The sequence below is a fragment of the Manacus vitellinus genome, unplaced genomic scaffold (assembly GCF_001715985.3).
Source record: "Manacus vitellinus isolate BGI_N305 unplaced genomic scaffold, ASM171598v3 scaffold_76_pilon, whole genome shotgun sequence".
Lineage (NCBI taxonomy): Eukaryota > Metazoa > Chordata > Aves > Passeriformes > Pipridae > Manacus > Manacus vitellinus.
In genome coordinates this window covers 248341-320429 of record NW_021940796.1, presented here as the reverse complement: position 1 = coordinate 320429, position 72089 = coordinate 248341, and the positions used below count along the sequence as shown (strand labels likewise).

The window sequence follows — 72089 nt, the reverse complement described above, 5'->3', positions numbered from 1 at the left end:
GCCAGCAAGGGACAAGACACCAGATGTGCTGTGCTTCACACCCCCCCCAAAGGCAACGACAGCTCTCTGCACCCAGGACCTGCTGGGATCAATTAATCAACCCTCTGCCTCCCCTGCCCAGCAGGGTGGCAGAAGCAAAGCCAGGTGACACTCCCACCTTCCTCCCTGGGCTCTGCCACAGCTTTGCAGGAAAACAAACACTACTGCAGTTTTGCAGTCCCCCTTCTTTGCTTCCTTCTTTAATCCCTACAAACGGGGGCCAGTAGGAGATAATAGAGCCTCCTGTGAGATTGAAGCAATTTACCAAGTCAAAGGTGTCCTCATTTAATAATCTCCACACCTCCATCACCCTGTGACAGCATGTCTTCAGCAAGCCATTACAGTCTGAAAAGCAGTGGGGACAGGAGATAGGGAGGCCTGTCACAGTCACTGGTGAGCTCACTCCACAGCTTACCTGTCAGCTGCAATCAGGCATCCAGAGATTCCTCTGCTGCAGATCTGAAAGAAAGAAAAAAAAAAAGAAAAATCAATCACCATCATCCTGATGTGAGAAAATCCCCAGTGCTCCAAACATGCCAGGTAATTCATCACTTCCTCATAACATACATCAGTCCCTTGCTCCTCATCAAAACTAAACCCACCAAGAATTGAAACACAGAAGGCAGTCCTGCCTCTATGGAGCACTCCCAACCCTTTCCCTCCCAAACCCCTAAACCCCCCAACAATAACTATTACAAAGCTGCTCACCCCAAGGAGTTGAGCTTGCTTCAGTCCTGAAAAGAACATAAACGGGGGTGATGACGTAGCCATTAAAGCAAAACTTCTCCTGGTGTTAGGAGCAGAAAAGCTCTGGAGACAGCCCAGAGCTGAGTCTTTCAGGAGTCCTCAGGAGAGCTTTTGATGTTGATGATGTCAGCCCATCATCCCTCCACAGCCAGATTCCAAATACCCAAATCTCTTGCCTAGGCTCAGCCAGCTACAGAACCCCAAGACAAACAGGGACAAAGACAAAAGGGGAGTCACCTTCCTGCATTTATCCACCCACTAATCCCTCCCCTCCTGGAGTGCCTCACCTGCTCTACTGACCCTGACAGGTGGGGAGGGTAACTGAGCCCACCTGAGGGCTTGGGGCTGGGCCTAGAGAGACTTCTCACATTCCTGTGGTACAGAGGGAGCTCAGGCACCAGCACTTGGCTTCTTCTGCAGCTGAGGGTGGGTGGGTGGGAAGGGACTACCAAAGGATGGAAGGGCAGTAGGGCTCAGCTGCACAGTGGGATACAGGTTACATCCCAAACCATCAGCTGAGGTGTGCTGCACTGCAGGTTAATCAAAGCACTGTTTTGGCACCTGCAATTGAAGAGCAGAGCTGGGTGTGGGTCTCCAGTTTTGCAAAGGAACCTTTATTTCTTTAGGCTCCCTGAACAGCAGAAGTACAGATTTGGGCAAAGAAACCAAACACTGCCTTGCCTTCCTCATGGCTATTTCCTGGAAAACAAAGCAACTCCTTTAGAAAATGGTCCCAAATCCCTGTATTTCCAGCTTTTCCTCACTGCTTGAACAACTACCATGGTCTCAGAATACTCTCCCATCTGCTAAGTGCTTGCAGGAATTTTGGGTTGTTTTTCATTTACCATCTTAATTAATTGCCCTGAAGCTTACTTTTCCCTTCTTACCTTTTGCTTATCAGCTCTCTCTTGTCACATTTGCTAATTATTGCAGACATTTTTGTTTAAGGAGGATTTGCTCCTTTCCTGCCAATCTTCTCTTTCTACTTGACCCTGCAGTAACTTTGACTATCAAAGTAAACACAAGCTGCCTGGTTTGAATATGGAAGAACAAGAACAATAAGTGGGAAACAAATGGGCAAATTTATGTGGTGTTCATGGCTGCAAGTTCCCCACCTCTGCCCTGCGTGAAGGGAGAGGCATTTAGCTAGAGGAGAACAAGCAGCACAGTCCCTCCTCCATCCCCTGCCCCGTGCAGCACAGACACAGTGGTGTGGCTGGGACAGGGTTATGTAAAGCAGCAGAGGTGGAAGCTGAGCACTGTTTATGTAAAGCAGCAGATGGTGGCATTACATAATTTGAAATGTTAGATATGTATATTATAATGTATAATTGATATGTTTATATATCACTTTCACTGAGGCCATAGGACATTACATCTCAGGGACAATGCCTATTGCTAGTTGAGGTGTGGGTCTACAAACCATGTGACAAGTTGAACATATTTTTGGCTGCTACATCTCAAGAGAACAAATTTAGGTGCAGATTTCCATCTCAAGTCTTCTCCCAGAAGATAAAAAAAGGAAACAATTTGTGCTGAAAGCCATCAGAGAAAAAGTAAAGACATTATCATCACTTTGCTTCATCAAGTGTTTGCAGGATCAGTACCCTGCAGCCAGAGCTGTGTTCACACTGTGCTGCTGCATGTCCTGGGCTGTCCTGTGCTGGTATCAGCAGGCTGAGCACCACGGAGACCTGAGGCCATGCTGTGGGCACTGCTCTGGGGTCCTTTGTCACCCACTGACAGACCAAAGGATGACAAAAGAGTGTGTGGATGGATCCCAGGTGTGCTGAAATTCCCATGGAGCACAGGGCTCCCAGCTGGAGGTACCTGACTGCACTTGTACAGGAGGAAAAAAAGCTTTGCCCCATGTTTTCAGAAAAAGTGGCCCACTTCAGTGCTGCTGTGTGGCCTGTCCCCCAAAACAGAGCAAGTGTCCCACACATAACACTTGTAGCAGCTGAAGACACGCTGAGGAGCTGGACTGTGTCACTCATGGCCACAGTCCCAGGAGCTCCCTGGCCCTCAGGTCAAAAGCCAGAGGTCTGTTGACCTCATGATAAGATTCATTTGCTCAAGAACAGCAGTGCTGACAGGGACTCCTTGCTCCTGCTCCATCCATGCTCAGACAGTGCCCTGGGCACCCACGGGGACCACAGTCACACCATTTTGGACTGATGAGCTCTTTGAGTCACCAGTGACTGGGGACCCCCACACTGGGCCGTGTGTGTCCCCTCGGGGGGTGATGTGGGTGCAGGGCAGTGCCGGCCCTCTCGCAGCACCTTCGGGGAGCAGGACCCACCCTGCAGGAGAGCAGATCAGCACCTGCCCTCACACCATCAGTGCCACCAGAACCTTCCTACTCATCCTGTTTCAGCACACAAAGAGTTACTGCCACACAGCTTGCGATGGTGACAGGCCACTCTGACAGAGGAGAACACGGGCATCGTCCCTGGAAGCTGGCACTGGGCTTGAAATGGCCATTGGCCTTTAAATGCAGAAAGAGCATCAGGCTTTGAGTGCACATTAATTTAAAATGTAATTTTTATCCTCTGCCTGGGACTCACATGGGATTTATGCTATTAAATATTAAATACCAATACCCTTATGCAATGTGGCAGCTTTACTGAATAAAATTACATTAAACAATGAAATCAAAAGCATTTCAAATATTAACCATTTAACAGGTTTCAGAAAACAGTGTGAGAACCCAGAGAGGATGGGTCCTTAGGTCAGTGACCCCCAGTAAGCTCCTGGCCCAGGGGCATGTGGACCCTGGCATGTGCCCAAATGGGGGGTTCCTTCTTACAGCTGCACTGCTCCAGTGCCCGTCACCCTCGTGAAGACAAGGCTTGATCAAAACCAAGGTTTGAAGGGCAGATCATCTTCCAATTTGTGTGAATTCCAACAGCAAATTACAAGGTTTGGGAAAGCTCTTTGTTGAAACACTCATCTTACAAAAATAGAACAGGAAGAAGAAAACTCTTTCCCAATTTCTTGAAATGGACTCTATGTTCAGATTGAGATTTTTAGAACAGAAGACTAATGTGACAAAAAGTAATTGAAAACCTGTTTGAACTGCTTTAAAAAGACTGTCTTTAGGTAAAACATTCATTTAAGAGGAAATAAAGAAGTGCAAAAGCTTGGAGGCAAAGCAACCTTCAATAAAGCACATGGCTTGCTTCTGCAGCCCAGAGAGAGAGCGTTCCAGCCTGATCAGCCCCAGCTCAGCCATGTGCTCCTGTGACCAAAACACTCCATCCATCCCCACTACTGGAGTAAAACAACACATAGAAGCCCAGGCACCAAGAACACAGATACCACAGAACAGTGTGATCATGGCCACTTGTACATTTTCTGTCAGAACAAGCGACTGAAGGAATTTCTGTTGTACCATTTGCAGTTCCAAGTTTAACCTCTGCCACAAGGAGATTTCCAAACATTAAACACATTTCCCATGTGCTGTGGAAGAACACCGTGTACCTTTGAAATTAGCTGTTTGCACCATTCTGTTGCATCTGCTCGTGGCCCAGCAACCTGCCAAGGACACAGCCAGCCAAAACAGCAATAAAAATAATTCCCAAGGTCAGGGCAGTGCATCACACTTGGGGCATTAAGAGTCTCAGCTTTGCTCTAAGCCATGTTGATAATCAGACTGGAGACAGCAGGGAGGACTCTCCACTGGGGTGTGACACTTCTCAGTGTCCATATGGCTCAGTGAGATTTTGCTCAACTTTATGGTTGAGAGTTTTCCCTGAAGAGCAGTCAATATTCCCATGGTATTTTCCTGTTCTAGCAGCAAACTGCAAGGAGAGGAGTCCCTGCAGGGCTCTTGTGAATGAGAGGGCTCTGGAGAAGCAGTGATGTGCCAGGACACAGGATTGTGCAGGGGCTGAGGACAACTCCTCAAAGAAGTGCTGGTGCAGCAGGAAGGGAATCTCCACAGAGAGCCAGACCTGGGAGTCTGAGCTGAGCAAAACGTCTCCTCAAATTTGGCTGTGCCCCTCCCTGAAGAATGGCAAGAAGGGTTGTTTCTGCATCTCAGACATCAGAGAGGGTCCCTCCGAATGCCAGGAGGGAAGTGCCATGAGGCAAAGGTCATTATAACACACTATATTTCCCAGATTATTTTTAATATGGGTTGCCTCTGGTCACTTTATGATCACGATTGCAATTCAAAGAGAGAAAAAAAAAGTCTGGGCCTAAACAAGAGCGTTGACCATGAAGTAGACTTTGCTGGAATTGAAGTGAAAAGGCTAATTCATCACGCTGTAATGAGAACCTCATTGTCATTCATCTTTTATGTGAACATATGCAGGCAAGAGTCTGAATGTCAGGGGAAAGCCCTTTAATTAATTTATCTCTGTTGTGTAAAAGGTATCAGATCTGAACAATAGATTCTGTCCCAGCACAGCTGCCTCAGATAAAAATCAAGCAGATTATTTAGGTCTGATTTCTACTTCCATCAAAGGAAAAATAAATAGCTGCAGAAAAACTGGAACCACAAAACATACAGTATTTGGCAGAAAGAAAGGTGTAAAAGACCACCTCCAAAATTCATATCGGCAAGAATGACCCAAACCCTCAGCAGGAAGGGGGGAAAAACGTATCATTTGTTTGTAACTGGAGAATTTTATCGTCTAGCCAAAGGTATCAAGTTAGGATTAAGGCCAAATAATGGAGGCAGCAATGGAAGTAATTTCCCGTGGATAATTTACCCGCAATGTTCAAAAGACAATGTCAAGGCCTCCTACAATTTCAAAATCCTGGCTTACTCTCATGATTGCTTTAATCAAAGCCCTTTATATTTTGGAAAGCACAAGAGGCACTGGAGGACCTGACACCCATGGAAAGGCAGCAAAATTTGTGCTTCATAGCAATTTCTGCCTTTGCCCTTGCTGCCTCCAGCACCTCCAGCAGCTCAGGTCATCAGGACACTGGATCAGTTCTAAGTTCAGGTGCCACACTGAGGGCTGCAAGACTGATACAGTGCCCAGGCAGTGGAGGCAAACCTGGCTCTCTGCAAGGCTCATCTGTGCTGCAGCAGCCCTATTTCCAGCCTCAAGTAACCCAAATTTGCCTCAAGGGTTTGCCTTTGCTTGCTGTGCCTGAAGTCAACAGCAAAATTTTCATTGACTTCAGTGTTCCTCGACTGTGCTTTCAAATAAAAATTACCAAATCAGGTGAAAAAAACAAACCAAAACTAATAGGGTACTTCCCAGAGAAAGTGAGTTTAATCCTCCTTCTTTCTTTAATTTGAATTTCAATACTTTGAGACATTAAAATGAAATTTTTTTTCAAAATCAAATAAATTTTTGCAAGCTTTTCTCATTTCTTTGGACCAAATCTCACAAACAGGACTGGGATTTGCAATGAAGTACCAGCATTCAGCCAAGAGCAGACACCACAGCAACCAACCTGAGGGTAGCAGTGGGCTTGGAGTGGTTCCTGAGGACCTTGTGTTGGCAGTGATAAAACATGTATCATGTCTTTAAGGAAAAATGAGACCTGTGAGCTCCAGCTGTGGCAAAGCCACGTTGATGCTAAATCAGAGCAGAGCAGGGAAACCTCTGCAGAGCACAGAGGTAAGAGTGGAGCCTACGAGGGTTGCTGGGAAGGAGAATGTCCCTGAGAGCTGCCTGGGGAAAAGGTCCCTGGGCTCTCGGTGGCAGGTTGCACATCCTGCCTGACCCAAGGGATGGCACTGAGCACCTCTGCCAACAGCCACGCTGGGACTGCACAGTGAGAACAGGCCAATGACATGCAGAAAAAAGCATCGAAGATCTGATGAACAGCACAAAAACGTCCACATTGGATTGACAGCCACCTATAATGCTCATCAACTGCGTGGCAGCACGACAGAGAGGAAGAGTTCCACAGTGTTTCATCTGTTTGTAGTGGCAATAAATCTGGGTGAACGTTGACCTCACATGCTGGTGAGGTCGAGGTTTCCAAGCAATGACTATTTGAAGGTCATTTAATGCAGTTCTGCATGAACAGCAGGAGATTCTCAAGAGCAACAGACACTCGCCTGAACTGCCTTTTTTACAAATAGGTGACAGAGACAGTTCTTGCCCTTTGGCAACTTTTGACCCAGAAATGGACTCATGCAGGTCAAGGTCCAGCTCAGCGTGTTTGGTGTTGAGCACAAGCTGACAGCCCTGCTGCCAGGCAGCTTCTGTCCAGCAGTTCCAAACCTCAGGGAGTGAGTGGAAAGACGAGGGAGCGGGACAGCTGGGGCTGCATAAATTATTAGTCACAGCAAATGAGGTATTGATATGTAAAAAGAAGAAAGAGCAGCCTGGGTCGCTGTTTGCAGCCAATGTGTTAGGTGAGCTAATTAAAGAGACAAGAAGGATATTATGGTCAGAGGAAAATGAGGTAGTTGATATCTGGGAATGGAAAAAAACATCCTGTTGACCATACCAGACCTGCCAGGCATCTCTCCACGGCCATGGTCATGCTCAGTACAGGAGCCTTGCAACCCAACAGGCAGAAGTGTTTTTTAGGAGGAGGAAGGCAGAGCAAGGCAGAGAGAAAAGGCAAAGAAACACTGCTGAGCCCTGAAACACAAAAACAACAGCAATTTGGGTCTGTTCCTAGAGCTGAGATCCTATTTTTTTTCTACTTTACATCACTCTTCAGAGGAAAACAACTAGGGCACTTGCCAGATTGCTGGTGAATCCACAAACATGTAGGTCTCCAGGGATTTTTAATTTTTTTTTTTCTGTTTGCTGGTGTGGTTGGAAGTCAGCCTGCAAGGATGTTCTTGCCAGCTGGGATATCCCAGAGGACATGGTTCTTCCTCTGTTTTGCTGGCAACCATGAGGAAAAAATCATAATGAATGACCTCTTTTCTCTTTTTCTTCTGCACCAGCTGGCTCCGATACCCTTTCCCAATGTCCACTTGCATCATCTACCAAACAGAATCTCATTTCCCAGATAAACAGACTTCTTCAGGCTTCTCAAGATAATGCTTAAAGAAAAAAACAGCATAATGGAAATACTTTGCATGGGCTTCCCTCTTTTAAATGGACTTACTTCTTCATTTAAAGAGCTATTGGAATAAGTCATTTCCCTCTATTCTGTTAATCCCAGCTCCCTGAACATCAAGACACATCCTAAACTAGCCATACTGAAAGCCTTCATAGGGCTGATAACCTTCACAGGGCAGAAACAGAGTTCTCTCTGGGGATTGCTCTGACTAAATAGTTTGCCAGAAGGAAAACACTGAATGGGTCTTCAGAAGTGTGTGGGAAGGAAAAAGCAAGAGAATCAGGTTTTTCTTTAACTATTTCCTCTTGACTCTTTGTTTCCACAGAACCTGAGCAGAGAGGATGTGGCCCTTCCCCAGGAGCAGTGCTGGCACTGCCAGTCACGGGGTGCCCCCAGCACTGGGGCTGAGCTCCAGACTGCAGACCAGACAGAAAGGGAACATCCCAAAAAGGCAGATCTCAGCCTCCTCTGAGCCCAGAGGATGGTTCTGCAGAATCTGGTACTTGACGTTTCCCTTCCTTTAATATTTTCATTTTCACATTAAATTTTCCCCAGTTCCAGTTGTTCTGGTTTGAGTCCAGTTTGCTCTGTGGGCATGACAGGTTGCTTAGCAACCGACATTAAAGTTCGATTATTGTATTAATATTGATGCTATCATTGCATGAATCATGATTCCAGTAGGAGGAATAATTTAAGTTTCTTTAAAATATTGATTTTGGAAAGATACCAAAGTGCAGGCACATGGGGCTGAATCCTGCTGGCACAGCAGCTTGAGGATGAGCATCCCTGGCTGCGTTGGATGGGATGGAGACCAGGAAAAGCAGAGGGAAATTGTGGGATAGTGTTTTAATGGAGCTGCCCTCCACTCAGGGAACAAACTCAGGACAGCACAAAAATGTTTCTGCATTTGAAGGAGCTGATGTTCTCATGTGTATGGGAATATCTTTTTCTTGGAGCTAGGGAGATTTCCAAGGCCATAAACATAGTGCTGGAAACCCTATCTGGAATCTCTAGAATATGGTCAGAAGTCAAAAGAAGTCATGAATGCAGAGTTCTGTCAACACTCTCAATATTTGCCATAAAAACCCCACAAAAATGGGTTATATAAATAACATTCTGTGAAAATGTCCTTAATGGTTGTGCTTTGACACATCTTTAAGATCATAAACCTCACTCTTTTTTATGTTTTTGGTAGGACTTGTAATAAGAAAAGACAATTCTGAAGTCCTGACACTAATAACTATTGTAAAAAGGTCACTTTCCCCTAAGAATGTCTTATTATCAGTGGAGCAGAATAGCTGTGAATATGTAATGACTTTTATCTGATGATTGCCCTGTATTCTTTCTAAGGAAAGGAGGCTTCAGATGTTGATAATTTACATATAAGTGTTGAAGTGTTTGGCAGCATAAAAACAAACTGTTTCAGAGAAATTAATTACAAGGCAGCTATAGAAGAGACATGAAAATTAAGTTCTGATCTTCATGTGTCTCTAAGAGGTTTTAAAAATCACCACAGGACTTCTTCCCATCCCCTGGGATGCCACTGTACAACTGGAGTCAAATGCACGCTCTGAAGATTCACTTTCTCTATAAATCACTGTAAAAGCTATTTCTCCTTTGCATTTGTATTTTCCACTTTGGTGTAGAAACTCCACTATTTGCACTTAGCAGAACATGATGGATTGGGAGGTACACAGAGAGGATACATAGATATAGATACATATACATGAGTGTTAGTGACAACACGACTCAGATCGACAACTAACACCAACAGCCACATGCAAAGCCAGAGCTAGATGAAGGTCACTGTCCCCAGGGCTATGAACAGGAGACAAAAAGGGGAATCATGCAGCTGGGATCAAACTGAACACCTGTGGGACAAGTGAATTCATGGAACCCCTCCAGGAGCTGCCAGCCTGGCACAGTTTTGCAGCTCAGAAATGCCACCCCTGCCCCTGCAGCCCCAAGCACCCCATGTGCCCTGCTCATGTCAGAGTAGGTTTCCCCAGGAGAACTGGGTGTTCATAAACAGCTATGCCAAAGCTTGTTTGTTGCTTTGAGTCATTACATTTCACTTAATTACTCCCAGTCTACCACCAATGAAGGTTTTCCAACAAAGCTGCCTCTGTTAAACCACTTTTGTCTATTAATGATCTTATCTCAGGAATGCTTTTCAAAGAGCAGTTAAACAACATAATGCTCCATTTGCCAGGGGGACACATAGTGGAAAGTAGGGATATTTTTATAATCATTGTTTCAAGAAAAAATTATTTTCTAAGAGTGCTATCTGGGACAAAGGCTTTGCCTTACTGGGAAGGCTAATTATCTGAGGACCAATTAGCTGCAGAACTTCATCAGTAAGACAACGCTGTGCCAACTCATCAGTATTTCAAAGGAAATTGGATATTCCCAGAGGACAGTTCTTTGCTGCACTTTGATGGCTCCTGACTCCTGGAAGCCATGACACAGTTCTGAAGGGGGGCAGCATTCACCTCTCCTAACAGCATCAAGTTCCCTTTGTGTGCAGAGCATCAAAGGGAACAGTTCTAAAGGATAAGTGAGAGACTGGGAAAGGGGTGATGAAGAACCAGAGGAGCCAGGGCAGGACAGGCAGCAGGAGAGACCATTCCTTTTGCCACGAAGCTGTAGAGAACTGAGCTGGAAACAGGACTTGTCCAAAGAGCAGAAGCAAGGACAAAGGCAATCCAGAATGAAGTGAAAGCATGAGGATGTGAAACTGCAGCTCTCCAGGAGTCAGAGGAGCTGAAGTTGAATTCTTGAGGTGCTTCCAAGCATGTCCAGTACCATTTGCACCAATTACAGGGCTGCTGTCCAGCCTGCCTACCAGTCTGGAGACTAATGTGAAACAGGAGGAGTCTTATTATCTCTGTATCAGGAAATGGGGATTTAACCTAATTTTTTCAAACCCTAATTGCATCCTTATTCTTCCTAATACTAAGCTAATAATTGAGGAATTCCAGATTCCACCCTGGTGTTTCAGCACACCATAAAAAAATACACAACAGATTAAGCAACCATTAGCTCTGTCGTTCATTCTCAGCCAGTGAAGCTCCAATGCCACATTTCACAGATGGGTTTAGCAACTGATGTTCTGCATGGGCAGGAGCAGCACAATGGGCTGATTAAACCAGAATAATGACATAATCTGGGGGTGCTACTTCTGTTCTATTGTAATAAGTTTGAGTTGGTTTGTGCTTTTTCCTTTCTGTCACCAGTGCATCTTTTTCGACAGAAGAAATCCAGTTCCAGTGTCAGAATCCCCAGAGCAGAGCACAAGAGAAGCCATGAGCACCACAATGCTTGTGTGGGACTATGCTCCCTCACGTCTCCATTAAAGAACAAACCACTGACAGATGAAAATATTTATGGTTGCCACAAAACTTGCTTCATTTTTCATCCTGCCATGGATGAAACACCTTCTTAATGTCCTTTCCATCAAATAAATTATTTCTTTATGTGGTATCATCCAATCTGTTTTCCATTCCTGATTTCCATTCCCTTGGAAAGTTGAACACTAATTGGTTTTCAGTGAATAAACTGTCATTACTTTTATTAACTATATCACATTGTTCAGCAACTAAGATAAGGGAATTACTGTTTTCGATGCCAAACAGCGATGCTGTTCCTGTCAGGAGAGAAGGATGAGAGGAACAGGTAAAAATTCCAGAATTAATGTTTCACTAGTGAAATGCAACTTTTATCAGTATTTCTGAGCCCCAAACTCTACTTGGAACCTGGAACAACACTCTCCTCTCAGCTGGAGCAACCAGCCTCCCAGGCACCCCCCGTCCGACTGCTCCCTGCTGTGTGAGCACACACTTGTCACTGCATCCCTGGCACACTGCAGTGTGTGCAGTACTGCAACCCAGGCTCTGAAGGTACCACTGAGCTTTAAAATTCCACAGGTAGGAGTTCACAAAGCTCAAGTTAATCTGTATCTTGGTCTCTGATTCAGGGAAGCAAGAACAGGCTGCACCAGCTCCTACACAGAATTTATTCAACGCCATCTCAGAAGAGGCAAAGATTTTGTTCAGAGACTGCTTAGAAGATACAGGAACTGGACTGTATCTGAAAAAAGATTCAGTGTCCAAGGGGCAGGAAGGACCCATAGCACATCTGGAGAAGCCTTGAATTCCGGACATTTTCATGTGTTGGACAAACATTTTCTCCTCTTCAGCACACAAAACTCCATCCATCTTCTCATATTTGTTGACCTCCAGAACAGAACCCTCTTACAATGGTTCTGCACTGCAGCAGCCCAGCAAGGCTCCTGCATTGCCCACCCTGCTGCAATTATCACATCATGTCAGCACAGGAGAGGCACCGGGACGGGTGTAAGTCCTGCGGCCCAGGAGCTGCTCCCTGCAAACCTGCGCCTGCCCAGCACCATCAGGGCAACACAACAACCAACAAACAAGCCCCATCCTCCTCACCTCGGAACTCACCACATTTCCAAGGAACCAGTGAAAACCAGCCAATTTAATGAGGTTTGATTCACCTCTGCCCGTGTGGTCCCCAGCTGGTCTGGCATCTTTTCTGCAGCTGTAGGAAGGAAGTAGGACAGAGACACGTGTGCCCTCACCTGGGGCTGGTGGTCTGCACGTGGCAGGCAGTGGGTCTGGGAAGAATGGCTGGCAGCAACAGAGCAAACGATCTGAGAAAACTGAAGGGGAAGAGGGAGGAGAACTTGTAGTGTTTCTTTTATCTTGCTTTTTCTTTCTTTTTAAGAGGAAAAGACTTGGAGAAGGACATATCTGCACAGCCCAATTCCCAATCACACATTTCAGTTTTGAGTCCAGAGATGAACAGGCTGCAGTGGTGTGAATTGTTACAATAACATTAAAAATTCAACAGAACTCATTATCCTAAATTTAATCTCTTCTTCTGAATTTCTGTCAGACTCATTATGTTGGTTCCCTTTCTGACATGGTTTAAGCTCCTCCAGAGAACAGCTGTACAATAGCAATAATAATGACTAAACTGCTGTCTAAAGCTTCAGTGGACATCAAAAATAAGTAGATTAAATTCACACTTACAGCCACTTTGTAAAGAAAATTACCAGTGTACCAAAATGGTGGAGTTTATGATATGTCGATATGGAGTAACTAAACATCAGCTCCCAGAGCAAATATTGTATAAGCCTTATGGACACAGGGTTCCAAGGGGTCAGGTCACAGCCCTTATGGGAGGCTGGGTTTTCAGGGAAGCAAAAAGTTGACATTTCATCCAAATATACCACAAACTCCAGCTTTGGAAACCTGCTGCTTCCTGCCATGACAGGGCTTCTGTCCCCCACAGCCGCCCAGCACCAGGCCCTGTTCTGCAGCAGGGCACCCACACAGGGCTGGTGAGGAGACACCTGCCCCTGCCATCGGGCTGGAATGCACAAAGGAGGCTTCCCAAGTCATTGCAGGTGTTGGACTAGGGGCAGAGGCATCCTTTCAGTTTTTGCAAGTAGTATTTGACACAGACTCCACATTTCTCAGAGGACTGAGCTGTCAGGCACACACAGGGGTCCTTCTGCATTTAAACAGTCTGCTCTGCGATGCCCACCCAGGCACATGATGTTATTACACCACAGTGCACCCTACACATCCAGCCTGAGTGCCTTCTCACAGGGTTTCACAAATACAGAACCCTATTATTGCACACCCTAACCCTGTTCCCCAAGCACGAGGTGCTCCTCTAGTGCCAGTACTGTCCCTGCACCACATCCTGGGCAGCCTGGCCCTGCACCCCGAGGCACTGCCTCCAGCTGCACCCAGACCTAACCTGGAGGTGCCATTTCCACTGCACAGCAGATCTTCAACAGGTCCCTCCCAGGCTCCAGATGCTCCCACGTGGGAAAAAAATGAGCCCCAGCCCTGTCTGCTGGGCAGCCTCAGCAGTTACAATGCAGCTCCACCACAAGCCTCAGGGTCCTGCTCCAGGTCAGGGGGGCCTGGAGCACCCCAAAACCATCTGCATTTTCCAGCTGTACCAGTAGGCCTAAAAGAAAATTTTTTAACCCTTCAAAATCTCTTTAACTTCTGATCTTACACAGTTACTTCAAAAGTATCGCTATACAGGGACACCCACATTTCAGAACTCACCTTACAGTGTGTTTAAAGGCAACACCACCTCTTCCCAATAAAGAACCCCACCGAGATCACTGAGATTTAATCAGTACTCTAAATTTAAACACAAGTCAGAGTTTTCTTGAGGACAAGCACATGCTTACGTTTTGGAGGAGAGAGCTTTAAATAGAGCTATATATAGAAGAATATCATCAACCGAATTTGTAAGTAATTCCAGCAACTCATTAACTGTAAGAGTGAAGTCACTGGAGCTTCACTAGTTTATGAGGCCAATGGGTAGGTGTCCATTTACTTACTAAAGTATGTAAATCATGCCAGGGTTTTATTAGGTGGTGTAATGACTAATGTAGAGACTCTGTCCATCAGAGCTGCAAAAACCAGAACAGCTTTTTAACTGAAATTCCACTTCAATGCCCAGGAGATAAGTGTCCAGGGACAAAAACAATACATAAAGTTTGTGCTAATTTCTCCTTAAATTATCAATATTCCCACTGAGAATCAGTAAAAGTGACCTTTAGCTGCCCTGGTAAGTCATGGTTAAAGGAGTGAAGATCCTGAGCTGTGCCGGGTCTGTGCACTTGGTCCTTTGAAGAGTGCTGGCTGTGTCCCAGCGTGCATCCCTAAATAAACCAAAACTGAACTGAAAAGCCACTTTGAATTATTATTAACAAGCACTGCACTATTTTAATTGGCCCCCTGGTGAATACTGGCCTAAGCGTAGGGACAATAAATTGCCTTACTCTCTGAAATTTCTGTTTTCAATCCAACAGTAAAAAAAGTCCCTCAAACCCAGAAAAACCACTGAAGTGCACCATATTCTCCCTGAGCACACGGTGAGAACTGAGAGCACCAGGTCTGGCAAGGGCTCTCTGTGTGTCCAGCCAGCACTGCCACACAGTGATGGGCAGGCAAACTCCACTGGCCTCAGCATCAAACCAGCAGTGGTGACTGAGTGTTTGAGCTCACCGTTTCTGTAGATCAGAAATGTTTGGAAACTGTATTACTTTAGCTTCTACAAAGGCTGTTACTTTTCTGGAGGCTGAGGGAGAGCATCTTGCAGAGCCTCACTGGACCTTGGTTTTCCAGCATCTCTCGCAAGTCAAAGAAGCACAAAAAAAGAGTCACGTCCTCCTACAGAAAGCAAGAACTGAGCCAAATCAACCTCCAAGTAAGCTTCATCAGTGCTGTTGCCACCCCCTATTCATCAGGAACAATGAGTGCAGACATTGAAATTCCACACTGGTTTGATAAACAGAGTGCTGTTTTTTTAGTATGTCACATTTAGGCAAGAGAACAGATTCTGGCTGTAAAAAAAGTACCCTTGGAACCTGCTTTTATAGTTCTTTCTTGAAATATTTCTCAACAGTCCTCTCATCACATGCATTTAAACAACTGCAGCCTCAGGAGTGTAATAACTGATAGCAAATCTGCTGACTTTTCCAGGGCATAAATGCAAGTCCTACATGCAGGTCACAATTTAATGAGTTCACAGACAACAAAGCCCCAGAACGAGAGGGGAATCAATGCTAATTACAGCAGGGAATCCCAGTGTCTTCAGTGAATCTGTAGTGTCACTCACCTGCAACCACCAACTTTTCACATATCGATTTTAAGGTTAGCATCAGGCACAGCACCCTGATGTAGAACGTGCCCCTCTGCCCTCAGATTTGCACTGACAGGGATCAGACAGACAGTAATTGGTAGGGGGGAAACATCTCATACTCCCCAGGCATAATGGGAACAAAAGAAAACCCAGATTCATGAATATTTAGCAAGTTTCCACACTCTTACGCATGACAGATGTATTTTGGTTTTAAAAGTGTCAAAACCATTCACTGCAGTTCCCTTGTGGGATTGGAGGGGCCCCTTTTCTAGGAGCAGTCCTTTTTGTGGCTCCATCCTACACTTCATTCCTGAGGATTGGTTTGGGGCTGGAGCTGGTCAGAGAGGCAAATGGCATCCATACAGACATCTTTTATTTGGAGACTTTTCGATTACATTTATCTTTGGGCTTTGAGGTTGTTTACATCTGCTATGTATCTGCCAGGAGTTCAAGTATTTCCTAGTCACTGCTCCCATTAGTTCTTTGAAAGGACTGCCAGGCCAAAGGAATCACACACAACCACGAGTGTCACTTGAGGAGGAGCATGTGAGCAGCAGGTTACACCAGAGGACAAGTCCTGCTGGCATCCTGACCAGCCTGGCTGTCAGGGCTGGCACAAAGCCCTGCCCTGTGCCACAGCCAGAGCCACAGGCTGGGGATGTGTGAGGTTCACTGTGCCCAGCTGGCTAAGAGGGGGGTCAGGAGCCACGGGCACCTCACCTGTGGACAGGTGAGGTGAAGCAGGAGCAGGAGGGCTCCTGGGCTCTGACCTGCACCCCTCCAGTCCCCAGGCCTCCCCTGTGCCTCTCCTGCCCTGCTGCACGGAGGGGGCTTGGGCAGCTGCACTCCCAACGCCCCTCCCATGGGGGAGCCCATCTTTATCCATCTCTTTGGAATGGGAATACAGAGCTGGAGCCGCTGGAAGAGCTGTGCAAGGGGCAGAGGGGTACATAAAATGCTCCATCAGTGACTTTAGTGCCTGGTGATAAAAGCACTTTATCCATTCTGAAGGACAATATTTAAACAGATGCTGTTAGTGGCTGTATTTCAAAAGTCAACAGGGCTAAATAAATCTAAAATTTACTTCTACTAAAAATGTTACGAGGCCAAGCTCTTTTTATTCTTTAGGTGTTCAATTAAGCAAAACTCCAGAGTTCTGCTGGAGAATTTAAGACTGCCATGAACAGGAAAGCTTTTTGGTAAGCTTTCATCTCTTTATGTAAAGAACTAAATTGATGATTTTTAAATAATTTACATCTCAGAAATAGTGTTAAAAAAATGTCCCAAATGGAGCTAAAAGCATCGTAAATATAATTTCCTGTCAGATTATATGAAATACCCTGATGAATGAACAGCTCTTAAAAGGACACTAACGGCAGACTAGGAAGGTCTGACTCCAGGTTTCTGAGAAGGCCAGCTCTGAGCAGCTGCTGTTTGACTTCAGCCCTGAGATACAGAAGTATGAGTGTGCACTTTTTTCCCCCTTTCTCTGATTTATTACATAGTGGCTCATGTTTTCAAGAGCCTTTTCCATCTCAAAAGCAAAGAGAAAGTAGTCATCAAACCAGAATTTGGGGAAGGGGAGGGAGTCATGACTGTTTACCAGCTCAGTAAAGATCCTTTTGAACACATCACCAGCTGTCAATGAACACAAACGTCTTTTATTTTCCTTTCAGCGAGTGCACGTGGGAGGGGATGAAAGAGAGGAGGGAGTTTGTGTTAGCTCTGCTGTTACACTGCTGAATTAAGACAGCCACCTACCCATCATCTACTTCTAAATCCCTTTTGATTTCCAGAGACAACTGACATTTCACAGCCTCCTGTTGCCCATCCTGCTAAAATATTAATGCACCCAAAGGTTCAGATGGCTGCAGCCATCCAGAACAGAGAGTCAGAAATTAAAAGCAATCAGGGAGAACAAAGCCCAGTAACGAGTGCTCGGTTCTGAACTTGTTGGAAAAGATGGGATGAGCATTATAGTCCGCTCGAGTTGTGAGTCATCCTTTCCTGTTATTAATGCAGTATTTATTAGCACTGAGTCCTCTCCTCGTGACTTCTGCCAGCTCTGTTTTCACACCACGTTCACCACCCCAGTTTTCCTGTTTCCGTGCCCAGCCGGCCCAGCCCACGTTATCGTACGTTCTTTGTGTCTTGTACTCCCACTGTGTTAGCAGCACATTCCTCTGGATGCTGACTTCTTTTGCAACTGTGTGTGTTTCTAGGGGCAGCAGTGGTGAAATAAAAGGTGACAGCCTACATCAAGTGTTGTTATGATGCTGTCATTTCAATTTTCAAACAGATGGAGCCGGCACAAATTGGGTGCATCTCTTTGGACACACTAAAAGGCTTCAGCATGATGGTGGAACTGACCTCTGAGCCCAAGACATGGCACTGCCATTCAAAGCACAAGGGATGATCTCACTTGTCCTACCACCACCTCCTGCCATCAGGCAGCGATCTGGGTACCACTGGAAAGGGGCCATGATCTCTGCTCAGGAGCCCTCTCAGCACAGCACTGACACCAGAACTGCTGCTCCCTGGACATCCTGGCAGGTTTTGTGGTCCTGTACACAAGGAACAACCTTGGCCTATTCGACCAGCCACCCAGCACTGACTCTGTATGAAGAACCTGACCTATCCCCACATGGGATCACCTGCTCAAGTCTGAGAGTCTACAGCAACAAGGACCAAGAAAAATTGTCCTGGTTTCCTGTACCACATAATGGTATGGCTGACACCTTGCTCACAGAGCACTGCAGCAACCTGCAGGTCATGGGGGTGGAATGGCTACAGTCTGCTCTGTCACTCTTTCAACTGGGCCAGGACTATTTGACAATATTCTGCCAGCGGCACAGAAAGACACCTCACTGCTTTCTTTTGCTGGTGATGTGACCAGCCTTCTCAGCTGCTGTTATCTGACAGCCTCTTCTCACAGCTGGACTGAAATTCAAAACAACAGCTACAGCCTTTGATGTTTTCAGAGGCAGGAGGAGGACCTGGGCAGCCAAGGAACATTACAGCTTGTGGATCTATCACTAAAACCTAAAAAAACCTGCCTTGGCATCAAAACAGCAAACACACCTTCTCACTGCTCTGATGATAAAGGTTTATATTTCATTACACCAGTGAACTCTGGTTATTTTGCAGAGCCACTTTCCATTCCCAGCAATTTAAAGGGTGTGAGAATTTGTGCCCTTGTGTATACAATCTGGAATGTTTTTAATTTGCTCATCAAGGGATCAGGACAGAGCAATCATCTTCCTGGGATTTATTACCAGCACCATAAGAGCAATTATGTGGAAGACATCCCAGTATTGATGCCACACAAAAACTTAAGATTGGATAGAAATTAGTTACTAAGGACAGTTCCATCCTGTCTTTGGGAATAACTGCAATGTCAATGACATAGAGAGGCTGTTCAGCTTCCTGCTAGATCAAAACCCTTGCACCATCCATGGCTGAGGTGCTCCACAGGCAGGAACACAGAGATTAAAGCTAGAGCCACTGCTCACACCTGCCTGCTGCCCTCAGTGGATGCTGCCTTGGCTCCCAGCTGCATCCCACAGGGATGAGCTGCCTGTCCAGTAGGCTAATGAGGAACAGATGGCTGCCAGTAGCTGAACAGCAGCAGTTTGGTCTCAGAGCAGTTAAGATTTTTGGTTGCCTGTGGTCTACCATGGATGAGCTGAGAACAGACACCAAACACTTCTGTAACACCTGTCCCACCTTCCACTGACCTGTCCTCCAGGTGGGGGGTGTGTAGTTGACAGGTAGAACTCTTACAAGAGGAAAGCCACGCTCAGCAAATGCCAAATGCAATGTTATGGGAAGTGCTCAATGTTTCCTTCCGTTCAGCCTGAAATTCAGAATGATAACAGCTGAACCCTAAGGAGGGGGGGATGAAAGGACTTTGCTCCCAGGCATGTGACACTGCTCCCCTTTGTGGGACCAGATGCGAGGAAAGAGAGCACAGAAGAAAAGCAAAGCTGGAGCTGAAAGGCTTTTTTTTTTCTTTTTCCTTTTTTTTTAAGAAAGTAGAAAATGAAAACGATCCTGAAAGAACAACTCTTCCTTTCAAAGCCATTAGTTTGGGAAGCTGGCTGTAAACGGGTACATTTTTGAAACGTGGCTTCAGTTACCAAGCAACAGCCGAGCCCCTGCTCCACTGCCAGCAGCGCCTCCGAATTCGGGGGAGGAGAACCCACAGCTCTGCCCCCAGCACAGGGAGTGCAGCCAGGCAGGCCAGAGAGCTGGCACATCATGGGGTGTGAAGCCAGGACCCTCCAAGCAGAGTGACCACAGCCAGCCCTGCTCCAGAGCAAGCTGGGCCTTTGGAAGTACTGAGGATGGTGAACTGATGGAGGCACTGCACTGACAGAGGATGGAGGAACAGGGAGAAAGGAGACCTGAAATCATCCCAGTAACTGCAGCAGAAGAGTCCTGGGTTCATATGGGCATGACTATGAGCTTAATTTGATGCATATTACTAAAACTAAGGCAAACAGCAAATAAAATTCTCAATTAATTTTCACAATTCTCATACGCATTGGACACTTTGTAGTGCTTTGAAGGATTTTCTACAGCTCAGAGATCAACAATGGAAAGAAGAAAATAAATCCTTGGGTACCCTACCTTTCCAGGCTGAAAACCCCACAACTCCAGCTGGGTCCAGAGCTCCACCACGTTTCATCCCAGTAACTCCACACAAGGATTTCATTACACTTTTCTAATCACAAGCTGTTTTGTTACCTCCATTATTGTTCTAAATGAGAATTAGGCACAACATGTGCTTAATTCAGGCTATGAGTTGAGCTAGCAAAAATCTAAGCTTATATCCAAACTGTACAAATAGCTGAGGGGTTTTATTTCCACCAGTTTGGTGAAGAGAACTGGCCACAAAACCTCACAGCCTCACACTACCCCAAAAGTCTTCTGGCAGCCTCCATCCCCAAATGCCCTGAGCTGCCTGGGGCTCAGGGCTGGGTCCAAACCTCTTGGCTCAAAGCAAAAAGACTGGGATTAAATGTTGTTTGAGACTGCTGACGATGCTAACACCAAAGATGCCCATCTACATGTGTTCTGTTCATCCCATAAAAAATAAGAACTGAGGGCATAAACCAGTTGTCCACACACTTCAGCTTCCTGTCACTTATGCTGATGGCTTGCAGAAACTTGGTGAGTGGAGAAAAAAACCCTCACCTGAGGAGTGTGCTGGGGAGTCTGCTGGGGACAACTGAGAAAAGAAAGATTTTGTGGCACTCCTCTACTTCATTCTGTCAGCTATCACTAATGGGATTGGTATTATCTCCTCACATTTCACTCTGTGTGCCACCAGATAACTCTGCAAAGAGTTTTTTAAGTCATGAAACTCACTTTCTGCGTAGCTGAACACCCACTTGTTCCAATGGTACAAGAAAAGTAAACTGAGCACCTCAAGTTCACCATTTCTCTATCATTCCTCTCCCTGCATTCCTCTGTGGTTTTGCCTTGTCCTTCCTGTGTGATCCCTGACTCTCTGGATTCACCTCTAGTGCTTTGCCATGTTTGTTATTGGTGATGAACTTAAAACTGAAGGGAGGGGGCAGCTTTTGCCATTAAAAACCTAATTGGCCAACTCAGTGGTGCTGTCAGACAATAAAGGAATCCATGGTCAGCAGAGCCAGCAGACTAATTGCCATGGCTCAATTCCTTCTCCTTTCAAAGCTGGGAAAAGGTGGTGAGTGAGGCCAGCTTGCAAAGAGCACTGCACAGCATCCTAACTCTCCTTTAGTCTCTGAATTGGTGTGATCTTTGTTGTGTCGGGTGTTCAGGGCTCTCTAATTGCTGCTGTTGGTTCCTGGTAACGAAGGAGTGAGCCAGCACTGGACAAATCCCCAGTGTAACACTCCAGCAATCTCACTGCACAGAGTCTGAAGTGGACTCTGTCAAGGTTTCTGAGAGGTGTTGGTGCTGCTGTTTTACGAGATGGGTGCACTGGAGACATTCAAATACTTATGGCTCAGGTGACTTACTATCCATTACGGTTTACTGTGGTCCACTAAAAATAAAGAACAAGACATTGCTGCCACTTGTCAAAAGACAAAACCTTCAAGCAGAAAAAAACCCAGACTTATTTGACTGGAGATGTTAGCTGGTGTTGCTTTATGATTACTGCAGGGTAAGGTGTTATCATTCACACTGTGCCTTCACACAGTCTGGCTGAGAAGTGACAGTAAAGTCCCTCTTGAAATCCAGCTCTGGATCAGAATGGGGGGGGGGGCAGTACCTCCAGAGCCTGGTGTGGTGCAGGACCCTCTAGAGACCTGACTAAGTGTGACCCAAGGTGCTGGTCAAACTGCCAGTATATTGGCCTTTCTTCTTTCCAAACAAACAGCTGCATTTAGAAGATAATACCAGTCACAAACATCAAAAGGCCATGCTCGGAAAAACACCAGGACTTTAGGCTAAATGTGTTTTCTGAGGCTGAAAAACACTCGAATAGGAAGGACAAAGCTGACTTGGCCAAGGGCTGTCCATCTCCCCTGAGCTCAGCACAAAGGGATCCCACAGTTGCACACAACTCCAGGAAGGAACACACGTTCAGGTAACATCTGAAGCAGCGGAATCGCAGGAAGCGCAGCCGCTCCCACAGCACGACTGCAAATGGCCTTCCTGTATCTCAGACTGTCCCCTAGGACTTGGAATGTTAGTCCCCAGATCATAATCAAATCACCTCGAGGATTACAGGACATAAAACCACTTCTGCACACATACTGCAATATGATCAATGCATTCCCAACCAGAACTACTACTGTGTTCTGCGAGTCCCAATCTTTGAGTGGTATTTTTAGCAAACTTACCTTTAGCAGCCACTTAGAAACTATTCCTTCACATCACCATCACCTCTTCACGGTCAGGTCAAATGACACCCTCAATTTAACTGCTTTTGCATGAAGTTGTAAGCACAGAGACCAGCAGACATCAGCAAAATGCTGATTTTTACTACAAAACTAACCATTTATTCTACCCCAAAACTCACGCACACGTGCCTATTGACTCTGCTTGGTGCCTGCAGCTGATTCCCTCAAATCCCATCCTGCCTAAGGACAACACCCAGCTGCTTTGGTCCTTGCCAACAGGACAGAAAAGCCATGTTGACATCTGAGTTTTGTCCTACCCATTGCATTCCTTTTCCCAGGGATGTTAACCCCAGCACCACCACCTTCCCGTGCAGCAGGATGTGCAACTGCCATCTGTTTTGCTGGCAATTCTTCAAAAAATATTTAAATATTGGTGGAACTTACAATAGTGCAAATGAAACATGACAAAACTGTAACACAACATAATGTCCCCCTGGAGTAAATTCATGATGTTTGAAATGGGAAGAATCTCTGTCCAAGTGCTCACAGTCCCATCTCCCACCAGTTTGCTGAACTCCCTCCCACCCACTTGTGTCAGAGCACGCCTGTTCCCAAAATGTGCACATAGGAGCTGCTTTCCACAAACCTTTTCCATTTTCAGCTGGATTAAACCATTTCTGTGCTGGTGCCAGGGAATGATCACGGAAACAGTAAGGAGCCGCACAGCTTAAATACACCCAGCACAAGGAACCAGCAGTAACATCCTGACCAAAATTTATCCTATTTACCTATTTCTTTTTCACTTCTCTTTAATAAACTGGATATTGAACAGCAGAAACAGCTCTAGTTACAGCAATCCCTGATTACTTATGCTTAAAGTTTACCTTTACCTTTCAAATCCCTTCTGAATTTGGAAATTAATTTGGCTTTTCTGTTTTACATCTCTTACATTTTCAAATGTTATCTCACCTTCACCAGGACTGTGTTCAACACCTCATCTATGTGATCTGTTCGTTCATTTATCTTTTAAGGGTTTGTTTCTTCAAGCTCTCATTACTGGGAGCCGCTTCTGTCCTTTCAGACCCCAAAAGTGCAAAGTGCAATCAGCTGCTTCCAAAGCTCTGCCCTCCCTTAGCAGCAATGACAGTAAGAAAGAGGAAACTGAAGCTGGAGGCTCCAGACTCAGATGGGTTGATTTGGGCTGCACCTTCCAGCACCTCTTCCCACCACTTTGAACGACCCTCAACCATCCCCTGAAGCAGATGGAGCAGCGTCAGCCCCTGTGCTGAGCACACAGTCCTGCAGGCAGAGCACCACCTCTGTGGCATCTGCCTGTATTCCCACAGCTAAAGCAAACTCTGAGACATATCTTAGGAATGTAAGAGCCTTCACTGATCTGCACAATTTTCAACAAGTGCTCTGTGCATGGCACTTGACATATTTATTGGGTGCTCTGAGATCATGGGGAGTTTTGACAATAATCGTATTAGACCCAACCATTTTGTCTATATTGCACCCGATAACGGCATTTATGTTATGAACACAGTCATTGCAAAAAGAGAGTGACGTTGTCAACCCCTGCTCTAAACAGCTGTTTTGCTCAGTTGTTTCATGAAATAACTGAAAATTGTAGGTAGGCATTACATGGAATGCCTAACCCCCGAATATTTAGGATTATTATATGAAAAGGACAGGAAAACTATTTGCTACATTACATTCCTTTATGAAACTTCACAGTCTTTAAGAGATTTCGTCTTGAAACCACACTGGCAAAACCTGTCACTTTTCTGAACTCATCCTCACTGTTACAATTGAGCCTATTTTCTGCAGTGACTGAAAGTTTGAGTCATTTAGCACAAAAATGCTCCCACAACAGGATTCTAAAAGTAATACCACTCATTCCACAATTTCTGTGCTGTATTTTGTTCAACAACCATGCAGAACCATCAAGCAGAGAAAGAAAGTGCCCAGGATTTTCCTGAGTCGCAGACTGCCTCCAGCTGCCACTCCTCCCATCAGTGACTGATTTCACAACACGACCACAACACACGGAGGCTTCATTTTCAAAGTTTTGCCCCCTTTCTCTTAGTGTTATTAGATATCATTTTTCAATGTCTGCATCCTGCACAGATCATCCTTTGAATTTACAGTCTGATCCATTTCCCTCTTAATTTAGTAGGAGCTGCAGTGGACACAGATAGGTCCTGTCAAGGTACAGCTTTTCTGTAGACAGTGGGGTAACACAGGCGAGAAAACAGTGCCACTAAATCACAAGAATAATTTCCTGTCGGTCTGAGCCTGAAAACATCTGAAACAGTCTCACACATCCCTCTTCATCATCAACACTGCTCATGCCACTGCTCACATTGAGCTGAACAACCAGATCCCTCTTCTAAATCATGCGGAGATGGGAAAACCAAGTGTGATTCAAGTGTCAGCATCGCACTGTGGGGTTCGGCCCCCACTCACAGGGTGCACTGCATGGAGAGATCCACACACCTGATCACCAAAGCCCATGGGCTTCAGAGTCTGAAGCATACAGAGAGGAAACAGGATCAGCCCCACGTGGCATCCCAATTCCCTCTTTCCTCTTAGATCCAAAAAAAGCCCCTGAGTGCTGCTTTCTCACAGCCAGGCAGGTGTTGGGTCTGATGTATCTGACTCACACTCCCTGGCACGGGAGGAACCAAGGGTCCCACTACTTCATTAGACTTTGCCTCCAAGAGACAAATCTTCCCAGGTTTCATTAAATATGCTTAGACTGTGGGGTGCTTTAAAACCCCGTGCAGTTACAGGGGTGCAGCCTGCCCCCACTTAAATGCAGATGTTTTAAGAATAATTATAAATTGCTCAGTCTCCATGTGAAGCAGCAGCAGAACAGAGCTGAAACGTGCAGGGAAGGCGGCAGCACAGGCAGTCCTGAGGACACCAGCAACTGCCTTTCAGCTCTCACATTTATAAATATTTTACTTCCAGCCAACTGTGCCCAGAATAACAATTTTCTGCCTGAAATCTCCAAGCTGGTGCCGGGAGGCTGTCAGGGACTCGCTTTCCCGGGACCCTCTCGACCTGTTGGGAAGGGGTCCGGGTCTCCAGAGGAGCGGCTTCAGAAGGATCTGCCCCTAGTGGGAAGAGGCACCGAGAAACAAACACTGAGCATCCGTTCAGCTGATCGCATTAGGGCTTCACGCTGCTGCCGCCACTCAGCCCTCTGCCGATGCAGCCATCCGTGCGCTTGGACAAACATCCAGGCAGAGGGAATGGCTAGGTCTGGAAACGTCTGCAGCTGCAGGAGGCTGCAGAGCTCTGCCGTGGAGCAGCCGTAGAGAGAGGCTGTTTCCCCGAGCAGGGGAGCGTTATGAAACACGAGTGCACCGGCTGTGCCTGAGGATTTTGGCAGCGCGGCGCGGAGGCTGCTTCCATCCAGCCTGTTGGCGCAGGAGGCCATGGAGCGGTTCCCTGCCGCCGGCCCCCGCAGGGCGCAGGACCCCGGAGCCCCGGCCCGGTGAGACACGGGGACCCCGGCGAGCCGCAGGGACCGCGGGGACGGCAGCGGTGAGCGGGGCCGGGGCAGGGCGGACGGGGGGACCGAGCCCGCAGAGCCCGCACGGAGCGGTGCGCGGGATTACGGTCTGCGCGCTGGAACCGGGCGGCGGGAGAAGGATTAGTAGGGAAGGGCAGAGGGAGCGGGATTTACCAGCTTTTCAGACATGCATTACGGCTTTTTATAATATTTCACTGGATTGTCCAGGACTTTGCCTGGCTACAACAGGGGTTCCTCGGCCATAAAGGAAAGGTGAGGTTTTTCTTCTTTTTCTCACGGTTGCAGTACCTGCCTCTTGGAGCCGTGTGCCAGCTGGCCTAGGCACGAGCAAAAACCGGACAACTTTTTGCAGAGGCTGAGGGATCAGCGTTCATTGCAGTCTCAATGGCTGTTTGATTTATTAAATTTATCCACAGCTCCTAACTAGACGGGGCTTAGTGGCATTATTTATAAAGACTTCAGTTTGGTCTCGAGATGCCCTTTCCCCAAGCATCCACGGAACATTATGCTTGAAAAGTCAGCATGGATACTGCGAGTATGTTTCTGTCAGCCTGATCAGGCAGGCTGGAATGCTCAGCTTCTCCAAACAGTTTCTGGAACATCACTGTGCTGAACAAATACACTCTTAACAACGTGAATGTTGCAGGAATTCATATATTGAAGGGTTTATGGAAGATACTTTTTAAACACCTATGATTTAGTTACAAAGCTGTATGTTATTTTAATTCAAGTAGATTTCTTTGCACACAGGAAAGATCTCATCTCTAGCTCCTGTGGGCTAAAGCAGACATCAATATATGGTAGATTTGTTATAACATTCTCATGCAAAACTTCAGCCACAGACCATATAGGGGCTTTTGGAAACTGCAGATCATCATTTGCTGGGTACTTGAACTTTTAATATCAAAGGATATACATCATGCATGAACGCTTTACTATTGACAAAATACTTTGAAGGCTCAGGAATAGTTTGCTGAAAGCTCTTGGTTTATCAGCCTGTATATCACCTCTGGAGCACACATCCCTCTGTGTAGAGAATGCACACACGTATGTGTGTGCACGTCTACCTCTGAAATAGGGGTTGGCATATGCCCACATCTTTTCCATACTGGTGTGGAATCAGTTCTCCTGATTCCTGCATTATCACTGAGCTAAGTAAAACGTATGGGATTAGTGCAGAAATACCATGTCACCACAGTGTGCTCTCTACTCAAGCTGTCTCTGAGCACTTTCCAAGTCACACTGTTCCACAACAAGCCTTGCTGGACCAGCTGCCTCCCATAGACTCCTCTGCATCCCTCACCTCAGGCTCTGCGCTCACCAACAACATTATTGTCCAGATTTACACCTATTTATGATAAAAAATTAGTCTCAAAAAGTGGACTATCTGGTGAAAGAGCTGCTGGGACTGAATTTGCACAAGTTAGTGCTGCCTCTCCAGCCTCAGGCTGCAGCTCTGCTCTGTGACATTACCTTTCCCTTCCAAAGCTGAATTATCTGTCACTGTAAAACACCTCCCATATTGAATACAGGGGGTATAATGTATGTATTGTGTTATTTTCAACTTGATTTGACTACTTTATGGACTACAGAGTTTTTTCTCTGTCTTCCTGCTAACTCAGCATAAAGATTTTTTTTCTGCCTTATTTATCACCATTCAGTATTATTTAAAAGTTTTAACACAATCTCAGCATCAAAGATAACTTTGCAATTTGATTACATATTGTAGCAAACACACTTGTAGCAAGCAATGGTAAACTTGCTGGAAAGCCCTCTCAAGCTGCAATGCTTGCCACCAGGGCATGTGGAGAAAGGGGTGCTTTTACCTCATTTCTAGCTTGCTACAGACCTTACAGGGAGATACGTGCGTCAGGTCAGTACAAACCCATCCTCTAGCAAGAAGAACTTTCTAAGTTGGAAGAAGTACTTGAAGAAGTGCCTACTGCTTCCAGCAGCCCTGAGGATGAGGCCAGATCCTTTGGGAAGGCAGCTGGCATGCCACATCAGGGCTGCCTGAAGGTCCCTTCCCTTCTGTCTCATCGGTCACTCCATTGCTTTACTGAAAATCCCTAGACCATAAGTTTCATTTTGATGGAAAAGGGGTGAAAGAGTTAGTTTCTAGAAATATTTAAAAGCCAAATTATTTTCTAAATCACAGTGGTGGAGGTGACTTGAAAGGAAATGAGGAAAACACCTTTTCTCATATTTAGATGCAAACCCTCAGCAGGTTCTGCAGCAGCAGAACTGACTGATGTGTGTTCCACGTGGAGGGTGACACAGGCTGTGCCCGAGCAAAGCAGGGGCACTAACTCATCCTCAGCCTTGTGGGCCCAAGCTGGATGTTCCTGCCTCGGAGCAAAGAACAAAAGCAACCTGAGTTTTCCCCTTACCTTGCAGAAAGGGCAGGGATGAGAAGAACAGAGAGCAGCAGAGCGGGCACAGTGGCAGCAGGAGCCATGGGCACAGTGGCAGCAGGAGCTGTGGGCACAGCAGGAGTGGGACGTGGGGCACAGCAGGAGCAGGACATGGGGCACAGCAGGAGCAGGACATGGGGCACAGCAGGAGCGAGTGGGACGTGGGGCACACCAGGGCTGTGCCCTGGCCCTGCCTGCGCAGCACAGCTCGTGCCCTGCGACAGAACCCACACACGTAGGGCTGTCGGAAGAGATGCCTGCCCAGGGCCAGAGCTGGAGGGTGCTTCTGCCTCCAGCTGAAGCCAAATGCTCTTGAAAGGCCAGATTGTGAATTCTGGATGGGTCTCATTCGAGCACTGCACCATAACTGCCAGAAAGGTCAGCGACCGGGTTGTCGTCCACAGCGACATGAAGGACATGAACATTACTCTTCATCAAAAATTTCCCCTCTTTTTGGTGAAAGAATATCCAAGGAAAGGTGATGGAATTACAAAATCACCTTTCTTTCCTTTGCCTGAATTCCTCAATTATGTTGTCACTGAGACAATTCCACATGACACTTTCTTAAGGAGCTAGAAAAAGTAACAATGGACCTGAACCAAAATCGATCAGCGTCAACCTGTATCCTGATTTGGGTGGATTTTGGCTGAAGACAGTAGAGCACGAGGATGTTTCTTCTAAGCTTCACTTTCAGCATCTGCCACTTTCCACACAAAAATGATCCACAGTTTCATTTTTCTCTCTTTTTCCAATATTTGGAAACTGGAATAATAAAGAATTTCTCTGTCGATTCCACTCAAGGTATGAGGGAAGAGCTCCCCTCAACTTTGTTGTCTTTTCTAACCCCTTTCTCAAACCTGGAGAGATGCTCTGGGCACAATATGAAAGCATGGCTACAAGGAGCACTCACTGTCAGCTGTCTCAGTTTCTCAGGATGATTTCAGGTATCGGAATAAAGGGAACTGCAAATACTTGGCAGGGTCCCAGCATCGAATTTGTGGCTTCTTAAGAGTTTTACTTCCTATGTGCATTCACACAGTATGATGTTTCCCTTGACTTTCCAAACTGCCTTGAGAAAAAGGCAGTGTGTATCCAAAGAAAAGGCTGTGAGCCAGAATCCTTCAGCTAGGGCCTAACTGACTGCACTTGTCCTCAAAGAAAGCTGACAAAAGAAAGGAGAAATGTGGAAGAGGGATGGATTTTTCTAAAAATAGTGTACCTGAGTCCAATTCCCTTCAGTTTACAATAGAAAACATCTTGCTTCCATGCCAAGAACTCTGAATTTGCAAAATCCTGCTGCTCTTTAGACAAGACCAACTCTTGATGAGCTGCAGTCACCAATGCAGCACTGACCTGAGCTTCTGCATTGAGCACATATCAAGGGAAAGCCCTCACATAAGCAACTCTTCACCTTCAAGTCTGGGGCTGTTTTTCAGTGTCTTCAGCCTTTACCAGCATTCTTGGCATCACTGAAAGTATTCAGCCTTCCCTTAAGAATTCTGTAACTGCTCCTTGAGCTAGGAGAGCAGAATTGCCAAGAGCTTTACCATGTTTCTTTTATTTCTCTTTATGAACGCATTAACACAGCTGCCTAGTGTGATATCCTCTGTTACACTTTGCAAGATCATTTTGGAAGCAAGGTACTGACCTGCTTTTCCTTATAGCAACTTTCTGGTGGCAAGGGATTCTTTCCCTGCTGAAGGCCCAGGACCCAGTGGATCTCCCGCTTCCACTCACCATCCCCCAAGCTGATACTTGCCAGTGCTAATTACTGCCCTTCTCCCTGGCCCCCCACCCGCCCTGCAGCCTGTGCAGCATTAACCCTTTCATCACCTTCTTCACCTAGAGATCTCCTCTGCCATTTCACAGTTCTCATTGCTCATCTCAAACTCCTTTCAATTACAATTTTATGATTTTACAAACAATTCCTAATTAATATGGTCCTAAACACCTTTGACTGTGAGAACTGATGAACAGAGGAATGCTTTTCTTCTGTTTCACTTCATTCATTTTAAGTGAAACATGCATGAAAAAGATAAATGTTGCATTTTCTATTACCAGATACTAGTTCTTTCCTTCTTACTCTTTCCTGTTTAATATCATCATCAAAAGTGATGCACTTGAATTCTTCTAGGCATACTTTGATGATATTGCAATATGCAGTTTATGGAAAAATCAAATGACAGTTTTTATGTCAGTAGCACCCTCTGCTATTTCCCCACTAAAAAGCAACATTTAATTTTTGAGTTGTACATTCGTAGCAGTCTGTGGGCAGAGAGTCTCCTTATTTATTTGGTTGGATTTTACTACAATGCACTGTCATGGCAACTGCTCTAAGGGCAAGTGCATCTGGAGGTAATTCATACACATCATGTTGAATGCAGCAAAATTGCCTTATACCATTTAAACTTTTTCAGCCACTGGGCAAGGACAAAGTTAGCCTTCTGAGACATAGAAGCAGCTTTTCCTTAGTAAATAAATAAATAAACAAACTTGGCAGAGCAACAGGAGCAATGCCAAACATTTCTTTGTGTTTGGGCACAGAGCCTGCTGCACAGTTAAATTAGGTCTGATACCTTGGGTGTTTTCTCCAGTTCTGCTGATGCACAGCAAGTTTTCCATCCTGCTCATGTGGAGGTGGAACATCACACCCTACCACAGCGCTCTTTGGGCAGGTGGTGGCCAGACTGGCCTCCCCTGGCTCCAGGAAACATTGCCACATGCTGCCTGGGCAAGTGGCAGATCCTCTCATCCTGGGGATGGTGCAGCCTCCAGCTGTTCCACTCTACACCACTGCAAACATGGACAAACTACCCAAATCCACTGACCAAGCACACAGTGGTGTTAAAAGAGACTGAACTGGGCCAGTGAAGCCTAACATGCCCAACCTCTGCTACACGGCCTCAGTGGCCCTTCTCCAGCCGAGCTGCCACTCTGGGCACGGCTCCATGAGGCACGGCTCGATGAGCCCAAAGGCTGTGGCTGCTGCAGCACAGCCTCTCCAGTGCCAGCAACAGTGCATCTGAGAACCTGGCCTTGAAGCATCTCTCACTTTGTGAATAAACCAAAAGAGCTGTGAAACCCTGAATTACTGCAAATCTGATCAGTTTATCTGGCCTCATCTTGCTGCTGGGGGGGGGAATCTTAAATCTTTTGAAGTCCTGTGTGACTGCAGCCATTGCCATCTCCCGGATGAGGCTTTGCAGCAGTGTTTTACCACCACTTTATAGTGCAGATGACACCTCCAAGAGCACGGTGTGCCCAGCCCTCGGCTGCTGAGGCAAACAGCCACCTGCCCACTGACCCAGCCTTCCCTCAAAGTACTGCTGGCTGCACGGAGCACGGTCATTCCCAGCCCAAATTCCAAGCTAATATCTGCACATAGCTTGCTTTCAGATCAGACAGCCTCCATTGGGAACAACTCAAGTTTCCAGCAGCCCCATGGCAGGAACAACTAGTGAATCGAATCCCACCTATGCTCAGAGACTATTTCTTCAGATGAATTAGCGCAGTAACAACTTGCAGGATCTAATTAGGGCTAATTTTCCATTCATCTGTCTTGGTACTTCTGACCCTTTTACTGCAATGCTTGAGCACTCACAACATTGATCAGAGATTTTCAATAATTTACCAAGGGTCAGCTCTTCAGCTGGTGTAAATCAATGCATTTTCTTTGGCTTTGAAGGGAGGTGTGCAACTTCTCCTGTAGTGAGAGTAGTCAGAATTCACTGCAGATGTACAGCCTGGCTGTGCTTCTCACCTGCTCATGCTCCCGAGCCCTTAGAGAAATAAGGACATAGAATATTTTTACTCAGTCCCATACAACTAAAATCAGCATACATGAACTTCAACAACACAACAACAACTTAAAAAAATACCTAAATCAGGTCTTCAAGGCCACCTAAATTTTAAGATTAGAGACAGGGACTCCTGCCTTGTGACAGCTGTGTTTAAGAATCAAGGCTGAAAGGTCACACAAAAGGAATTCAGGCTCAACTGACAAAAGACTCAGCTGAGCCTTAATTTGTTTTTGTCCTACAAGTTTTGAACCTTTGGTTTTGGTTATTGTTTAAGACAGAAAGAATTTGCCCAACCAAATGAAAAAGGGAATGGGTGGAGACTTAATTGGTAACATTTATTTAATAAAGAGGCATAAGTGAATATCCACAAAACTTTCAGTCAGATACAGAAACAAGAAATACCAGTAAGCAAACGTTCATTGAGAGGACTGTGGATTTCAGGAGTGTGCCCCAATTGCAAGCTAAACAAAAGCCATAATATTTTCTTTTCTGGAAAACACTGCATATTTTCTCAACACTTGCCTGGCTCCACAGAGAAGGGATGCACTGGGAAAACAGGAACTTATGGGGAGATGCCAGCTTTTATTTGCCATGGGAGGTTAAAGGTTCCCTAGAGCACAAAGGAGCTTTTCTTGCCCAGACAATCTCATCGTGATACACATCAGCACAACTAAAGCTGCAAAGCTCAGCAGCAGTCAAGAGAGATCTGCTGAACTTGAGATGAAATTTTTTCAAACATTCACTACTTTTTATCCACACGCATCCACACATCAATAGTTGGCAATATGAATCTACAAAAAAAAAAAAAAAGCAGGATCTCTGGTTTTTGATAAAGCAACATGCACAACAACTCCCCCAGCTCTGTAAATACAGAACCCCCAAGTATCTTTCCAGCATAAAGCCCAACTTCATTGTGCTGCACAGAGATTAATAATTATCATCTTATCTATTGTGAGTTAATGCAATTTCTTTTTTCCTCCCACACACCCACACTTCAGTTTCCTTCTGATCTGCATTTGTAGCTCAGCTACTGTTTAGCTGAAAGGAAGGAATCTGGTAATACCTCTGTAAAAAGATGCCTGTACTGTGGCTGCCTGTTCAGCCAGTGACAAAGGATGGAGATGCTGGCTACTGACAAAAGAAAATAACTTCCTTTCCAATCGTCCCGAGATAAATAACCTCACCATAAAGGTATTTTTTGTGCATTCCAAGGAAAGAGAAAGGAAAGAAAAAAAGTCTGAAGATCTGAAACTCACTTGTACTCAATCAATTGTTCTCATTGGATTATAGTTCTTAATGTGCATAATTATAAACAACAGATGGAGAAATGCTCATCTAAAGTCAAAAGGGGTGGGTGGATGGGGGAAAGTGACCCTGATGGTGCATATTTTCAATTTGGATGTGAACCAACCTTCCTCCCCTTGGTAATTCAGGTTTCAGCATCGGCTGTTCGGCAGGACATGATGAAGGCATCACCCTGGGAACGTGCAGAGACCCTGGGCCAGCCTGGTGCCTGAGGCTGGTGGCAGTGCTGCACCAAGCTGGTCTCTGCTGCAGCTGGCTGGGAAGAAGCTTTTCATCGGAGGAAGGCACCAAAGTGATGGGCTGAACTTACGGGAGGAATGAGCATCTGGTCAGGTGGAGATTCAGGGACCCGTCGGGAGGCGTGAAGGGCCCAGTTTCAGTAAGGGCATGGCCAAAGCTTTCTTCAGGCTACAGAAGTTTCTCCGTCGGACCCAGTTTCTGCTCTTCTTCCTCACAGCAGCTTACCTGATGGCTGGCAGCCTCCTGCTGCTGCAGCGGACCCGCCTGGTTATCCAGCAAGGTTCACACGGGACCTCCGCTAACCAGGCCCTGGCAGTGCCAGATGAGACAGCCGGGGTGGGGATGGCAGAGCCCAGGGCTCTGCAGAACCCCCGCCCTGCTCCCAGGCTGCTGGTGGGCATGGATGCGCTGCAGGAGCCGGCCCTGGACCAGCGGCACAGCCCACGCTGGCTCGTGTCCCGCAATTCGGAGCTCAGGCAGCTGAGAAGGAGGTGGTTTCACAGGTTCATCAGCAACCAGGAGCCCATGGAGACAGCAGGATTTAAAGTGATCAAACACACTGCTGAACACAAAGGTAAGGGACGTACCTTGCACATTTTCTGGCACGCACAGAAACTGCACCTTGCACGTCCCAGGCAGACACAGGTGAGCACCACAATGTGTCCCTGCAGATGGGCCTTCCTCCTCACTCATCACTACTTTCAAAACAGTTCTTAGGCACGTGCACATGCCAAAGTACAAACCTAACCTCCCTGGTCATGCTGAGCTGTAACTTCCTCCAAAAAAGTAATTTTATTGATTGAATGGAAGCCCAGACAGTGCAATGTGCTTCCCTAATTTAAATTATTTTCTCTTCAAGCAGGCAGAGATGACCATTTTAATTGATTTTCTTTCTCAGAAGAAGGAACACTTTAAAAGTGGATTTTATCAAATTAACTATCCAAGACCACACAGTACCATAAGTCTAGAAGTGCCTCCTTGCTGCTAAAGCTAAAACTTGGCTGAGCATTCCCAGGGAGCAGACAAGCCCACCACAGGAAGCACCAGGATCTGCCCTGGGTGACTGCCATGCCCTCGCTGCAGCATCAGAGCGTGAGTTTGCAGTCTTTGACACGTTGCCTTTTAGAAGAACTAGTTGTTCTTGGAGATGTTTCACTGATAATAAAGCAGGAATGGGATCTGGATGACTAGACACCACATTACTAAACTGCTTTTTAGTTTGTTGAATAAATTTACTCAAACAAAAGAGCACCTAATCCAAAAATCCCACAAAATGGGTGCCACATTGTGATACCTACCGAGGGAATTGTCAGAAACGGGAGGGAGAAGGCAATAGTGGTGGTTGTATGGGAGATGAGTCACACAGTGTGAGTCATGCAGACTGAACCACTGGAGCTACCTGAAGAATCAAGGTGGAGCTGCTCCACAGACACTTCAGAACACCCTGTTGGTAGCAGGTTTTGGTGGCAGAGGAGAGAATGAGAGCCACTCAGCCAGGGCCTTGCTCAGGTTCTAACTGCTGATGAGAGGGGCCACTCACCATATTGAAGTGTAGATTCAAATATGCATCATTTGAATATCTGACTGAACATGAAGTGACATTATTAATAACACTATTGTTCAGAAGCTGGATCAGCCTTTGAAGATTATCGATTAAAATTTAACTACCTACGTAGAGCATGTTACCTTCCCCAACTCGCTTCTAGTAAACTTAGATGCTTGTTATTTTGTTATCTCTTTCAAGATCTAATGAACTCCTCCGTGGTTATAATGCTTATTAAAGTTTCAGTGATGCCCTGTAGTTCCTGCTCAGTGAAGCAGCATTGCCTGACTGTTGGAGGCTGGGCTTGTGCACTCCTCAGTGGTGCCATTCCAAAAACACCCTGGCTCTGATGCAGCACAGCTGCCCTGCCCCTGCTTGCCCAGGGGCTGCCAGCCAGCCCTCTGTGTGCCTCCCCAGGCAGACCCTTAACCCAAGACAAAAACAATGGCATCTGACCCAGCATATTGGGAACCTCCCAGCTCACTTTGCCTTGCTCTGACTCCACCCAAGAGCACACAGCCTTGGGTGAGAAAATCCAAGTCCTTTTTTTTTCTCCAAGTCAGGCTCCCACCTGCTGACACTGCAAGTAGCTTAGGGTAGGGACCTCATCTTTTCCTGCCAGGGACACTGGCAAACACTGTCAGTACAACAAATGAGAGTTTTCTGTTCCAAGTGCTTACAGCAGATGGAGTTTTACAGTTTCTCCTGGCCTGGTTCTGCCGTTGCACAGGATGCAGAGGTGACAGGGACTGGATCGCTGACATGACATGACATGTCACTAAGACCACGACTCATTCATAGGAGGATGTGAGTGAGAAACCACTGCTGGGCTGGCAGTGGCATGGGAGGGACACAGGAGGAGGGCGGACAGTGGCTGCCCTGCCTGGGACCCCCACTCGGGCTCTTTGGCCCCACAGCCTCAGTTTTCTGCTGCTACTGCTTTGACTGGAAATACCCAAATCAAAAGCCAACAGTGAAATGTGGAGCGCCCTCGTTGGAAGTGCATGACTCCCACCTCATTAACAGCGTGCTGGAGTGTGTGTTCACAGCTTGTGAATTTTCTAATTGCATGTTGGCAAATTACTGAGTGTAGGTCTTTGAAGCTACTGTTGCGTTTGTAATATTTAAATGTTTGATTTATTATTCCTGGCTCCAAAATCCATGTTAGAGTGGCTGAAACTTCCTTTTTCTTGTGAATTATTTTATTGCTAATATTATGCTTTTTAGTTTCATTTTTCATCATATATTCTTTTCTTGTCCACAGCTTAGATTAGTTAATTTCCCTGTGCTATCATCTCAATGTTGCTACTCTTAAAATCAAATTTCCTTTTTTCTTTCATATTCTAATGATAAAATGTACTTACAGACACACAATTGCTGTGTAATAGTGGGATGCCACATCATCCTTCCAATCGTATATTCAAAAATAGGCTGGATTTTTATAGTATTTTGTTCACGACAACAAAAAAGAGGCTGAATTGGATGCAGTCTAAGAGAAACATTCATCTTTCATATGCTAAGTAAAGCAAGACGAAGAGATTCCTTTGCACCAGAGAGAAGGAGACAGCTCAATGCATGGCACTGCCTAGTTAAGACTGAAGCTTTCTTTCCATTACAGCTTTAATATTACTCTCTATACCCAAAGAAAACTGATTTTCTTAATATTTTTCTTGCCCCATGTCATTACCAACTAGAGATTTAAAGAGCACTTGGGAGAAATCCAACAAGATTTCTGGAAGTTTTTACCATTTTGAAGACCACATTCTCCTTTACTTTAGAGAAGTGCCATGTTTCATCCCCCAAGGGAGGGAGTCAAGCAGGCAGCACCTGCCTGCAGGAGCCGCGGTTCCGGGGGATCGTGGACTCCAGGTGTGCAAAGGCAGGTCTGCTGAAAGGAATCTGGTGAAAGTCTCGTTCCCTTCAGCGCAGTTCCATGGGACAGTCACACTGACCCCTTCAATACCCCTGCCAAGATCCAGCACCAAGGGAGAGCTCTGCAGAGCAGGTGGGGCCCTGGGCAGGTTGGGACTTGACTGAACACAGCCCTGCTTGCAGCGTATGGTGCTGGATCGGCCCCGTATGGGTTTTTCCCTTCCCCCATCTCCATCCCATATGCGTTGCCTAACCCTGGTCTTGCATGCACACAGGCACCTACATAGGATGCTTCACCGACGATTCGAGGGAGAGGACACTGAAGGGAGCTGTCTTTTATGACTTAAGAAAAATGACAGTAGCTCACTGTCAAGAAGCTTGTGCTGAGAGGTGAGTGGTACTTTTTCACTGCAAGTTTTCTCTCTTCTGATAATAAGTGGAACTGAATTTGAAATGGGAAAAGCATTTCTACATTAGACATACAGCATCTGTAAAAACGGTAATTATCTCATACCTTCAGGCATGGCGTAGCTCTGCTACCCTGCTTGAAGCAGACCACTGCACTACTGCCTATTCTCTATGGCAGCATAGCTACCTACAATATATTTTCTGTTGTCCTTGACAAAAATTACCATATGGTTAAATAGTCTTTGTCAGATACCTGTCTTTTGATAGATACTGGTCTCTAGCCCAAATCTCAAGCTGGCTGCCTCTGTCAAGGAGGCCATGCTGTCCCTGGGGCAGACTCAGCTCTGGAGCAGGGCAGCAGAAGCTCACACCATACACAGGGACGTGCTCCTGCCTCCCTTAGGTACAAAATGGGGAGCAGACGGGTGCCTCTGTGACAACGGCTGGTTTTGCTCCTTGCAGGGCTTACACCTACGCGGGGCTGGTGTACGGAGCAGAGTGTTACTGCGGGAACACCCTCCCGGCCACCGCCTCCAGGCCCGAGGAGTGCAACAGCGAGTGCAAGGGGGAGAAGGGCTCTGTGTGCGGAGGGGTGAACCGGCTCTCGGTCTACAGGGTGGAGGAGCTGCGGGCAGGAGCCAGGAGACGTAAGTGGGTGTGGGACCGAAGAGGGGAGAGATGTCAGGGCCGGGCTGAGCACGTGGGTTGTCCCCGCTGATTGTCTCACTCCACTTGTCACTAGAGTTTGAAATGGCAAAGGACAAAGGTACCTGCAGGGCACAGCATCCATTTGCTGCTGGTCTGGTCCCTGGCTCCCTCCCCAAAATAGCAGCGCTGCTCTCTGCCCCAGAGCAGGGAGACTGCCTGGCACAGCTGCCTCGGGACTGCCATGGAGGAGGTTGGTGTCACCAGGGATGAAACACAATGCAGTGCAGAGCAACTGCAACAGAATTTCAGCTGAAAACCCACTCCCTTTGGCACCCACTGCAGGAGGACAAACCCACGTGTTTGAGAAACAGCCTTGGAAGTGGGTGCCCTATAACAGGAGGGCAGAAAAGCACTCAGATCAAGGCCACCCTAAGCTCAGATGATCCCAAACAAAATGAGTGCTCTGTGACTGCAGCAGGGAGCAAATAGAGGCCAGAGAGAGAACCACAACAATCCCTTTCCTAATTGAAAGAAAAGAGACCACAGAGTTTTGCTTTTCCAAGGACTTCTGTTCCAGCAGCAGTTGGGATTTTTGTTTCATCTTTAGATGGCAACACACTCTACTCATCATTCAATTAGCTGCCATGGGGGACACAATGGATAAACCTTTAGGCCAACACAAAGCACATAAAAGACCTAAACAGCTGATCAGTCTTTTCAATTGGCAAGTTCACAAGACCTTAAGGATGTTATTTGCCGAGAAGAAGCACCAAGGCCTTAGGTTGTGCCAGTATCGATGGTACTTCATTTCTTCTTAAAGACAAGTCAAGGTTTGTATAATAATCCACCCAGCTACATATAAATTATATATCAAAGGTACATAGACTTAAATTGCCACTGTCAGGCTGATGGGCACATTGGCAGGTTTCCCAGGACATGCATCACTGTTTAAACCTCAAGCATAAAATATATATACATACTTGGCAGGAAAAGGCAGCATTTAATTTTTTTTAAAGTATTAATGAATTAGTCATCAAATTAGTCTAGCCTGGAGCTAGATATGTATTTTTTTTGCCCTTAGTAACACCTGATAGTTGTCTGAAGAATCCCCCTGATGCAAGCCAGCTGAGGGGCCAACAGAAGTATTAATCACAATGAACAAGTATGTTGGAAAGTAACTCTGAGACTGTAACAGCCCGTGTGATTTACGCTGTGTAATGTAGAGCACAGACCTTGCGTAAGACTTACACGGAGCAGGTTCAGTGGCATCTCCATTTAAATCTTCTGAGAGATGGGGCTTGCTGTCTCCCCTGTCCGTCCCTCACCTCCTCCTTCCCCCTGCAGTCCCCTGGACACGCCGAGCTGTGCAGCTCCTGTGCTGCAGGTACCCCTACATCATGTCAGGGAAGCTCAAAGCCCACATGGCAGCAGGGGTGGCTGTGGCACAGTGCAGCTTGCCTTGGGGCAGGACTCCCCAAAAGACAGGCAGACCACACAAACCCAGCTGTTTCCAGTGGGATCTGTGGGTTCCCTGTGAACCTGCTCCCTCTAATGCTGGTGTGGGCTGCTCAAGCTTTCTTTCTGACCACTGAGACAACTCTAAACATGTTCATAACCATTTTGTTTCAGGAATTAAATATTAGTGTGAAGTTTAGTAGGAGGCCTTTCAAGAACATCCTGAGAAGCCCAAACATGCCCAGGTCCTTCATTCTTTGGTGCTGTGCTTGCAGTGACCTGGTCCCAGGGAGACTCCTGTTCCCCTCAGCTTGGGTCAAGTTATTTTATTTTCACATCACCTGAGTGATCCCAGAGATCCAGCACTGCTTCTAGTAACTGGTTTGAACAGTTATTAGAACAATATTTAAGCAGCTTCTCCTTAGATTACTCTTGACTCGTCCTGGAAAATCTGGGCTTTTCTGCCAGGAAATTCATGCAGAACCAGTTTTTTTCTTCATAACTACACTGCATCTCTCCTGTCATCCAACTCACTTCCCACGTCAGTTCTGGTGATACTGTTCAAGGGAGACCCTGTAATTCTGCCAAGATTTGTGGTGTTTCTACAGAAGCAGGTGAGATCAGAGGCTGGTGCTAAAGATGTGGTGGAAGCTGTTCTCCCAGACCAGTTGACAAAAACTCAGTTTAGGGCCTGAAGGCTGCAGCAAATTCCCTTGGCCTGAAAAGCAGGAGAGGGAGGAGAGAGGCAGCTGAGCAGGAAAATGGGTCCAGGGAAGGTTTTTTTCAGGATTCATTTACATGCCTTTCCTTTCCTGGTGCAGATCTTGGGAAGCTTTGTAGATTTTTATCAGGGTTTTGAGGGGAAAGCAAGTCTTCAGAGGAAACTGGGACCTGCAAACAATAGCAATGCTGTCCACTGGTGGAATGTAACCCAGACCCTGTGCTGCAGCCCTGCTTTCCATGGTTTGTACAAAGCTGGAGGCATGTGCTCCTTGCAATACCACAGGATTTGCAACACGTTTTTCTAGCATATATCAGGGTTTCTCTTACTTCTGCAGCCTTTGTAATATAAAATTTATTTTATTATTTTTGGCTTCTGAACCTAGTATTGTTCTTTGTGAAAGAGGCAGGATACTACGGACGTCGTATTCTTAAGAGAAACCTATTTCATATCCCCGCAGGGAGGAATGTTATCTATCGAGGATGTTTTAGAGCTCCAGAAAATTTAACAGACACCTTTCCAGCCTCTTTGATACAGCCCAATTTGACGGTGGAGATGTGCTCTGAATTTTGCTCCAAGAAAGTAAGAACAGTTCTCATTTCACATCCTTTCTTCTTTTTTGTTAAAGTCTAATCTACTAAGGGAAGGGCAGAGATTAGTGCCTTAGAGCTTTGAATTTGTAAATGAGTTTCTAAAGGACAAAACTCATCAGAGTAAATACCCAGTGATGCATCTGGTCCAGCCACTGGAGTGGGGATGGCAGGAGGGAAAGCCATGAGAGCGGTGCCACATGATACACAGAAAAGCTGCTCTAAGTGATGAGTATCGACCATGAGGAAATCAATATTGTCTCTATGTCACATTCCAGCCAAGCCCTGAGCCAGATCTGACCCCGAGGGAGGTCTCAGTGGCTGCAGCTCATGGGGAGGCTCGCTGCCAGAGGGGGGATGTGGGCTGGCAGCATCTGAACCAGAACTCTAGTGCCCTGCGGGGAGCCAGCCCTGCTCAGCTCTCAGGGAGCTGTGGGCAGGGCACCTTCTGTTTTAGTGGCTGTTGGTCCTCTTCCCTCCCTCCCCAGTCTGATGGGGCCAATTTTTTGTACAGAGGGTTCACTGTGTGGTCAGATTTTGCCTGCAGCCACATTCGGCCTCATGCACTAAGCTCAACATTCAATTGCTTTTTGCAGCATCACAAAATCGATTAAAACTATGAAGGCATGAAAAACAAATCTTCTTAATTACTAGGTAGAGTGGGGAAGCTTTTCCCAGTCAACATATCCTCTAAACCAGTTTTAAGAATGCACTGTGGAATTAACTCTGTGCAGTGAATTGCCCACATACCCTGTGTACAGCACCTCACAAACACACACCCCAACACACTCTCATATCCTCTAGGCATAGAAATGTTCAGGAATTAGTGAGCAATTATTTCCAAGCTCTGCTATCAGTCTATTGTTTAATGGCGAGAAAAAATCTTGATCTGTGTCAGTTTACCCCATGTAACATAATTCTATTAATATTTACTGATGAAATGCAATTAATTATTGCTTCTCTGTCTGGGAGAATGATATGAAACATGGAGAAGCTGTTTTCAGATGGGCTCATGAGGTCAGTTTTTTTAAGCACAGTCCTGCCATACTGTTTTTGGGAGATGATTTTTCTGAAAAGACAGGTTTTCAGAAGCATAGTTTCTTCAAGTTTTTCCAGACATCTGAAATTACTGGTGACTGAGAAGGACAAGGAAAAGATAACAGCCAAAATGTACCACATGAACATGACATCCAAACAGGTTTAGGATGGAGGACACTGTCCATCTCTGTGGAATAGCAATAGAGATGGAGTTAGAGCTAATGCATATTTGCTTGATGTAGCTTGAGTGAGAAAGTCATCAGCAACCCAGATATTACAAAAGATTATCTAAACAGACTCTTTCCGCACAGAAGGCACAGAGAGGGCTGCAAAAACGATAGCATGAAGAGAAAAAGCTACTGAAGGAAGGTGAAGAACAGGTTTGGTACCTCTCATTTATTGCTTCCTTGAAATGGTGCAGGTAACAACTCGCTGTTAGCTCTGCTGGGCACTGTGAGACCCTCTGCAAAGAGACTATTTCCCTACAAAAGACTGGCAATTTCTCCCTCTGCTTCAGAAGCAGAATTGCATATCCACAAGTCCAATTGTCACACATCAATTTGTGGTTTAACTCCAGATACTTAAACAAGACCTGTTATGACACCCCAAACATGTGTGATGACATGAATAAAATCTGGAAGAACACGCTCTCTCTCTTGAGAGCTGCAGTACCTCATGGCATCCGAGCCATGGCAACAAGTCTGCACACTTGAACATTTCCACCTCTAAGGTGCTTTTCTTTTTTTTATGGAGCAATTCACAGAACACAGTGATCTTCTCAATTCAAAACCAGACCTGCTATTTTGGATTCCAGATGTAGCTACATGCACTTATCTACCCATAAACAAATGACTCCTGGGATTTGGATTCAAATCCCATTGTAGAATTCATACAGAGTGATTCCATAGCTTGATTTAGATATTTTTTTAAACACAATAAAACAAAGATAAGTAGGCCAGAACCTTGACTGACACAGATAATCACAGCCTTGCTGACTTTACTGCAGCAGTGAGAGGGGAACATTCCAAATAGGGTCACACTGGGTCTAACATTGCCCTGCAGAAATGTCCCCTGGCTCAACAGATCACAGAGAAAAACAAGCTGTAATTTTTATGCAAGGACAGGATTGACTTTATGGTATTTATACTTTGCTTTTAGCATATCCAGTGCAATGACAACTTGAAGAATGACTTCTAGATTTGCTGCAAAATGAACATGCCAATTTTTAAATTAACCAAACCCATCAGTTTTACTTGGGAGAGGAATTTCCTTCTGCAATTAGACCCCATCTCTTATTCTTTCTGATAGATTGAAAGAATTTAACTGCATCAGATAGGAGAGTTAGCATAGGAAGTTGGAAAAGGAACTAATTTAGCAGAGTAATCAGAGCAAAACAGATAAATGTATTTTTAATCTATTCATAATTCTTATTTGGATACAGCCTACTACAAAACAATCAGTGATTGAATCATATCAACTGTGTTGCTATTGGAGAATGTTTGCTTTCCTTACACCACTCAAGCTACCTGTTGAGGCTTCATCTCACAAATTCTTGTGTAAATAGTCCCACTGAAATCACCTCTCCCTGAGTTACAACTCACAGGATGCACACCTGAGCCTGTCAGTGCCTGCTTTACAGCTCAGTCCAGGAAAATGCTTATCCACAGCCCCACAGAGCTCTCTGGCTGTGTGCTGGTGTCTCACCAAAGCACAGCATCACAGATCTGTGTGTGCTGAGCTCCAGGACTAGTCCCTCACTTCAAAGTTAGATGGTTACTTCAAGCCATGACCCCAGCTTGGGGCACACCTAAATACACAGGTGAGCAAAGGGGATGGCTCAGACTTTTGCTTAAACACTGATGGGAAGTCAAGACTGAACAGGTCACTTTGCAGTCACTGCGCTGCATCAGGCAGGCAGAGCAGCGGGCAGGCAGAGCAGCGGGCAGGCAGAGCAGCGGGCAGGCAGAGCAGCGGGCAGGCAGAGCATCACAGCACTTTGCACCAAGGCCGTGGGTCCTGGTCAGTCTCTTCTCCCAGGGAACAAGTCACAGGGCATGAGGAAAAGCCCTCAAGTTGCACTGGGGGAGATTTATACCGGATATTAGGAAAATGTGGAGATTTCCCTTGCAAAGCCCTCTCCCAGTTTCTCCTCTTCCTCACCCATGTGAGGAAGGCTGCACAGCTGAGGGTCAGCCCTTTGTGCTGAAGGGCTGCAGAGCACCCACCAGCTTCTGCAGACACAGGAGGTAGGGAGAAGTGGTTGCTTATGTCTCCTCACAAAAGCCCGGGCCTTCCAGAACAGTCCTTCACTTGCAGGGGCCACTTGGTGTGAGATACAAGGAACATTTTTTTCTAGGCTGTGTTTGAGGGCAGGGACACATTAATTTCTCAAACTGAGAAACACTGCTTCATTGTAAAGGAAAGATTTCTGTTTGCAGGCAAACCCAGAACTGTTTTGCCCTTGGATCAGGTCTGTGAATAGTTTCTGACAATGTCATATCTGATTCGCTGAGCAAATGTTGGCTGGTGGGGCACACACAGCACACGTGTTGCATTTGCCTCCTTATCGGAGGATGAACGCATGGGCAAGAGCAAGAGATAAGCTGCTCAGCAGTCCTGTCATGCTTTCCCAGACTCAAAAAGACTTTTATAAGACAAAAAGTGTTGATATGGAATAGGGGGACTTGAACATTCTGCACTCAAATAGTCCCTGAACTTACTTCTGCCGACTCACACAGCCCCGCATGAGCTCACAGGGGACTCTGGGACAAGCCCACTCCTTACAAAAACAGGAGAAAACCTGAATTTTAGGGTAAATAAGCAACTACTAATTTCTTCAGCAAATAATTAACATGTTTCCCTCAAACTTGCTTTAATTCTTACCACCATTAGCCCAAATGCAGCTTTGCAGCCTGTTGCCATCCTCGATAAGAGTAGTACAACAAAACCCGAATTATTCTGCATCAAATACATTAAAGAAAACATTTCTTATGGACAAAAATTTTCCTTGGAAATTCATTCCTTGCAAGGAACACTGACTGTAACTTCCTCATGGTTGCACACCTTAGGAGGTTTCCTATCTAGAAGCAAGGTAGCACAAAACACAGAATCACAGAATCTGCTGAGTTGGACATGTCTGTGCCTGAGGGCAGAGTCCAGGCACCAGCTGAGCTCACCCCATGGCACCCAGGGCAGAGCCACGTGTGGGCACCACGGGTCCCCCCTGCTGCCATCACAGTCCCTCTGAAAAATGGGCCAAAAATCGCTGGGTGGAGCATTTCTAAATAGTTCTTTCAAAACTATACCCAGTAGCTCTCAAACCCTCTACCAGCCCCTCTCTGCACATTCATTTTTTTGCAAACTGTGAGGTCACACTAAGATGCAAACTTTCTTTATGGCTTGACTTTGTTCTTTCTATCTTTACACATGATTGCAGCAGTCAGTGGGTCCACAGTTCCTTCTTCCCTTTAATTCTTTTAAGAGCAAGTTTCCTCTACACAAACTTTGGTAAAATCAACTGAATAAGGCAAACTTGTGGCAGCTGACTTGGTTTGAGGGAATGTAAATGGAACTTTAAAGTTCTTTCAATTCAAAATGCTCATTTTTGGAGGCAAGTTCAAACTTTTCCTACACTGATATTTTGCAGGTGCAATTACATACTAGGTGCTGCAGGAGTGTTATAACTTTTTTTTATGAATTATGAAAAAGAATATTGTCAATTTTAAAAGTTTTTGAGGTTTTTGCCTGAAACCCACTTTTTAGGTAATTACAGTATGAAAACAGTAATAGTAAAAGAGCACTAGCTTTAGAATGACATATCAAACACTGCTTTCATCTTGATAGTGGCCTTGTGAAGATTTATTTTCTTTGCACGGCAGCAGCATTCCCCACAGACTGTTGATGCCCTGGCATTTCTGCACTGATCCATTTTCTCTCTTCCGTAGGAGTTTCCCTTGGCAGTGATCCAAGGGCAGGAGTGTTACTGTGGATACCCCACCGGGCGGTTCTCCCTGCGCGAGGGCGCGGACGGGCTGCGCTGCCGCGGGACACGCAACACCAGCAGCGCTGCCCAGGGAAAGTACTGCCTGGTCTATCAGACACCCGTGCAAGGTACAAGCTCCAGCCTCACTGTGCCAGGGTCACCACTGCTGGAAACAGCCCCTGTGCCCCTTCTGCAGCGGGTAAAAGTGATCTCCTTTACAGCAGTCTGAGCCACAGTAGTGGGTATTGTGACACAGGCAGGAATTTAGGAAACGGACTTTATCTAAATTCCCCCTTTGTAATCATGCTCATGAAGATGCATCTTTCCATTCTCTCACTGCACAGCACAGCCTCCCCTCAACACAGAACAACAACTTTATTCTGCAGATGGAGAGAATGAGGTAGACCTGGGAAGGTATTGCCCCACCACACAGCTCCCAGACAGGCAGCCACCAAGGCAACTCTGCAGACTCTAATTCTGCTCTACTCATCTTCCTCTAAAATATTCACCTGCATACATGTTTAAGACTGGAAAACAAGGTAGAGAGTAAGCTTCCAATCCAGAAAACCATTTAGGTGGTTCTGGCAACTTTATCCATGCAGTGATTTACATTGAGTTCAGTGAAACTTCTCACTGAAGTTTAAATAAACTTATTAAGCTTAAAATAAACAAATTAAGTGCTTTTCTGGATTGGCGATGGGCTTTTTTTCCCCCTAACACCCTTTTTTTTTTAATCCCCATCTCCCAGTTCAGAGGTAGCCTGCAGACACCAGCATGTGGAAAGACCATGCAAGAAGAATGCTTGTTTCCATGAAAGTGCTGGTACTTCCCAGGTCTGTAGAGATCAGCAGTAGTGGGAGACTGCCTTCTCTGGGCTGTGCAGGCACTTTCTAGCCATGCCTTCATCTAGAGCTTGCTCTGAAGAATGAAGAGAGCTGGCTTCTTGATGAATCATCACAAGATGATGACACAGGGTCAAGATTGGTTCTCATCCTATCCTTGGTTTCACTGGCATGTTAAGAAGCAAGGTGAGGATTTACAGAAGCACATATGAAAGCAGGTATCTGACTCCATGGCTGCAGGGCTCCCCAGTGCCTGCCCCCTTCAGAGGAATGGAAGTGCAGAGATTTAACTAAAGGCAGCTCCTTTCAGTAGGATGGTTTTCTCCTGTGTTATAAAACTCCCAGTTTCCAGGTGTAGTGGCACATTTCAAGTTCCATTGCAGAGCCAACCTGACAGGCAAATAGCTGCTAACAAACAGGCATCACCTAGGGGCTTTTAGCACAACTTACTGGCAAGTACAATGGTTTGCTGCAGCTTTATCAAAAAAACACTGCCTAACACAAAACCAGCAGAAACCTCTCTGAGGATAATCTCTTTGGCCTCATATGGTTGAATTAATTTTGGGAAATAGCTGACTCACAACCGGACTCAAATTGATATCCTATATTCATAAGAGAGAGGAGGAAGCAATAAACCCTGTAATCAAGAGCTGTCAGTGGAATTATTAAAAAGCCACAATGCTAACAATGAAATATCTTCTCTACTCACAGACACTCGCTGCACAGACAGGAAATTCTTAACCACCAAATCCAAAGTGTTTGTTGCTTTGTCGAGTTTTCCTGGGGCTGGGAACACGTGGGCTCGCCACCTGATCGAGCATGCCACGGGATACTACACGGGAAGTTACTACTTCGATGGAGCCCTCTACAACAAAGGTACCATGTCCCAAGGGATGGCACACACGCAGCCCTTCCAAGGCACAGGGCTTTACTCATTGCATTCTTCTGCCTGAGCCAGCAACGGCTGTCACTGTCAGCACATTTGGTGAAACTTAAACACACGCCTGGACCAAGCAGCCTCCCACGGTGCAGATGGCAGCAGCTGCTCTCAGAGAGAACAGCCAGGCTCTGCATTTGCAAATGTGCATATTGCCCACATTGGTGCCCTGTGCACACACACATGTGCAGTTCCCATCTGACAGGCTGTTGCCTAAACCCTGTGGGTAAGACCCTTCACGAGCACAGGAAACATGAAGGTTAAAATTTTCAAATGTTACTAATTATTCTGGGAGGGCCATATCCCGAGGGGGCAGACATTTAGCAAGCACCAAGCACTGGCCCTGGGAAAAGCTGCCTTGTGGCAGCGTGGGGCCAAGGGTGCCTTGCCCAGGGAGGGAGAGCCTGGCTGCCAGTGGGTTTAACTGACCAGTACTGTCACACCAGCTTTACACCACTGTAGGCAATGATTTAGTGCAAAAAGGCACAGACATACAATCAAGTGAAAAAGCCAACAATCCTGTCTTGTAAAACAGGTTTTAAAGGAGAAAAAGACCACTGGAGAAGTAGAAGGACCATCTGTGTGAAAACACACGAAAGTGGCAAGACAGAGATTGAAATGTTCGACTCGGCGATCCTGTTGATAAGGAACCCCTACAAATCACTGATGGCAGAGTTCAACAGAAAATACGCCGGGCACCTGGGCTATGCCACCGACCGCAACTGGAAGAGCAAAGGTAAGCACCACGCCCACATGGGCTGGTTTGAAACCCACCTCCTCAGCATGCTGGGAAGGGGGGACACACTGGGACCTGAGTGAGCACTGCAAACCAATTCAGCGGGACCCGCGTCCCACCACACCCGAGATCAGCCCCAAAAGCACTTAGACCTGCCCTGTGGGAGCAGTTGTTGTACACCCACCACCATGGGGAGGAGGGGAGCACAGCACTAACACCATGGCCACAGCCACACAGGAACACCACTGCCATTGCACTGTTGGGCTGAGAAGACATATCCAGGTACAACACTCCTGTGCACAGCCCATTTGCCAGGCTATGTGAGGTGAAGAAAATTTGCCCCTGCAGCATGTAATAACCATGAAAAATCTAATTTAAGATTTGGAGGATCCAATGGAGCATGACATTTCCTGAAGGAAATTTTACAGCACTGTACAGGTGCTACAGCACTGCAGATAAATAACAATAATAGCAATAAGGGGACTTGAGATTCAGTGTCCCCTGAACACATGAAAAGACTTCAGAACCTGCCCGCCACGCTTCACGTGTTTGACTGGCAAGTTGGCTGGGGACTGCAATTTCCCCACTGGATATGCTGCTGCACTCAGACTCTGCAGCAGAAAAGACATTTGGCTTCCATTTCTCCTTGTGCATATTTTAGGCATTACAGCTGTGGCTTGGCACAGGGCGGGGGGGGGAACTGTCCTGTGTCACACCACATTTCTTCCCCAAGTCCACGTATCACCTTTCATCGGTCACAACCCAAGACCTATTCATCAAAACCCACAAAAAAAAGTCCTCAGAAAAAAGTCTGGAGGGAATGGCTTTACCATACTGCAAATTTCGGCCACAATGCTCTTTGTCCAGCCCAAAAGCTTTTGGCAGGGCTATCTTGACCTTCAGAAATTAAATTAGCACAAACAGCAAATAGAGATCAAGGTATCATTAATGCCCAAGGCAAATTGCTGAATCGCAGCATGGCTAACAGTGTCTCATTTTCCTGGTTTTCTGGTCATCCAGAGTGGCCAGATTTCGTGAACAGCTATGCTTCCTGGTGGGCCTCCCACGTCCTGGACTGGCTGAAGTACGGGAAGCGCCTGCTCATTGTCCACTACGAAGACCTAAAGCAGAGCCTCATCCCCAAGCTCAGGGAGATGGTGGAGTTTCTGAACGTGACAGTGACAGAGGACCGGCTGCTCTGTGTGGAGAACAACAGGGATGGGAATTTCAAGCGGTCAGGTGCTAAGCAAAAGGATTTTGAGCCATTCACCCAGGAAATGAAAGATCTTATCAACAGATACATCCTGACGGTGGATGAAGCCCTGAGGGGAAGAAACTTCACAGGGCTGCCCAGGGAGTACGTGCCAAGATGATAGCCTGGTATCACACTGCTGTGGTTAAAAATAAAGTATTTTTTTCTTAAAAAAAAAAAAAAACCACAAAACCACAAACAAAACAAAAAGAAAAACAACAATGAAAAAATCCCAGTACTCTCTAGCAGTTACAGCAAAGATACTTGTGGAGGCTGCTGAGAACTGCAAATTCTCTCCACTCTTGGGAGGTTCTTCAGGGCACTAAGTGCTCCAGAAGGGAAGCAATGAAGGATAGAAATTGGGTTATAAACCAATGCAAAAAAGCTGTTAGTCTACCTGTGTGTGCCCCTCCCTGCCCAGGTAGCTCAGAGCATCCCAGCAAAACATCCCCACCCCTGTGGCACCTGTCTGCTCGCCCTACTGCCACCACAGACCTGCCAGGGGCTGCTTGGGATTCCACAGCAACTGTTGGAAATGGATGTGCTTAAAGGGGGAGAAGAGCGGGGAGTCTTAACACTGATCAGCAATTTTCATCTGAGCATTTAGGAAAATCGATTGCTTTCTTATTCCTATAACCCATTAGTCAGGTCACCTGCCACAGCAGTGCCAGGGCTGCACCGGGGCGTGGAGGTGCCGTGGATGCTGGGCAGAAAGGTGCTTCTGGAGCAACCCCAGACTGCCCTGCAGGAACAGCAGCCTGTGAAGTTAAGGACCACCTGAACTCCACAGGGAGGCAGGGTGGCCACAGCATCCCCCATGGTGAGGTGCACAGCAGGAGAACAGAAATTCAGCATGGCCAGTTGGGAATCCCTGGGTGTTATCAGCCCCAAACCTGGCCCCAGGGGCATGGATGAGACCCCAGAGGGTGGCAGAGGACAGAAGCCACCTGTGCTAGGGCCTTGGCACAGGTTTCTGCACCTCCATCTCTGCACCTGGAGAGTCACAGTGGATCTGGGGAGACACTGGGGCCAAATGTCACCACAGCTGGTGCTCTTGGTTCTAGAAGTGGCCACGGCCAAGCAGTACTGACATGAGCCTGGACTGCCTTGGGAGCAGGGGCAAAGGGGATGGCCCCACCTTGCCCCTCATCCCTGGAGGAACTCCAAGGCAGTCTGACCTGAAAAACCACAGCTACTTAAAGCTGCCCTCTGGAGCCACCCAGAGCAGCCATGAAGGTTTGATTTCTAACTCCTGCTGCTCCCTGTGGCTCCTTTCACCCTGCACCGGGGCTGTGTGTGGTGGGGAGGGAGTGAGGGCACGGGGGGCTCCCAGGGCAGCTGTCCCATGATCCTGGACCACCAGGCAGCTTGGAGATGGTGAAACATCGCAGCCGAAGGGGCTGCCCTGCTGCAAGATGCTTCTGTTCATGTGAAATAAAGGATTTCTTAAAAATTTGAGTGAAAATACTAGTTTTAATAAAACAAGAAGTTTATATAAAGGAAGTTGGACTTCCTCTGCCTGTGTATCATTGGTGTTAAAAAAACAAACCAGGATCTAGAGTACACTTCAGCCTGAGTCTCTCCCTGCTTTACGCTCCACATACAGCTCATCTCTGTGCCACCTGGCTGGCATGGGGGTTTTTGCAGGGCTGGCATGTCCCCACCACCAATCTCCAGTGCCTCCCCAGCAGTAAGGGCCCCAAGGGCCAAAGGGAAATGGTGAGGGATTGCAGTGGACTGAACTGGTTCACAAGGAAAACCGAAATTCTTTTCATTTATGCAAGGGGCACAGCTCAGAGAAACCAACTGAGTTTGGGTGCTGTAAGCCCAGATAAAGGCAATGGGAAGACCCTGACGTGCCTGCACAGAGCACAGCCCTTCCTGGGATGCCATGCAGCCCCCAGACAGGGGCATGGCTCACACACACGGATACCAAAAAAACCCCCAAATACCACCAAAATCCAATAATAATGTGCCAGTAACAAATACCACAGATAGTAAAGAAACACCCAGGTATAGAAACACCCCCATAAAGTAGATAAATTAGGATGCTACAAAACAGGACTATTACGGTCTCTACTGTGACTTAGTAAAGAGCTGATTCTTTCTGAAATTATGCATTAAATTACTTCCAAGGTTCATTTGGGCAGCAGTTGCTGTTGACGGACATGGGCCACGTCCTACAGAGTTTGAGCCCAGCCTATGGAAGGTGCACAAATACTTCACAGAAAGAAATTGCTCATGGCCTCACTGAATTACGTGCCTGAGACCACAGACCAGAATTTGGGCCCACCACAAAACATTAAGATGATGAGAATGACATTTTATTACATTGCCTTTCCAGCCTGGTATAGCTTTACAGGACCATTTAAAAAATACTTTGATCATTTCAAACCCTGTAAATGGTGAGCAGTGACAGGCTGTGAACTCTCAAGAAGGCAATTTAATTATGTGCATGTCCTGTAATGAAGGCTGTAGGTGGCTAAAATTAGAACTGGCAAAAATTATGAATATGCATTAGCTTGGTGATGCCAAAAATGAGCTCATTTGAAAAAAGAAGTTGTAGATAACCATTTCTTAAGAGCTTAGGTACAGGGACTCCCTCATAATTTTTATACATTTTATACAAAATATGTATATACATTATATATCTGTATGAACAGACACAGGAACACATCAGTTTGTGTATGTTCTGCCAGGGTTCCTTTATGACCATAGGAATAGTGAAGGACTTCTTGGGTCGTGGCACACAACCCCTGCCACTGCCTGCACCACCACATACAAGTCACCCACACAAATAAACTGACTTCTATCTTAAAAATAGCTGCAGTATTTTCACCCCTTTCTCTGCTAAGTAAAAGGTTGCAGAATGTTCTCTACTGCTCGGGAACCATCTCCAGACTAACAGCCTGAACAGTCAGAGCTCACACTGTTCTTCTCACCACACTTTTTTTGGCCAGCATTGTCTTTTAGCTGAAGTAGTCCTTCTTCTTTGCCTTGAGATGTGCTCACAGACATTGATCACATCCTCTCTTGAGCTCCATTTTGCAAGGGCAAATATTCTGTGGTCCTCTACCCAGCTTCCCTGCAAGGCAGGTTTTCCCATGCTTATCACACTGAGCTTTAATTAACCAGCATGTTTTAGTTAAAAAAAAAAAAAAAAAAAAAAAAAGCACTATCATGCCACTGAAAGCCATGTTGATGTTCACTCCATGTACAGTTTCCTTCTGATTTTGTATTCCATAGCAGCATATTAGAAATGGAAGAAGTATGCATGCAATTCCCTCAAGCTTTCAGTTTTCCCCAGGAAGTCGTGAGTCATGAGCAGGCAACCAGAACAAAACAGAGATTCTATGTTTGAAGAAGAGTTTAACACTTGAGATTTTTAAAGTGAACAACAGTCACAATAAAGAAGCTGTAATCCAGATTCTCCACTGAACTGCAGCTACATTCTGTCTGCTGCACACCCAGATTCAGGTTACTCCAACCACTCTCCTGTTTGATCTCAACTGTCCTGCTCTTGACTCAAGACCTCAGAACCAACCTCCAGACACACCACCAAGTTCAACTGGTTTTTCTCTTAAAGAAGTAGCTAAAGTTTTGCATTTCTCTCCTTCCAGAAAAGCCACTGCCAGGACCTACATTTGCAGACACCCTCTCCCCTGCCATCTGCACAAAGTCCACCACATCAACAAATGATGTGCCCTGGGTGCTCTAACACCGAAAACCAGGTGGCTCAAACAAGCATCCCCAAAGATGACAGGCAATGACAATGCAGGTGGAGTCATTCCCTATGAGCCAGGCCACACGTGGAATCACCACAGGCACATGAGCTTGCTGCAGACACTGCAATAGCACACAGCCAACACTGAGTCCTGGCAGGATGGAATTCTCTGCCCTGGGAAAGCAAAGGTCCTGGAAAACTTTTACATGTAGGTGAGAGACAACCTCTCTACAGAGAGAGACTGGGTCGGTCTCTCAATTAGAGATCTACTCACACCTCAAGTACACTTGCACTCCTATGGAGAGGGAAACAAAAAAACAAGAGAGAAAAAGAGCAGATAAACCGTACTAGGAAGAGAGGATATAATAGGAGAGAAAATGGTTTTGCTTCCCAAAAACCAACTGAAAAATAAAGCCTTTAAAGCCCAAAAAAGCATAAACGTCATTGCCAGCAATTCAGTCTTTCTGCACTGCTTTATTAATTTTCCATTAAACTCATTTCTTTTAAAACCCATTCCTCACTTCTAAGACCAAGCTACTACACTACCACAGCAGTATTAACCTCCATTAAATAATTAAAGGATGGATTATCATCATCAAACCTCATGTGTCACCTCTCTGAAACCTAATGTCTCTTCCAATGGCCTGGAATATAATGAGATGTTCAAATATAAAAAGTTGAGTTACTGCTTTTTTCAGTTATGACATTTACTCAGTCAGAAAGATCTAACTTTTCAACTGCATTACTTACAATTTACTTATGATCCTGGTGGTTGAGAGCAATGTTTAAGGAAGCTATCCCTTTGAATCTCCTTTTTAGATTAGCATTTAATTACTGTAACAAATTTCCAGATGTACAAATTATAATGGACTGTAAATCAGCTCTTCCCCTTTGAACCACAACGTTGCATTTTTTGGCCTTCTGTATCCTCAGACCAAACATCTATCTCTTCTTAGCTCTTGTTCTTCACAGTACCTATTTATGTTCAGTTAGTGGTTTCTAGGTCAGGAGCTTTCCCCATTGCAGGACTCCACCTTCCCCCCAAACACTGGGGTCTGGTTTCAGGCTCCTCAGGTGGCACCATGATGCTGCTTCTGTTACAAATAGAGCAACTCCCAGGCATGTCCAAGAAAATGCAGGAAACTTTTCAGAAAGTGTATAATTTCTACATGTGGGGCATGGTCACCGCTGATGGCTGCATGTTTTTGACCAAGATACCTCCAAGAGCAGCAAAGAGAAGGGCTGTCCTTAGTCACATGAACTGGCCTCAAACAATCCCTCAACTAAAGAGAGATATGACTGAAGTGCATTATTAAAAGAAATGTCTTATGCGACAGTTAAGATGGTGTGATAGGCCCAAAGACTTTTAAATTAGATCAGTTCTAATTGAGGAAATGAGATATCATCAGTCTGGTCTCTCCTCTCCCTCTTACTGCAGATCTGTGTCTCTCCCCTGATTTTGGAGCTTGCTTGTCCCCTCCCTGCCCAGGGGAGGGTGGTCTGCGGTTACCAACTTGCCTCCTGCCCACCCTGAACACACCAAGAGGGACTTTTGTCCAGTTCAAGGCTCACCACAGCCTTGGCTAGAGCTCCTTTAGGTCCTGCCCCAGTCCAGGGAACAGCATCCAGCTGCCCATCTGGCCATTGCCACTGTTGCCTTCCAGGGCTGCCAAATGGGAAGTGCTGAGGTTTGCAAGTAGGAGATGCAATGGAATCACAAGCTCTCACAATTACTGAAGAGGAGAATAATTTCCTCATGCAAACCATAGTAGAGAGACTTTTCCAGGCTGGTTCAGCATCAGTGGGGTGGGTCTGAAGCAAACTGCATCTCTGGAGCAGTTGCTGCAGAGATGACAGCAACTGGATTATGAGCAGTTATCCCAGAGGCAGAACAGACTACCACAGCCTTTGGATTTTTAAGATATGTTGGAAGCTGCATTAACCTGTAATGCTTCTGAAATAAAGCACTTAGTACCGCCCTAGCAAAATTATACAGCTCATTTCACAGAAGAAAATTCAAGTCACAATGAATAAAAAACACAGAGAGGGAAGTGATTTAAAGGCAACACCTTGCTAATGACAAGAACATTTCTTTGACGAGTGGGGTTATAAAGGAGCGGTCTAAAGTACAACTGCATCCTTCATGAAGCATCAAATATGCTGGAAAATAAACCAAATCTTCCATGCTGACTTACCCTATTACAATGATGTTCTGGAAAATTGTCAAACACACACAAATACAGGCACGTGTGACTGAAGGGGCAGTTGGTCCCATGTCCTCTGCACAGGGACCAGGATCCTGTCCCTGCCTCGAGTCCCCTGGAGCCTCTGCACTGCCTTGGGGTGCACAGGGTGGGACCCCCACCCCACGTCAGGGAGAGCACAGCTGGGGTAGCACCCACCACCCTGGGGGACAGGGGGTGGCTGCACTTAAGCCACCACACTCCAGTGGAGGATTTCTGTTAAAAGAATGTGCAGAACATTTGTTTTCCTAGAAACTTTCTTTCACAGTCACTCATTTAAATGGATTCCACTGCCTGTTTTATGCCTCTCTTCATTCCAGTAGAGACTAAATTAAGCTTTGAAGTTAGTGAGAAATCCTAATGGCATTTGACTTCAGTGCTATTGCCTGAATCCTGGAGAATTAAAGGAAGGGGGAGAGCAAGACGAAAGAAACCACTCTTCTCTTTTATTGTTTTCTACAGCTTCATCCCGAAATGACTGACTTTGAAAATAACCTTAGCGCCCAACTTTATACATTATTCATATGTACTAAAACATATAAATACAGTTTTCAAAGGTTAAAATAAAGCTCCTTTCATGTACAGGTTACAATTATTTAATATTTTGAGACAGCAACTTACATCATTAATATTAAACAGCAGATAGGGGGGAAAAAGTGACCTAAAACGAGCATGTCCTTTTCTCATCAGTATGGAACATTTATACACTGCTCGGGAAACTGCTAGACTAGAAGCATGCATAAGGCCTTCCAAAAAGGAGGGAAGAATTAAGCATTTTAATTTTGCATAGAAGCGTAGCTGCCGGTTTGCCATTGACTAAGAACATGGTCTGTCAAAATGTCTATTTGCAAGGAATTTCCTGGCAGGGTAATAGTCATAGGGGATCAAGCAGTAGTATTATTTCAGTTTTCAGGAATAATAATGACCATTTAGTCACAATTAGAAGCTAAATTATGGGTGTGTATTTGATTACTATGACAATAAACGGGAGGCACCTGGAACATACCTGTACACAGTGTCTGGGCTAATTTAAATGTGTGCAGGACCTGAATACAGCTGTGAACCACAGAATAACCCAGAGATGCAAATTCCATGCTCTCTGGGCAATGTCAAAGATATCATTGCACCCACCACTGTCATGATTAAATTTCCTTATTGAAGGATGAAGCAGGCCTGAGCTTTAAGCAAGAGTTCATTTTTTCTAATGTTCACTCAGAAAGGAGAAAGACAATTTCTGCCTCTGTGACAACTCCTTCCTGGCTGCAAACAGGATTAATCCTAATTGCCAGGGACAGAAATCCTGTTAGACTATCCAGCCTGCCTCTCTGATAGCACAGGATACTCCCCCCGGGCTTCTAGGTTATTATCTATTGCTTTGTTTAGCCTGTCTTCCAATTTTGTGTGGATGCCCATAACTAGTACCTAGGCACTTCTCCAGTTGATTACATAGCTGAGAAGGATCAATAAAATCTCATGGACTCTTCAATTCTCAATTCAGGTCACTCAGGCACACTGGGGGAATGGTGAGGGATCAAATGTTAGATGCCAACAAGAGCATCCTGCATCCTCTTTCTGCTGTCAAAAATTGCTTATGGAAAAAAGCCATGTTCAAAGTGTCCCAAATTGAGAAAACAGCCTTGGAAAAACAAACAAAATTGCAACTGCCAAAGCAGCATTCATTCAAAAAGACTTAGTTTAGTTCACAGTATCTCAGCTTTACAAGCTCAGCTCATGGTTAGTTGTTTTTGAGTGACTGCAGGCGAAGCAACATCCTTCTGGGGCCTGTTTTGTTCCTCAGACTAATTATGTTCATGCACCCAGGTATTGTCTCTTCTTTATGTGGTAGCAATATGAGAGAGTAAAAAGGGTAAATAAATGGAAACTCCAATTTTCTTCTGGGACAGGAAACAAAATCTTCTGCTCACATCTACAGCAGCATTAAGTTCTGAGCTTTTGTAAACATAAAGGTTTGTTAAAAATGCTTAATCCAGCTCTACCTATTCTCCATGTAACGAGGCACAACAAGATTATTTTCAACATGCTTTCTGCATTATTTGGCCAAGGATTGTTAATGATGTTTGATTTAGTATTGCTGTAAATATATGGTGAATTATTATCAGACAAGAAAACGTGAACCACGCGCTGTCATTCTCCAGAGCTGCAGGAGGAAGACTCTTGTTTTACAGGACACCCAAAACCTGGGAGCAACGCACTTCTTTCAAGTTAGAAAAACCAAAATGCTTCATTTTATACACCTCACTGCAAGACATATGCTAAGTGTAAATACAACCGAGTTGGAAAGTGCTAAAGCATGTGCATATATGTAAAATACCTTTAATCAGAACCATGCAGAGGGGAATTTCTAAAACAACTTGTTTCCACAGCATTTTACAAAAACTGATATTGCTAGTTGAAACTCACTACCAAAATTAAAAGTAGGCCTGCTTCCCCATTGTGGAGAAATAGAAGTTACATACCCCTCTGATCAATTCTGCCAATTTTATCTGTACTAGCAGCACAATAAAACTTTCATGAAAAGAGCAGAATGAAAAATGAGAATGGCTTTTATTTAACTAATCTAAGAATTAATTAAAATAAAGATTTGCTGTCAGTTATGAGCATCAACAAACGAACACAACATAATTCTAATAATAGCTTATTACATTATTTCTCTGCTAGGATGCAATATTGATTGGGAACCCTTGGGATGGAACAAATTGATTATTTGAACAACTGTTTACTTACAAATGCACATGCTTATTGTTTAATTTGAAATGAGCCTATAGGCAAGTTCTAGATGCTGGCACAGAGGGCCCAGTGCACCCACAGCTCCAAGCAGTTACTCCTGGGATTAGTTAACCCCGGGCAGTGTTCCACTGTGCTCAGGTGTGACTCGGTCCAGCTTTTCTCAAAACACTCCATCTGAACCTGGATTCTACGAGGTGGTGCCTTAGTGGATTATTCAGCCCTGAAGAATCAAGTGTGCTGGGAAGCAGGGTTGGCACCCAGGGCCCTGTTTTCCCCCCAGGCTCCCTCCCCAGTACCCAGTTTGAAGCAGGCTGGGACCTTGCTGAAGGTGGGAATGCCCACCCCCGGTGTAACATGTTTAATGAGAGAGTCACCAACAGCTCGCTCCACAAACACCCTGAGCCACTGAGAACTGCCCTGATGCCAACCTGCCACCACAGAAACACCAACAGGAGCTGGAGACCAGTGACCCTCCATTTGTGGCTATTGAATCCACTGCACCTTTGACTTAACTTCTGAATTCACTGCTACAACTTAATCGGTGCAGAGGTCTCAGGGCTATAAGCTTTTGATTATTCCAATTCATTTTCAACCAACTTACTGATTAAAAAAAAAACCAAACACCAAAAAAACCCAGGAACCATTTCAGTGCCAACCCTGGAGAACTCGTCCTTTGCCACTACAACATAATTTGGACTCCGCGTCCACTTTCATCAGAATTCCCACCAGCCCAGCACAGCCTTCTGCCCACAGCGGGGCCCTCCAGGCACTAACACAGTCACTGCACAGATTTAAACACGAAACAATAGCACACACATGCTCTATAAATAGCTTTCAATGTGTCAGCAACATGCAGAAAGCTCAGGAAGCAGCTACAGCTTCTGACAGGGCCCCCATTCAAATCGTTCCTGCTTTCTTAGAATTTAATTTCTGTATTATTTATGCTGATTTACAATTTACTAATATTACCAAGCCTGGTTGCAGACTTGTGAATTAAACAAGTACCTGCAAGGTAGAAGGAGCAGTAATTAATAGAACAATACCACAAGATGCCAAAGTAGCTTATTCCATGTGAGTTACACATAAAACACATATCTTGTTTCAAGCACACCACAGAGACCTTAAGAATGGATTGGTTTCGACCCAAAGCGGACAAAAACCTTTCTCCTGATTTCAACCCAGCTGTTAAACCTGGAGCCCACAGCAGCATGAGAGCCCTGCTCCAAATCACAGCTCTACAGCTGCTACCAGTGCTGGAGGAGCTGGATGGAGCAGGCAGAGGGGCAGTACCCACTTTCAAGTCATGGAAGAAAATGTTAACACCATCAGATCCACTAAGCTTATATTCCACTTTTTCTCTGCCACTGCCAGGTTAACAAACAGTAGGTCAGTTGTATAACTGAGTATTTGGTCCTACCAGAAGTCAAGAAAAAAGAGCAAACAGGTTTTTTGTAGCCATTTGTCTCAATGCAGGCTTTAAACCCTCAATTTATCTCTGTTGTTGCCAACATTTAGCTTAATCTGTTGCTCTGTCTCTTTTTCGCTGTTAAGAATCCCAGAAGGATAAGGAACTGCTATACATAAAGAACGGAATTTCAATTAATGCAGTCTCTTGCTAATTTTTCCAACACATTTCAGCTCACTATTTTCTCATTGATGAGCCTCTAGAGAAATGCTTCTACATATTTATTTTTTCTGCAAGTTGGTATTCATCGCCCACCATAGCTGTCTCAATGACATGAACGTTTGCAAGCAACACCTCTATGTTTTACCCTTCCAGAAGTAAATATTTCTATTAAAATGAGAAGCAACTTAAATAGTAGCATGAAGTTTCCAAACAGGTTTAAATAATACCTGAGCTGCAGGGTACCTTGTCCTTGTTTGGTTCAACATTTTAAAGGAGAACATACAGTATTAACCAAGCAAATACATTTCAGGTTCTTTCAGCACAACACCATTAACAGGACTGACACCAAAACACTCATGGAAAGCACGGGTTTTCCATGGCAGCACACCTGTGGTGTTGAAGCAGAGCCATTGTGTGTGCTCTTACACAAAGTCAGGATGAGCCAGTAATGCCAGAGCAGCTCCCAGGAACAGGGTGTGCAGGAGGGGTCCCTGGGGATGCAGTTCCAAGGGACCCCTCTGCTTCCCCAAAGCCAGCAACACCGAGCTCATCAACTGTTAGCAAGTACCAGAGTTCCACCAACCTCATGGCTACAGTCAGCAGCCAAGAAATCCCCTGGCACAGAACATGCAGTAACAACTGTCTCCCCAAGACAGCTGAATTTCTAAGCACTAATCATTTGCTGACAAAGTCACTGAAAGCTTTGTTATGCTACCCCAGCAAATCTGCACCACAGGAACAAGGACATTTTACTTACGGAGCCAAGTGACAGATCCCCAAGAGCCAGCAGTCCTGTAGTTCCTCAGTGTTTCCAGCTTCATCAGGAGTTTCCTTCACCAAAGCACTCACGTTCTGTCTCAGTCCAGACAAGCAGAGCCCCAAGATGCCACAAAAAGGCCAACGTGAGCCCCTATCTGCAGCAGGGCAGAAACCAGCAGCTGCCATGGCACCGTTCCCACACCACAGCAAAATCCAGCAGCAGCAGTGAAACAACCCATTGAGTTTGAGCATAGAAGCTGGGGGCTCTGAGTCCCCCCACCTCCTCCTTCCACCCCATCCACACTCCCGCCCTCGCTGGGTCAGCCCAGCCCCTCGGGAGCTGGACATCATTAGCCCCTTGCTTAGGAGAAAAGGATGTGCCACAGCTGAGGAGGCCACTGGTCCATTCTCCCCTCTGAAAAACAGCTGCTGTGCCAGAGACAGGTGAGGCATTTTAAAGTGAGTCTGTTAATTCTGGTGGGAACAGAAAGGGAAATACTACCCCCTGTGATGACTGAATAAAAGCAGGAGTGGGAACTTTTTAGCATGGTATTCTCTTCATCAGTATTCAGTTTTAGGACAATCTGGTATTTTCTTTTGGTAAGAATTGGGACCAAAATCTGTGCAGGCACTGGCTGCAGGAAGGGTTGTCACTACTGTCACCTGCTGCCACATGTGGCTACCAGCATGTGCTGTACCTAGTAGTGCTGGCAGGGGAGGGGAGTGGTTCTCTCATGATAAAAATCAGGATATTTGTATGTCCTTCATTTTCATGTTAAATATCAACATGGGAGCCCATGGACTGTTCACAGTGTGTGAGCTACACATCCACATAAACCGTTGCAGGGGACTTTTCATTCCCAAAGTGCCTGTCATTTCCTCTCTATACAGCATTTAGACTTGGGGTAATGCTGCCAGAAGTCATCCTGTCAACACCTGAATTAAATAACTTTTAACAAAAGCCATAAATGGTTTTTAAAAGTCATGAGCGTGTCTCCAGAAATCAATAAAACAAGCTTTTGTAGCCATGGAAAGACTCCAAACACAGGAGATGATCAGGCTGGATTCCCTACGAGGCAGGCACATGCTCTTTGAGCATCATGTGGGCAGCAAATGGGCTTTGGGAAGAAGCCAGGAAGCTCACAAAAGGATAACTCCATTAGTCCAAAGGTAACATGAAAGTGCCCTATGGGCTGTACTCACTGAGGTACATGGAAGGGGGCAGCCATCCACCAATAAAGGGTAAATGGAGCATTTGGAAATACATTTGAAGAATGATCCTGAGGAAAAAGTCTTCAGCTTGAGAGCTGTATCCAGATAGGAATGGAATTAAACTAACCTAACAGCCACTAAGAGGCAACATCAAAGAAGCAACAGCCTGACCTTTCTGGGACTGAAAATGGTCTCTCTGGTTGCTTCTGAATTTGGCTTTAAAAACCCATTGTTCACTCCCCTTCAGCTTCTTTAGGCTTTTTCTTCTCCTGATTCTGCATCTGTCAATTTAATCCTTACTTGGCTTTCATCTTACATCTGAGTGATGTTTCCACAATGAAATCTGAGAGAGCAACTTCTGCAAAGGAACAGTTTGATACAGAAGTTGAAAGACTGCAGAACCGGGGCTGGAGTCTCACCCTGCCAGTCCATGGGCAAGAGGCACAAAACCTTCCTCAGGATGTCACACTCATAAAGGATGCCACACAGGCTGGGATAACCAGGGTCACTGTTCCAACCCCCCATCCAGCCATCTAGCAGCAGCAAGGTGCTGCAGGATGAGACCAGGAGCAACCAGAGGTGCTGGGATTCTGCAAAGCAGGAAAAAGGAAAAATGCCAGGCAGCCTGGCACTGCACAGCTGGGATTCATCAAACTGGCAGGGTTTAGAAAGCCAGTCCCTTGACTTCACAGTCAATGAAATAAGAGCAGTCTTCTCACCTCAAAACCAGGTTTTACAAATATCCTTGTCTACTCAGTGGATGCTGGATACTCCCCAGACAGCCCCTGGGGCTGGGGGCCCCTCACTGCTCCCTTGTTGCCCATTTCTGCCCTCTTCCCAGCAGTGTCCCAGGAGTTGGTTCTCACAGCAGGCTCACACAGGACAGATGACGAGGGGTAACAGAGAGGGGCTGCTACCCTGCCTTGCCCCAAGGATGGCAGTGCTCAGCACCTCTGGTCTGGCACAGAGCAGAGCTCTGACTGCTGCTCCCGAAGCAGGGCCGGGGCACAGGGCCGCTGTGGGTGCACCCACCCTCACCTGATTGCTGCAGCTCTGCCTGCAGCTCCCCTTGGAGAAACTCCTGCCAAATCTCCAGTGACCACAGGCAGAGAGAAGCAGCCTCTGAAGCAAAGTGCTTTGGCAGTGTTTGACTCCAGAGAGCAGAGCAGTGGAGGAGAATCCCATCCCCTGTAACGTGTCATTGCTTTGGCAGCACTTTGCTTTCCCTGCAAGGAAGCTGTCATCTCCGTGACACTCCAGGGATCCCTGAAGGAACAGACAGCATTAGATCTTAATCAAAAGTCTCTGCAGGCCAAAAAGATTATTTTTTTTTTTTATTAACCTGTCTCTGGGAGTAAATCTCACAAACCACGGTACAGTATCACCTACAGGGAAGCAAATGACACAGCTCATCCTCTGAGATGAACCCCCACAGAATTTACCTGAGCTTTGCCAGGCAGTTACATGGCTCAGGAGTCAGTCATCCTGCCGGTCCAGGACTGACAAGAACCATTGCTTCACCTAGTAACATTTAGCATCATCCTGCTGACTTCAAACAGATTTCTTTTGGTTTATCAACTTCTGAGGATCATCTCCTTCAGCCCTTCCAGGGTAATAAAAAGGTTATTTAAAAAACCCATTACAACTGATAAACAGTCCATGCAAGGAAATATTAAAAGCTATTTCTAAGTTCAAGCTGCAAGTCTGAAGAGATGCCTCGATATTTTTTTATTGCTATTTGTGCAGTAAAACAGATAAGAGATTCATCAAGTGATTTGGTTTTGGATGCAAAAGGACAAATAGAGGGGAAAGTGCTGCACTGAAGTAGCACAGATTTCAGGAGATTTTCATGATAATCAGGTTAGCAAGAGAAATGCAGTGTCACAGTTCTCAGCTGCCTCTTCCCATCAGCAGACACCACATTGTTAGCCTCACATTGGAACAGGTTTATCAAAAGGTTGGCAAATACAAGAATGAAGTTTCACATGGAAAAGCCTCCCATGTTAAAACTAGGATCTATTAATATCCACAGCCTTCTAACTCTATTGGGAGTAACAGTATAATAACTGCCAAAACAACTCCCAGACTTCAGGAAGAAGAATTTGTAACCACTCTGAAGAAAGAAATAGTCTCAAACATCCCTTTGTGGGTCCAGAACAGTCAAAGGTAACTGCAATATAAATTAAAAAAAAAAAATCTTCCAGGCAAAGAGCAAGAGAAGTTTTTTACCCAAAACAATGAAACTCCTCTTAAATTCAGTCCTTTTGCAGGTCTGTAAGTTGCAATAATTGGAAGGGAAAAAAAGGTCAATGCTATTAGATAATTTATTTCAGTGAGTAACAGCTTCTGAGTTCTTGCAGCCTGATAAAAAGGAAACAACCCAGGGGCCTATTTTAACATTCCACTCCAAAGGTGTCATTCCTGTGCATGTTCTCCATTACCATTTCACATCACTTCCACTTGCATCTTACCTGCCTTAGTGAAGAATAACACACTTCTGCTTTGGCTGAGGAGACTCAGAGCTGTTGCCAAAATCTGACCAAAATCTCCCTTGCCCTGTGAATATTCACATACCAGACGGATGCTCAGGGAGGGGAGGTGGCAGCAACCCTTCCAAAAGGAGTCAGGAATACCACCAGGACTGGAAAAGCCACCCAGTGTCTATCATTTTACTCTTTATTGAAAATATTTTGCCTTCCCCTTCTTCCATACAATTAAATTTGCTACAGTGAATTGGCATGCAAAATTGCCCTCTCCATATATACTGTTGTTAAATTACACTATAATTAGTACTAACATACTGTACTTAGAGCATTTACTATGCTTGATGGTTCCATCAACATAACCTTATTGTGATCTATAACAGTACAGATAACAATTAAAATGGTATTACTCACTTTTAAAGAGCCACTGACAAGTTCTACCACATTTACAAGTGCCCTTTCAATCATGTTTAGCCACTTCCATAAACTCTATTAACTTTTCTATAGTGCTGATTTCCCTGAGGAGAGAAAGAAACAAAAAAGCCTTCCCATCCTTTTGGACAGCAGTGGGAGGTAGAAGGTCCAGAGCCATGATGGGGTACCTGCCCCCCATGGAGCAAATACCAGAGGCTCTCAGGAGCCCAGGAAATCAGCACTGGGAATCCCACACACAACTCAATAGGATTTGGGATCACAAGTCCTTTAGGCCCTTCTGCAAATCCTGGTTTATTGCCCAGGAGGGACATGCCCACCATGACTGGCCCAAGTGGGGAGTGAGTGGGACTCTGCAGAGCTCGAGGGCAAACACCTCCCATCGCACATGGCACAGCATTGCTTCCAGTGAAGCTCAGGGTGCTGTTGGAACTCTTCAGGGAAAGACTGAAGCCTCCTTTGGTCAGAGGGGAAGCTGAGAGAGATGCCTGAGAGGACTGCATTGTGCAACAAACAATATGAACCAAAGCACAGGCCAGAGATGTAGAGCTCTAAGCATTGCCAGCAACTACCACAGCCAAAGAGGGATTTATCCAATAGGCTCAAGCTGCTGAATAAATTATTTTACAGACTATGCTGTCTAAAAATGAGGTGCAATTTCAAATACCTTGGCTTTTGTGTGTCCAGCTGGAGACATTGTACCTGGGATTGCTTGGTAATGCTCTACCTCTCAGTTCCCAAAGTTGTCAGAAGTTAGGTACCCCCACAGACCCAATAAAACAGAGAAGTAATTCCTCTGCTGGAATTTTATCCAGTCACATGGACCTATTCCCTGTGCACCATCTCAGAGCCAGGACCAAGATTTAGCCCTTGCTTAGAAAGAATATTTATACATCTGCTTCATACAAGCTGAGTGCAGGACCCACCATAAGTAGGTAACTTAACATAAAATTACTTTTTAAATGAAGCCTTCATTTGTCATACGGAAAAGGAAATCCATTGGAATACTAATGGCATTCATCTTTCCCTTACAAGCAGTGTTTCAGATTTGTAGTCTGCTGCAAAGGAGCAGGGTGAGGAGGAGGAGTAGAAGTGACCTCAATTCTGACAGTCACATAATTTTGCAGAACAAAAGTTATTGGAACGTTTCTCAGCATAATGCCCAATGATTTCCATTCCAGAGACCTTTCCCACAAACTGAAGGATTGCTAAAGGGTGCGTATCTCAGCTCTAATGTTTGTGCCCTTTTATCAAATTAGTGAGACTGTCAAGCTCTGATGAGATCATATCTGACACAGAGCAAAATTATGGTAACAGTCATGTGTGATCTTATCCAGCCCAATTCCTATTTCCATAGGACTAGGAAAAGAAAGAAAGTCCCCTTAAATTGGAATAGAGAAGGTGATATTCACCCTGCAGCTATAGGAATATATCTGAGCCCTACATATCACATCCTCAGGAAAGAAAGTAGAAAATGAAAATTCAGAAGCGGCACCAAGGATCTAAGCAATTGTTTAATACAATCCCAGCTACAATTTAGTGCTGATTGTAATTCTAGGTTTTTAGACATAAGTGAAGAAAACCAGATGAAGTCTGGGGATCTGTTTCCACATGTATAATCAAAAGGGTGCCTACAACAGCTGAGGATCCTGCCTGGTTTGTGAGAGGCAGGGTTTGAACAGTATGTTTTGACTATAATTTGGCTCTGCTCAGAACACATTCAGATAGCCTCCCACGTCCCTAAGGGAGGGATGATTAATGACAGAGGGAGGCACGCTCTGCACTGGTGATAAATGCCTCTGCAGGGAGGATGAAGGGCACACCAGGGCAGCAGGTCAGGCAAGCTGCCCAACAGGCAGGACCAGTGCCACGAGGATTGCTTCAGCAGGGAAGACTCTCCACCACCTTTGTTTTCCTTTTGTTCCCAGGGGTGGGGGGAGGTCACATGGTTGGTGGATCCCTCTTTTGTGGGTAAACCGTTTCCCCTGTATTTTTGTATTTATTGTTATTTTCTTTTACTAAAATTGTTATTCTTTTTCACTTAAATCTCCTTGCATTTTTGGTCTCTATAAAAGGGCAATAGGTTCATTTCATTTGAGTTCCCACCTGAATACAGTCTTTAAACCAAGACATGGGGTTTGATTTCCAAGACATTGCCTCCTGAAGGGAAATAATTTATTCTTTTGTTCTGCACTGCTTTGGATTGGAAGGACAGTAAATAATGAATTACAGCTCTATCACAGACTTGTGAATTACTACAAGCAAATAACAGGTTCTGACCATGGCCCCCTCCCCTGCCAACAGGCTGCTCCTCTGGGAAGGACAGGCTCTGGTGAACCCTCGGGCAGGTGCTTCTCTGCGATTTTGAAAGATGAAAGAAGCAGGAAAGTTATCTTAAATCATGGAGAAATGCCAAGCAGTTCTCAGTGCACCTTTACCTCAGGGATGGGAAAGGTAATTTCCATTTCAGAAGCCTTTCCACAATTTAAAGTAGGTTCTTCCAATTAGGACCAAACCATCACATTTTGCTTTGAATTTAAATTAGGCAATTTCAGGCCATTCTTAACAGCTGGGTCTTACTGAGCAGTGGAAACCACACATTCATCTTCCACTAAAGTATCCCATGTGAATGAAAAGGGAAAAAAATCTCTTCAGTCACGTGTTTTGGTGCCAGCACTTTATGGATTCCTGTGAACAGGACACTACTTATTGTTTTTTCTTTCATGGGAACTTTGGCTAAACCGGGACCACTGCTTGAGGTCACAACCAGGCAGAGTTGGACAAAATAACAGTAATAACAGCAGAAAAGTCAGCACTGAATCTGTTTCACTCTGAGCATCATCACATCCCAGCTGCCCAGGAAGGGGAAGGGCAGCTGAAAGCAGGTTTGCAAGACTGGAAGAGAGCCCAGTGAGTTTCTGTCTCTTTCTCCTGAAGAAGCTGCATCTCAAAATTGCATCGACAGCTCAAGAAAATAGAAGAACCAGTAAATGGACCTTCAATTAAACCAGCCCAGATCTGGCACAGTTACTGAGCAGTGAAAGAGAACAAATGACCTTTAATTGGTGCTGGAATTGTGTTATGTCCTCAAAGTGCCCTGCTTTAATTTCTGAATTAAAATTTTCACCTCCTAGTAGTCACTCATGGCAACTAACTGTTGCCTTCTGCTAGTCCCATAGGGTGCTCAACAGCCGAATTATTGCTTCTTTATTCTTCAAGAATGGCAGGATTCTTTTGAAGAGAGCACTCAGTTCAGGGGAGGCTCATGAAGAAGTTTAACAGTACATTAAATGATGCTGAATTACAGGGGAATTTGCATGGATTTGCATTTTACATTTATATTAATGCAAGATGAGTTCATTATGATTCATCTAAAAATAATGAATGCTAAAGGAATAAGTAATGATCATGATACTGCAACTGTACCATAATCCTGTCTCTGCAATTTCAGTCTCCTGTTTTCTGCAAAAGCAAAGAACCAGTTACTGTCACTTGCACTGTGACATTGCTCTCTGTTACCATCGTGACCTGGGTCTAAGTCTTATGTGACCTTCATGGATTTTCTGTGAACATGGGCTTAAAAGTCTTTGCCAATTATCATCTTTCCAGGATTTAAAATAGCTGAAAAGTCATGGACAGTCCTTTTTCATGTGCTGATTTTGCTCTCTGTCCCTGTTCTCCCAGTGGATTGTAGCAGCTTGCACAGGTCAGCCAGCACATAAGCATAGTCCCACCTGAGCTCTGTCACCGTGTCAGTAAAGCTGGCCCACAGCTGCAGCCAGATTTGGGCAACAGAGAGAAGAGAAGATGGGCTTATCTCCATCAATCACAAGCCTGCCCTGTCTCCTGCCATTCCTCACCATTCTCCCTGGATCCATTGCCTGGAGTGAGCTGACACCCATGGCAGCACCCACAACTCCAGCTGCTGTTCCTGAACACCACCCGGACCCAGGAGTGGGCAGAGCCAGTGACCTGCACACAAAGTAGTCCAGCCTGCCAAAGACCAGCACCAGCTCTGCAGGGGCTGATCCATGCTGTCCCTTTGCTTTCCTCCCTTCTGCTGCATCTCCCCATATTTGCAAAACACTGCAAGACTGGAGGAAAGGAATTGCAAAAGAAGAGCATTATCCAAGAGAAAAACCGTCTACGCTGTTACAGTTACCTCAATTAAATTATGTCCTGGAGTGAGTTCTAAGTTATTCTGACAGTGGTGAATTTCAAATTTAATTTGATTTCATCTCTCTGGGTAGTATTTCCTCTGGGCCTAGTAGGTATTTTGAATTGGATGGTCTCTTCTTGTGCACCCCTGGTGTGAGCACAGAGCACCCATACAAGGGGGAGTCTCCTGCTACTGGCACCCGCAGGGGTGAGCTGGGCAGCAGGGGCTGCCCAGGGCAGCATTATGGACCCCAGCCCTGGCCCTGAGAGCCTCAGCACCTGCAGGCAGCACCATCTCCCCTTTCCTTGCACAGAACTGGGCTCAGAGCTCTCTCTACATCCCTTGGTCACATACCAGCACAGGCTCTATCGACTGGTTTAGCTGAGCACCGTCAGTGGCACCTGACAGGTTACTGACTGGCAGTGATGCACTAAAACTCAGGGGGAACCCAAGCTTTTAGCTTCTTATGAGAGCACAGGCTTGTTAGGAAAATTTAGTGACAGAAAACTGTTACAGACTCCAGCAGAAACAGTCCTTATGTGACACTCATAATAGCAAAAGGTTAAATTAAAGCTTCCCTGCAGCAGCACGATCAGGAGATGGCCAGGCACAGCTCCGTGTTATCATCCTGTGTACACTTCAATTAGAATAGCAAAGAGGGTTTTATATATATTTAGCATGAAGATATTAAAAACACAGACCTACTTCCCCTCTCCAAATGGCCTCCTTCTCCACTTCTGACTGAATCTGAAACTATTAGAGCCTGATTCACAGCCCACAGAAGAAAACATGCTTTTCATACCAGAAAATGCATTCAAGATGGTCCTGTGGTGCTCATTACCAAACACTGGCAAATACTGGTCAACCCCTACTGTGCAGGAGAGAGGGAGGGAAAATCCTCACACACAGGTCTGTCTGACTGCAGACCACAGGGACCATTTGTGCCGTGGGTGTGACACCATCAGCCAATGCACCAAGCAAAGTCTTAGAAAACCTGTCAAGGGCCACCCAACAAGCCCAGCACCACAGGCAAGCATGGCTGAACCTCCGCAGTGGGCAGCAATGAGACAACTGTCTCAGTCTACAGAGCACAAACTCATCTGAGGCTCCAGCCCACAGCACAGCTCAGCCTGGAGGTTTGTCTAACTCCAGCACAGGAGCTGAACAGAGTCAATAAACAATTAACATGTTCCCAACCAAGCAATTAAATCTATGGCAAGTGGGGAATTCCAGCAGACAACACAATTACTGTATTAACTACCAAATTTGCTGTATGTAACTGCTGCAAGGAAGAAACATCAGCAAAGGAGACGCTGTGGCCATTTGCTTTTGCACCTGCCTCTGCAGTGGAACAAATCTGCCCGTGGGATTCACAGTGACAACAACCTTCACTACGACACAAACCTGGTGAGAGGAGGAGAGAAGGTTCCTCAGCAGTGGCACCATCACCACGCTCACAGGAGCTCACTCGAGCTCCGGCTGCTCCCGAACAAGGACAGGGCACTGGCGGCAGGGACGGGGCAGCAGATGCAGCACTCACAGATGATCAGCTCCTGAGCTGTGGGGCACAGACACAGGTAAGGGCCATACAAATCTCAGGATTATTTATTTATTTATTAAGGATGCCCAGCACTGCAGAGCAGCCAAATCCCAGTGTGGACACACAGGGAAAGGGAGTTCTCCTAGGCTGGATCAGTGCCCTGTCACTGTCCTGGCATTGCCTGTCTGTCTCTCGTGCTTAATTAGGAGTAATATTGCACATACTGCTTGAGCTGCTGAGAAGAGCTGCTTAGCTTGGGAAATTCAGAATCCATCCCCTCATTAGGGATAAAATAACTCTCACTTGGATGGGAGCTGACATGGAGCCTAGAAAAAGAACAGACCTGTGGAACAGGGGCTGTTTGATCCGTGCATTGCTAGCTGTTGTAACAACTCCTCTCAGGAAATGAGAAGGAATATAAGCCAGGAAATTACTTTCCAGTTAGTTCAAGCTGTGTTTTGCAATGTTGATTGAGGTGAAAGGTGAAAGAAGCAATTGCTAAATGTCAATAATATTATGTACACAATTAAAATACAGCCAAGAGACTTTTAATACAAACCAAAATGAGGTTGGGAGCCCATGCAGGGATTCAGTTATGTTGCCAGGTTAAATCTTCAACTCAGTGGAATATTTGAAAATATAATTTTTGCCTCCTCCTCCAAATCCCTTTTAATATTCACAATTGGCTTCTCTGTGAGAGATTTCCACCACTGAGAAGTTGTTTGAGGGGAGTAGCTAAGGATTATTCCTAATAAAGAACTGTTATTCAGGACAAATCCCTATAGACATGTTTACTAAATAACTCTGATATTTAACATAGGTGGTGAAATGTTGCCATCATGGCTATCATAAAGGAAAAAAAATAGCAATGTGCAACTTTCTTTTGGAATAAACACCTGAAGTCCCAGGCAGGCCTGGATCCCAGGAAGGCACCAGGCTCTCCGGATAGTCATTGAGATGCTTCATTCCACGGATGAGCTTAGAAGCATAATTTTAACTCTTTTTAAAGTCCACAGCCTATGCTTGCTCTTGAAATAGGATAAGGAAAAAACCTTTGTTTTGGCTGGATCCTTCTGACATTTTCAGTGACAAAAATAAATCTGATTTTCACAAGCTGTGAAGGAATGGGAACAATGTTATTTCTAAAGTATACATGGTGCTATTGGATATGATAAAAGACTGAATGAGTCAGTAAATGTAGCAGTTTAGTAGCTTAAAAAAACCAAATCAATAATCATGCAGCAAGATCTACAGTATTGGAACAGAAAAACGTAGCTGAAAGCTGCCTGTCTGGGTAAGCAAACCCGAACCCTTCCTCTGGCAGTCCCTTCCTGCCAAGCATGGGGCAGCTCTTCAGTGGGTTGTGTGTGTGTGCACTTAGCCCTGAGTATGGAAACAAGGGAACGGTCCCATGGCAAAGGAAACACGGGTGCACAGGAGACGTGATGTGGTGCAGTCCCAAGGGCACAGCAGGACACAGGCCCCCGGTGTGGCATCACCCTGCTCCCGTCCC

The 72089-nt window shown here is 45.7% G+C and overlaps 1 protein-coding gene across 2 annotated transcripts; it reads left to right on the top strand.

Annotated features, from left to right (window-relative positions):
• The first annotated feature begins 25142 nt into the window (after positions 1–25142).
• Positions 25143–49892, top strand: WSCD1 (WSC domain containing 1). 2 transcript variants are annotated; one of them, XM_018084793.2, is made up of 9 exons: positions 25143–25827; positions 33514–34199; positions 37316–37430; positions 37911–38095; positions 40733–40854; positions 45845–46010; positions 47436–47600; positions 48197–48397; positions 49418–49892. In XM_018084793.2, exons 2-9 carry the CDS (start codon positions 33773–33775, stop codon positions 49768–49770), a joined length of 1734 nt encoding a protein of 577 aa, XP_017940282.1. In that variant the 5' UTR covers positions 25143–25827; positions 33514–33772; the 3' UTR covers positions 49771–49892. The 2 variants fall into 2 exon arrangements, with proteins under 2 accessions (XP_017940282.1, XP_017940281.1); XM_018084792.2 differs by having other exon boundaries at positions 25143–25877.
• The last annotated feature ends 22197 nt before the right edge of the window (positions 49893–72089 follow it).

What these genes read in the sequence shown, in the direction of transcription:
- WSCD1 (XM_018084793.2), top strand. Translation starts at nt 33,773, where the DNA reads ATGGCCAAAGCTTTCTTCAGGCTACAGAAGTTTCTCCGTCGGACCCAG. An exon ending in GCGGGCAGGAGCCAGGAGAC is followed by an intron (nt 38,096 to 40,732) that starts GTAAGTGGGTGT and finishes ATATCCCCGCAG; the next exon opens with GGAGGAATGTTATCTATCGA. An exon ending in TGGAGCCCTCTACAACAAAG is followed by an intron (nt 47,601 to 48,196) that starts GTACCATGTCCC and finishes CTTGTAAAACAG; the next exon opens with GTTTTAAAGGAGAAAAAGAC.